The sequence below is a fragment of the Python bivittatus genome, unplaced genomic scaffold, assembly GCF_059951505.1.
Source record: "Python bivittatus isolate LINGU-HERP-01145 unplaced genomic scaffold, Pbiv_v1 ctg000810_np1212, whole genome shotgun sequence".
Taxonomy (NCBI): domain Eukaryota; kingdom Metazoa; phylum Chordata; class Lepidosauria; order Squamata; family Pythonidae; genus Python; species Python bivittatus.
In genome coordinates this window covers 490785-560693 of record NW_028277111.1, presented here as the reverse complement: position 1 = coordinate 560693, position 69909 = coordinate 490785, and the positions used below count along the sequence as shown (strand labels likewise).

At 47.0% G+C, this 69909-nt stretch overlaps 2 protein-coding genes, 2 non-coding genes and 1 pseudogene across 5 annotated transcripts in view; 2 read left to right on the top strand and 3 right to left on the bottom strand.

Annotated features, from left to right (window-relative positions):
- The first annotated feature begins 7281 nt into the window (after positions 1–7281).
- TRNAM-CAU (transfer RNA methionine (anticodon CAU)) lies at positions 7282–7353 on the top strand. The gene has a single exon. It is a non-coding gene; the product is annotated as a tRNA-Met (tRNA).
- A 2875-nt stretch (positions 7354–10228) lies between these two features.
- On the top strand, positions 10229–10301 carry TRNAF-GAA (transfer RNA phenylalanine (anticodon GAA)). The gene has a single exon. It is a non-coding gene; the product is annotated as a tRNA-Phe (tRNA).
- A 786-nt stretch (positions 10302–11087) lies between these two features.
- On the bottom strand, positions 11088–53526 carry LOC103055957 (uncharacterized). The gene is made up of 5 exons (XM_088129331.1): positions 53229–53526; positions 51086–52949; positions 32449–33162; positions 19405–19528; positions 11088–17007 (listed from the first exon to the last, which is right to left on the bottom strand). The coding sequence occupies exons 1-5, from the start codon at positions 53363–53365 to the stop codon at positions 15761–15763; spliced, it is 4086 nt and encodes a 1361-aa protein (XP_087985457.1). The 5' UTR covers positions 53366–53526; the 3' UTR covers positions 11088–15760.
- A 14851-nt stretch (positions 53527–68377) lies between these two features.
- On the bottom strand, positions 68378–69331 carry LOC148213889 (uncharacterized; annotated as a pseudogene).
- Positions 69331–69909, bottom strand: part of LOC148213888 (uncharacterized) — a 5774-nt gene continuing 5195 nt past the window's right edge. For both annotated transcript variants that reach the window (XM_088129734.1, XM_088129733.1), the window contains exon 4: positions 69331–69652. In XM_088129734.1, the coding sequence (XP_087985860.1) occupies positions 69351–69652 (302 nt within the window). In that variant the 3' untranslated portion in view covers positions 69331–69350. The remainder of the gene's footprint in view (positions 69653–69909) is intronic.

The following is a 69909-nucleotide window of genomic DNA, read 5'->3' as shown; positions in this document are numbered from 1 at the left end:
GCGCCTAAATCAAATAAATCAAATAAAATTAAATTTTCGGCATTTATAGACCCTCCTCCGCTCATTGCCACTGTACAGATATACAATTGCATTGTGAAATATGACACCTCTGAAACTAGAAGGTCAACTTTTTTTCTTAAGCATCATAACAATCTGAAGAATTATAACTAGGATTGTAATAAGGTTAAGAACATAATTAACACACTGGTGCTGTTAATACAACAATGCTACTCCTACTATCAGTAATTATTATGCCTATAATAATGAATGCAATTAATATCACTACAGTAATGTCAGTAATAATTATGGCTGTAATAATGAAAGCTATTAATACTATCACAATAACAATAATAACAGCAATAATAATAATTTACTGTTAATATTGCCACTATAGTAATAATGATGTCAGCAATAATTATGCCTATATTATAGGAAGAGAGCTGTGCTAGTCTATGATGACAAAAAATCAGGAGGAGTCTGGTAGAATCTTTTCTGATTAACAAATTGTATTATTATTATTATTTTATCCCACCTTTTTAATAAATAACTCAAGGCGGTGAACATACCCAAAACTCCTTCTTCCTCCTATGTTCCCCACAAGAACAACCCTGCAAGGTGAGTTGGGCTGAGAGAGAGGGACTGGCCCAAAGTCACCCAGCCGGCTTTCATGCCTAAGGTGGGACTAGAATTCATGGTCTCCTGGTTTCTAGGCCAGCTCCTTAACCGCCACACCAAACTGGCTCTCAATGAATGAATGAATGAATGAATGATGATGATAATTCAATATTATTGTTTTATTTATCAAAAGGCTGAATTAAGGGGAGACCATTTGTAGAGGACGAGCACCATTATGGAGAAACAAATGCCTCCAGGCCTCTCCTTTCCTCTGTAGAGGGAAGAGGGAACGGCCTTGAAGGACAGGAGGAAGCGCCTCCACCAAGGCAACAGGCAGATAAGAGAGGCTTGAGCCTGGGCCAAGAAAGTAATCTGAGAAAATGTCTCAGACAAGCCCCTCCCAAGTTCACACACAGATAAATTGAGGGAGGGAGAAGCACATTCAGACTTGCAAGATTCTGTTACTGTAGCCGTTACAATAAAAGGAGTCCTGACCTACATGGTGTGGATTCCTTAGTCTGGTCCTCTTGGTAGGGCTGACACCCTCACATCCCCGAAATGGACTGTTGCTAATGCTTTCTGTGTTATTCAGTGACAAAAAGGTGGATAAGTGTGAGTTTTGAAATATTGCCTTCCCTGCTTCCCCTGGGTAGTGTGAGGGTGGGGGCAAGCTGTGACCCCCCCCAGCCCTATTTTCTGGAGGCCCCAAATCTGCTTTAATTGTGCCATCAAACTGGAGCATCCCACTTGCTAAGAATCGGTGATCTGTTATTATTTTGAAGTGGGAAGTGCCAGACTTTTGGGATCAATGGGTACACTGGGGCATCAACACCGAGTGACTCCCTCAGGGCCCTGCTAATCTCAAAGACCCATTAACTACAAGTCAAACTTCCAAAGATGAATCTTAGCATCTTGGCCCACATACTTTCTCCTACCCCAACTTCCTTTTGATTTTTTTCTGGACAGGAGGCCCCTCTTCCAAACAAAACACCAGGCTTCAGCCACATACACCCCCCTTTTGATTTGCTAAGAATGCTCTGGGGTCTGATGGTTCTGAGAGGAAATGTTGCAAGCAAAGATGAGAGATTTGAGGCTGTTGCTTTACGCTGCCGTGGTTCCATTTCTGTGTCTTTGAATCAAAAGAATCTTATCTTCACTTCTCAGGTGATAAATAGAGTGTATTTTCCTGAATCTTCCTTGGCCCGACATTTTAAGTCCACCACTGGCAAGTTGACAAAGAAGCTGACAAGCCATATGATTTTTTTTCCTCATTCGTACAACAAAGTGGTGTCATGGGAGGGTGGCAGGCCACATTTCAAAAATCAGTAGATTGAAACCACTCTGCATGAGATGAATGCAGCCTTTTTACCTGGATTCAGACTGAATGCATACAGAATGAAAGGATTCCCTTCCTGCTCCTGGTGGGGATGGATCAGACTAGACATCCAGACTAGAAGGGAACTCCTTCCCACTCCCGCTTTTTTTTTTGGCCACTGATCTCGTGTATCTTGCTCCACACTTAATGGCACTTGAAGAAACTGCCCCAGGTTTTCCTTTGGCCCCATCAATGTAAGGAGAACCCCAGGAGCCATCTGACACTTCCCCACAAGCTTTCTGCAACTTGGTAGCTGCACAGGGGGACAGCCTCACCCAAGCTTTCCAAACCCGCAACCAGGTTAAAGTCATGGCTAATACATGTCTTCCTCCTGCTTTGTCTGCCAAGAGGTGAACAGAATGCAGAGAGTTACATGTGAAGCTCTAGAACAGTGTTCCTCAACCTTGGCCACTTGAAGAGGTGTGGACTTCAACCCCCAGAATTCCCCAGCCAGCCATCTTGAAGCACCTTCCTGGGTAACCACTTGACATGCTAACCCACTGAACCACGGAGACCAGCACAATGCTCCCATTCAGGGTCTCCCAACAAAGTTTCTCAGCCAGCACTGACTGACAACCATCCATGAAGCCATGAAGCCATGATGGACACCCATTCTCCCCATTCAACACTAGCTTGTGGGACAGACACTCCGTTTTTGAAGAGGGGGATACATCGTCCATAAGCTAGAAATACAAGAGGTGGTCTGCATAAATTTGGATGAGCACCAGGTGGCAGCAAACAGGGATTTAGGTGGCTCTGTGTTGCCATCTAGTGGTTATCCAAAGTATGCAACTCAAAACCGGTTAGCCTAACACAGCATTTTTCAAATGTGGCGACTTGAAGAGGTGTGAACTTCAACTCCCAGAATTCCCCAGCCAGCCATGAAGTCCACACCTCTTCAAGTCGCCACATTTGAAAAATGCTGGCCTAACTTAAACAGTGGCTGCTTTTGGTTCTTGCTTCAGAGATGTCATCGTAGAAAAGAAATTATCATTATGGGTCAAGATGTAGGCTTGTCCCACACTTTGCCCAGGGGCTCCATTTTTTGCAGTGTTACACAACAGTGGCACCCACAAGACCCCACAACCTTGTGAGATGGATAAATTAACTTATTTGATTAGAGAAAAGACACGATCTACCTTTATTCCTGACTGGAAACCTCTTATGGACTTTTTGCATAAAAATAAAAAAAAAAACCCTGTGGTTTATGGCTTTGATGATTAGACAGGATACATTATAGAAAGAAGAGTAATATGATGTAACTTTAGAGAGAGAGGTTAAAATATAATCGTACTTATAATTGCTGTGAAGAATATCGGAAGCCACTTCTTTGGATCTTTTCTCTTTCTTCTCTACTTTTCTTCAACTTTTTTTCTTTGCGTGCACTTTTTGCTTTCTCTTTGCTTTCTTTCTTTTTCTTTTTTCTTCCTAACTTCTTTTTCTTTTTCCTTCCAAACTTCTTTTTCTTTTTTCATCCTAACTTTATATTAGTTTGTATTAGTTATCTTCTTTTTTCAAAAGTTTCAATAAAAATAGAATAGAATAGAAATCTTTATTGTCATTGTACAACTTGTACAACGAAATTAATGCCACCCCAGTGCAGCTTTAAAAATATAAAAACCATAAAACACATAACACACATAAAACACATATAACACAACCTTCACATTCCATATTGCACAACCCCTGATGCTGCATTAATACTGCACTATACGATAGAATTCAGTATAGTTGCAGCTCTAAGATAGAAGCTATTCTTCAGCCTGTTGGTCCTTGTTTTCATTATCCTGTACCATCTGCCAGATGGTAATAGTTCAAAAAAAGAATGTCCCGGGTGGGATGGATCCTTAAGAATATTTTGAGCCTTCTTAAGGCAGCGGGAACTGTAAAGTTCTTCCAAAGAGGGGAGAGGGAAACCAATGATCCTCTGGGCAGTGGAGGGAACCCTCTGGAGCGCTTTCCTATCTGCCACCGTGCAGTTAGCAAACCATACACAGGTGCAGTAGGTTAAAATACTCTCAATGGTACAGCGGTAGAAGGTCACCAGCAGTTTTTCATTCAGTTGTTGTTTCTTGAGAAGTCTCAGGTAGTAATAATCTCTGCTGGGCCCTCTTAACCAAGACTGCAATATGAGCACCCCAGGTCAAGTCCTCCTTTATAATAACACCCAGAAACTTAAAACTGGCCACCCGCTCCACTCGGTCTCACTTCTGACTTTTGGAGAAGATTAGGTGGTCTCTTGGATGTGACAGTTGCCTGTTTATCAAGACTGGGGAGGCTGAAGCAAAACTACCTCACCCGGGACACAGATGCAAGGGAGAAGGTCGAAGCCCCAAGAGTCACGTCCCAAACTGGTATTCACAAAATACAGCAAAGTACTTGCTTTACAAAGGACCGACTGGGGATGCTCAGAGAAAGAGATGCTGAAGGAAAAAACCCTAATCAATGCTGGAGGCACCACGGCAGCGTCTTAGTTTATTTTTTCCCAATTTAAAAACAACAGCAAACAAATGTTTACAAGACAGTTGGGATAGGGAGAAGGGAGGGTACTAAGGGAGAGACTTGTGGGTATAATGATGCCCAGTGGGGTTATGACAGGACAGCAACTTACCTTGGAAGCCAGCCAAATAGGAGAACCCTTGAGGGATCAGAGGCCCTGTCCTCTAGAGATGCCCAGATCTGCCTTAGGTCTTTCCTTCTGACATACTACAAAAGGAAAAAGGTCAACAGCAGCTTCCTTCAAAAGTTTCTCACTACAGACCCTGTTTCTCCAGTAACGTCTTTGAACCTAAGGGGTGAGGGCATCATCTTGGCCAAAACAAGATCATGCACCATTTCTTGCAAAGCCGAGGATCAAACCAGGAAGCTTCAGGTCTAGTCCAGCACTCTCCAAGCTGAGCTACAGTACTTCGGCTACCCAATAGAAAAGGGATGAGTTTGGATGCCAGCTCTCTTTCAGTGGGAAAATGACAGCGTTCTTGGCACAGGGACATTTGTTGGGTCAGGAAGAAAATGCAGCTATTATTGGGCCGTGTGAGCATTTTGTCTGGGGCAAAACACCTCCGTGTTAGTTGGAAAGGTGGTAGCATCTTGTCCTGACGCAGAATCTCAAGTTAGCCTGTGGTGGCTGGATTAATAAAAGCGACTGGGTCAGGACCCTGGAGAGCTCCCACTGTGGGGCTGGGTTAAGACGATGTGATTCCTTAGCTCTATTTTATAGAGCCCGTGGCTCTTAATCCGAATTGGCCGCTGCAAGGTGGCCAAGAGAAATGCAAAGTTCTGCATCTGTTAGGAAAAATGTTGAAGTCCACACATCTACAAGTTGCACGAGTATAGAATGGCAGAGAGGCAACTTAGCATTAGTACATGTGAAAGGATCTGGGAGTTCTTATCAACTGCAAGTTAAATGTGAGCCAATCAATAAATAATAATCAAACATTTAAACAAACGTGAACCAGCTGCTAAGAAGACAAAGGCTGTCTTGGGGTGTACTAACAGGAGCACAGAGTCCAGATCATTGGAAGTAGTATTTCCACTCTGGAGTCCTTGGGGTTCTCTGAGCTTGGTTGTTTTCTTGCAAATGTTTCATTACCTAGCTAGGTAACATCTCACTGAAGAGGTTATCTATCCGGGTAACAAAACGTTTGCAAAAAAACAGCCAAGCCCAGAGAACCCCAAGGATCCACAGTTCAACCCTGAGCTACACATATTCGCTTCTATTGGTATTTCCACTCTGTCCTGACCTGGTCAGACCTCATTTAGAGTCTGGTTCTAAGAAAGGACTTGGACAAATTGGAGCAAGTTCAGAGGTGGGCTACCAAGATGGTGAGGGGTCTGGAAACCAAGCTGAATGAAGAAATGATCGAAAGAACTAGGGATGTTTAGCCCACTCAAGAGACAACTGAGGGTATATGATAGCAGTCTTTCTGAAGGGCTATCTTATAGAATAGGGAATGGACTTTTCTGCTACTGCCCTAGTGGACAGGACCAGAGTTTGGAGTTAAAACTAGAGGAAAGCAGGTTCAATCTGGATTGGTCATCGATCAGTAGATCCTGCAATAAGTGAGATATTGGAACAAAATGACCTGTAAGATATCTTCTCACTCTATGGTTTCCATGGAAAGCTATAGAAGTGTCTCCTTTGAGTTTCTTTATTTACTACACCAATTTCTATCCCATCACCTCACAGAGCTCTAGGTGCTTACAATAGTAAAACAGAACTGTAACAATAAAAAATAAGAATGAAAATAAATATTATGTCCATCATCACGAAAATGAAAAACTGCAGAAAGCAGCAACTTCAGCCCCCAAAGGCACAGTAATATATGGTCTTCGTGGCCTTTCTAAAAGCTAGACAACCCCGCATGATTGATTCATCCATAAAGGTGTTGAGTTGGAGCTATCAAATAAGAGGGAGCTGTGTGTGATGGTCCTGTCAGAAGAACTGTCTTCAGATCTAGAAGAGCACCAGGAGAAACCAACCTAAGACCAAGACAGTATCCTTGGATCATTAGTCAGCCTCCAACCTCATCCTCCCTGCTCTGATCAGGATCCTCCTTCTTCTCCTCGCCCCCTAGATCAGTGTTTCTCAACCTCAAGAACTTGTAGATGTGTGGACTTCAACTCCCAGAATTCCCCAGCCAGCCATACTGGCTGGGGAATTCTGGGAGTTGAAGTCCACACATCTTCAAGTGGCCAAGGTTGAGAAACACTGCTCTAGATCACAATCATCTGAAAATAAAGACTTGAAAGCTATGCCAAGAACCAGCTGATCCTGGCAGGACTACTTAGGACCAGCTTAGGAGCTGAAGGAAGCCAGACTTGGCTGTGGGCCTAGGCAGAGTCGGAGGCTGCTGTGAATTAGGGATCATGGCCAACTGAGCTTGGAAAAGTTGCTAGAACAAGGCTGAGCCTTGAGGCCTGGTTTCAGTCTCTCCCAGGCTTTTGACTTGACTTGTCTTCTGACTTGACACGTCTGCCCCTTCTGACCCTGTCCTTCCAGGGAATGGTGTGTGCCAAATTTAGACTGAATTTACAACCACCATCTCTGGTGGTTCTTCCCTTGGAAAGTGAGTCTGACTGTGCATGATGCAGAAGAGCATGTGTCTGTGTGTGTCTGGGTGGTGTAAAGATACAGCCCAGCTCTCTCCTTCTGTCACCGAGCCAGAACTGAACTCTTTCTGCTCAGCAAACATCATCATTCTGCCTGTTAGCTGGCCCTGCAGCAGCAGAAACAGACTGACAAATCACATCAGCCTATTCCCCTCCCCTCAACCCTCTGCTTTCAGACCAGCAGAGTAGCGCAGCGGGAGCGTGCTGGGCCCATAACCCAGAGGTCGATGGATCGAAACCATCCTCTGCTAGGCCAAGGGAGATTTTTTGTTTTGTTCTGGTCACCACGCAAAAGGAAACAAAACTTCAAGAACACGGCCACACAGCCCGGAAGACCCACACCAGCCATCGAAGAAGGTGGGTGTTCGGCTGCTGCTGTTGCTGCTGGTGGATTTCTTTCGTTTTGGGCTGAAATGTGTAAGATGCAGCTCCTTTTCACTCACTGTCCTGAAGCCTTGAAGCCATCAGTTTTTGCTGTTCCTCAGCTTCGCTTTCTGAGTGAACCTGACAGAGGCGCCCTTTGAATCTGGAGTTTTCATCTTCATCAGAAGAACACATGTGCACCCTGATATTGCGTGATAAGCTCCATCCCCTACATACAGTGCTGTGTGTACAAAAGAGGGACAGTTTGCCTTGCGAGGCATGTTTTATGATTTGCTCTTCCCTGCAGAGGTCCATGGAGCCCGGGGATCTGATGGCCTCCTTGCTGAGACCGTTTGGCTGCACACCAAGAAGGATCTCTGCAATTGTGCCCTTGGTGGACAGCTTTGTGGTCTCGTGGCCTAATACTTCTTGCAATCTTCCCAGTGACATAGGATCTTGCAACCAGGTTCAGATCACCACCAACACGTTCTTTCCTTTAGCCTTTTCATGCCAAGAAGTCAAGCTATCAGATGGCCAAAGCTGTCCAATCAAGCAAAAGACCCAACCAGTTGGAATTTGAACAGACACATGGAGAGCTTAATGGGTTAGCAGCCCATCCCCTTCACCATACAGCGAAGGGCAGGGCACTGGGAGAGCCTGAACCAGTATCCTTCTGGTTAACAGTCAGATGAGCTAACCTATTGCACCACAGAATCAGGTACTGTTTCCTCTCCATGTCCCTTGGTTGGAGGATTCATGGCTCATCCTTGCTAGGTAACATGAGGTCCCAGTAGGCACACCTTTCCAGGGGAATTCCCTTTCCATCCAACAAAGGGGTCTAGTGCAAGGATGCTGGACCCATAACTCAGAGGCTGATGGGTCGAGAAGCATCTGCTACTAAGCAGTGGATGTCATGAATGTTTACCCTGGACAGGACTCAGGAGAACAGGGGTCTCTTCCCACTGTTCTTCAAGAGGCAGGGTCTTACTCCTTCACCATTCTTTGGCTGCAGGGAGAGGCAGGGCTGTATTTCTGTTCTTGAGAAAGTAAAAATAGCATAGGTTTTGCTGGTTCTTCTCAAAGAGCAGCCTCTCTTCAGAATGGTTTCTTGGTTTTTCTTGAGATTGTAGAAGGTTGGACTAGGTGATCCTTCTGGTCCCTTCCTCCTTTATAATTCTACGATTCTCTAACCCAGAGTTTCTCAACCTTGGCAACTTGAAGATGTGTGGGCTTCAACTCTCAGAATTCCCCAGCCAGCATGGCTGGCTGGGGAATTCTGGGAGTTGAAGTCCACACATCTTCAAACTGCCAAGGCTGAGAAACATTGCTCTAACCAGTTTCATAATTGGCCCCATGCTACAAAACTGCAAAGATGGAGTTGTTTTCCATGTGTCTTTTTTATGCAGAGACTGCTGGGAACAGCTTCTGAAGCAGCTATCCAAGCCCAGAAAAAAACACAACAGTCTTGACAATTCCAAAAAGAAATGCTCTGTTCACACTGCTTTGTATTCCAAAGCACTTATTTCGGAAGATTTGCACAGCCATAACAAGAAATCATCCATAGCCTGGGAGAATGCTTAGAAGGGTCTTGTTATCCAAGAACATTTGCTGATGTGTTCTGGGGCTGGCATCACTTTTATGAGAACAAAGTCTTGGAAGCAGAATTAGATTACCTTAATGATCCTGCAGACATTAACGTTGGATGCAATCTGAAGAACCAAGTAAACAAGCTGTTGATTTCTACTGGGAATATAGATCAGGTTACTGAAGAAGACCAGAAGACATCCGTGAGCTAACACTCTGTGGAAGGATGGGTTGTAAAAAGAGTGTAGGCAACTGGAAATTGTGTACCTTCCCCTTTATTTCTAAAGCACCTCAGCGTCCAGATGGGGGAGAGATTGTTTAAAAAGCCCTGTGTTTGGAACAGCTGGGTGTGGTGGTAGTAGTGTGGTAGTGTGTTGGGTGTGTAGAAGAGAGGCAGAAGGAAGCAAGGGAGAGAGCAGCAGTCAAGGTTTGTGGAAAAGCCCAGAGAATAGTAATAGATATTCTAGGGATAACAGTAGTATGTAATAGAGTGATATAATAGTAAGTTGAGCGATAGAAATATAGGTTAGGTGAAAACTGTATTAGTGGGACACCTCAGTAGAAAAAAAAAAAACACTTTTGGTACTGTGAATGTTGGTTTTCTAAGTAAAGGACCCCCAATATAAAAAGGGAAGAGAAAAGTCTTTGTGTGCAGTGTCTCCTTGGGAATATCTTGATGAGTCTGGGTGATCTGCCCTTGGATATTAAACAACCCTGTGACTCACTCACACCTCTGGCAGTTTCTCTTTTAAAGATTTGAACTTTTATTTTTTATTTTTCTCATTCAAGTCTATTTACTTCTGCATATTCCATAGAGAGGCTTTTAAAATATCTTTATGAATTTGGGAAAGTCCATGTTCAGTTTTTTTTTTGGATACATTTTTTATGCATTATCTACGTTATGCATATTTTGGCCTGGAATACTTTGCCCACCCTGGTTATTGCATTCACATGAACGTGCAAATAGTTTATTGTTCACAATCAGGTGGAAACACTTAAAGCAGGAGACGCTAACCAAAAGAGAAACCCCTTCTGGGGTTTGGTTTCTGGGCTGCTGAGCTGGGCAGAACTTTTTGGAAAGCCAATGCTCACTGAACATTAGTGAATTTTATGCTGATAATGTACTTACAAAGTTGCATGATGCTAGCTTAACATGGGCTACAAACACTTTAGAGAAGAGCCAAAGTAGCTCAGTTGGGAGAGCGTTAGACTGAAGATCTAAAGGTCCCTGGTTCAATCCCGGGCTTTGGCAAAGCTTGTGAGTAGGGCATATTTTTATAGTCTCTTCTCAGACCTCTTGATACATGATCCTCCATGACCAGAAGCTCTAGCCAAAGGAAACTGGTCTTCAGAAGACTGGGATTCTCAAACTACAGGTTGCAAACCCGGGGTGGATTGTGAGCAAATTTAAAGGGGGGGGGGCACATTTGGGGGGTTGTGCATGCAAAGCCAGAACCTTGCCAGACCACATTCCTGCTCTTCCTGGACAAACTGGCTGTCAGTTTGTCCAGGCAGAGCGGGTGTGAGTTTTCATAGTAATCAGGACAGATTGGAAGGAGAGAATCTCTACAGCTCAGGGTTGAACTGGAGAGTCCTTGGGGTTCTCTGAGCCTGGTTGTTTTCTTGCAGACGTTTCATTACCCAACTAGGTAACATCTTCAGTGTTACAAGAGTGTGGGGTTTCATTTGGGTAATGAAATGTCTGCAAGAAAGCAACCAAGCTCAGAGAACCCCAAGGACTCTACAGATTGAAAGGAGTCGAATGAGGGTTTGGGTGTTTTGGATTTTAATCTTCAGAGTTGGTGCCTATAAGAGGATCATCAATAAGCTGGGATCCTCAGCTGCTACTCTGCAGGTGCAGTAAAAACAGGTAGGTAGTGGAGTTCTTAACCCTGTGATTCTAACTTTGAAAATTGTTAATTATAAATCAGTTAATCCCAGGTGATACCTGCATTTTTTTTTCCTTAGAGACTCTTTGTGGAACTTTAACACTCACATTTTTTAGAGTTGGAACAGATGGTTAAGGACCCACTTTTGTTATATGCCAGAATCCCCACAGAGGAATCATACCAAGCATTTACAGCAGTAATTTAAATTGGGGACTTTACTTTCAGAATGATTTAAATACCCTTTGAAATCTATTGAGTAGAAATATTGGGAATCAAGAGAGAAAACTGGGAAGTGATTGGCCTTTCATTTGAAACAGAAAAAAAAATGTTTATTTCCTGAATCCAGATTAATGGACAGCTATTTACCAAAACAAAATCTACTAATCAATAGTTTTATGATGTTTATACTGTTATATTAACCAGACTTTTGTAACTGAACAGCAAATTACTAATTTCCTGGAACATATTGAAATGGAAGAGATTTCTCTGGAACATAAAAACATATTTGTAAACATATTTGTAAGCTCCACTAGGTAGACCGGACCAAAAAAATCAGAACAGGAAGATCCTTTGATTGAGATTGGCTACAGGAACAGGACCTGCATCTCCTCTTCCTTCTTACATCTCAGTGAATGAGGAAGCGTCTGTCTGAGCCACTTCTTCTGAATGTTGTCTGTCCTTTGTGGACTTAAACTATGTTTCACCCCCGTTCCTCTGGCAATGGAACTTGCATATCTCCATCAAGGTCATCTTTGTTATTCTCTACATATTGACAGTAAAAGTGATCATAGGGACATTGTGATCTGTGAAACTGGGGAAACCCTGGACCAGATGGACTTCCAGTTGAATGGCAGAGAATTGTGATAGACCTACTGGCTGTTGGAGGTCTATAATGAATCATTTAATTAAGCAGCTTTCTGAAAGGGTACATTCAGACTGGGATAGCAGAAAAGACAAAGGCCACCCCATGGAGCTGAGTTTGCCAAGAAATCATCCTCTCCCCATTGAGTCTAACATATATAAATCCAGTTTTATTAGTCAACAGAGCAGAGCCAACACTACAGCAGGCATTTGGACAGATGCCAATGGCTTCTGCTGGCACATTGGGGTTCATCTCCCCCACCTGTGATGTAATGAAATAAACAGAATCCACCCCCCCCCCAAAAAAAGTTTAAGGTAAGATCAACAAGAAACCCATATGGATAAATTAAAGATATTTTTAATGCATTTACAACTACAGAATCACAAATGTTCACGGGAAGAAAGCGGTGCTCACCCCTCTCCGTGCCTCTGTGCGAATAAAGCAGACATGCATACAGGTCGAGGGGCTACAGATGGGCGCAAAAGGTGAAGTTTAGTCTAAGGAGAAAGCCACAGAAGGCTGGAGAACAGGCGGTGGAGTCACAATTATCTCAAAAGGAAGCACTGGCTAATTCGGATTTGAAGGAAGGGCAGATACCAAGACTCAGCTGCTGAATCAGGACAAGTGGCGGGTCTTCACTGGACGTTCTTCTTTTCGTGGAAGAAAGGCCATTTTCTTCTAGCTAGACACACACTAAACAATTTGAATTCTGGGCCGTAGGAGGGCTCAGCACTAGCATTCTTCAACTTGGACCACTCCAGCAGCATCAGATTATAATGCCCATCATTGGAGGAGGCCAGCCTGACTGGGGACGGTGGGAGCTTCTGCCCAACCATCTTGAGGTTGGCAAGGCTCTTGTGGAACTTTCCAGGCACTGAGCTTCTCCTGGACTGGCAAGACCTGTGTTCGAATCTCTCCTGACTTATGATACAGGACGCGAAATCAGATGAGATGGAGGTCATAGCTATGTGTTATCTCCATTTTCCTCCAATGGAAAATATGAACATGGGTGATAGAATATCCTATGATTACAAGGGCACAGCATGCCTACAGTATTTATTATTATTTATTTAAATTTATTATAGCCCAACTTGGTATTTCATGAGTACCAAGGAAAAACAGAGAAGTATGGAGAACGTTCTCGCTTAGGAATGTTTTGAGTGCAAAATTGCCAGCTTAGACTACAATATACCCCATTTGATTGAGGCTCAAATCATGTTGGCTTAGTTTGAAGGAGGATTTCTCAAATGCACAGTAAGGGCTGAACTTGGGCTCACAAGCCTGTACTGGTTGCACATAATTTTGGGTCAAAACAACAACAGTGGCAAGGGAGAATACCCCCCACCCCCAACCCTGCTTTTATTGGAAGGGTCAAGTGATCTACCTAATGATTTCAAGTCTCCTTCAAGTTGAGCTGAGCTCCTGATGACTTCATGGACCATGTAGTATTCTGAGATGAGTATGGACGAGGTTTGATGTTTTCTGATTGCTCTCCCAGTCTTACAGCCTGGGATCTCCTGGAAGTCTCCCATCCCAAGGCTATTCAGGCCTTAGTTTTTCCAAGATCAACCAAGGTTGGCTATGTGCTGTCTTCTATTGGTCAATCTCCACATTGCCATGTGTCATACTCTTTCCCTTCCCAATCCTCTTTTTGACCAGGAGAGGACAACCACATAAATTCTTGAATGTGCCTACCACCAGGGTTACTGTAAGACAAATTAAGATTCCCCCTTCTCACCTTCTATTAAGTTGCCCTGAGCTACTAGAATAGGTTACCATTTATGGACTAGGCCAGTATCAATTTTACCCAACAATGTCCTGCACTGAACTGTTAGAATCCATGTGCCCAATTTCTGAACAAACCCAACTCCATATAAGGCAGCAGAGAAAACTCGGAGAAGCCCTAAACCAGTCTTCTTCAAACTTGCTGGCTGGGGAATTCTGGGAGTTGAAGTCCACCCATCTTTAAGTTGTCAAGTTTGAAAAACACTGCCCTAAACTATAAAATCAGTGTTGATGGAAGAGGAGTTACTGAAGAACCTGATGCAGAAAGCCTAGATCCTCTCTAACTTTCTAAGTAGCTTGAAACATTCCTGGCATCCAGACACTGGGCCTAGGAAGGAAGAGAGGGTCAGCTTCAATTCTTCTTTTTCCCAGAATCCTCCCTGTTTTCAATCTCACTGATCCAAACAGTGGAAGAAACATTTTAGAGCTGCTTCCTCAGCCTTTGTAGGTAGGTGCTCAATAACTGGAGAGCAAAGGAAAAAAAACATAGAAAGGGAACATGTGGCATTTCAGCTCCTCTGTGGCTCCACACTTGTTTTATACACGTATTGGATACAATGCCCTATTTACCTGCAAGCTCCTTTCTTTCCAACAGAGCCACCCCTCTTTCTTCCCTATTTCCCCACATGCAATGCGGGGAGCACCACATTCTCCAGAATACAAACAGAACACCCCTCTGGAGCAGTTCACACATGCAGATTACGTGCTTGCTAGATGCAGGACGCTTTAAATAAGGACTCAGGATGGGTAAACAGGCCTCCTCACATCTCTTTCAAATCTCCACATTTCGCAGCGTGGCCATTGCTCAAGTCTGCGGCCCATGCATGTGTGAACCCAGTCAGAATCTTCCCTCTTCCTCCTAGAAACGCAACACACCTCTGAAAAATTCTCTCTTGCACACACTTCTGGCCAGTACGTCTCTCCTGATTCCCACTTGGTACAGCACTGCCCCATATAGAGAGAGAGAGAGACAATGGAAATTAAGAATAAAAAGAGGAACCTGGCTAGTTCACACCCCCAAGCCCTGCATTCTGCTTCCCATCGTCCACCAAACACAGCATGATGGCAACTCAGTCCATAAACCCCCAAACATTACAGGACCGCAATGTTGACATAAGAGAGAGCAGCGGTTCCCACAGGGCATTCTGGGCAGTTACAAGAGCCAAATATCCTAGAAGTGCTCCTGATCCAGGCTGAGTTTGCACCACAAACTAGGTTAGGCGACAATGGGGCTAATCTCTCTCTGTCTTGGAGAGCTGAGTGAACTGGGCCATTCCATTACGCCAGAAATATTTATCTGTTTAGTATGTTAAGTGAACGACATTGAGCCATTGTGCTTTGTCAACCTGAGGTTAGTGTTTAGGGTGTTGCGTGAACCCAGCCTTGAGGTCTTCTCTGCAACTACTCGGGCATGATTCCACACACTGTGGTTTCCTGGCAAAAGGGAGAAATCCCTGGAGAACACTTTGCTCAGAGCTGTAAAATATGCACAGGTAAAGTGTTTCCTAGATCTTTTACGATATTCAGAGCATGACTACTCAGGGTTCCTTTAGCTGATCAAGTCGCGGGGAAAGGTCTTCTTGATGGCAGGCAGGGAGAGAGACACGGAAAAATGTCTTTGTTTCCCAACGATCTCCCTGTCAAAATCCCCCTTAGCTATTCTTTCTTACAGCAAGGCTGGTTCACACCGTCAGCTGCCGAGATGGGCACAGCTGGCCCAGGGGACGCTGTGAGACAGACTTGCACTGAGTCAACCCTTTGGCCCCACCTGCTTGATATGTGGCCCACATACTTGGCGTTTACCTCAATGGGCGATATCTTCTGCCTCTTTCAGGAAGATGGGAGCAATGTTCACACAAGCCAAGCCTGCATCTTCCGCATGCTGAAGTGCAGGAAGATGCGTTGTGGCCAGGGTACGCACCAGCTGGCCTTACAGATAAAGCCGGGACGTGGATCTTGCAGGAACGTCCCTGAGCTTATGGAAAAAAAAAAGAAAAAAAGAACAAGGTTCCTTAAAACAAATAAACAAACAAAACTTTCATGGTACATCGAGGAAACGGAATGGCCCTCAGGATTACAGATGCTACGCCATCCCGGAGATATAGGATTCCCCGCCAGAGTTACATGAAAGCCAGCCCTGGGAAGGGCGGTGCCACATTGGCAACGCTTTCCTCTCTACGAACATTTCAAAGGTTCTTCTCCTGTGTGGACTCTTTTATGGCTTAGAAGGTGGGAGCTGGATATAAAGCACTTCCCGCACTCTAAGCACTCGTAGGGCTTTTCCCCCGTGTGGACCCGTTTATGGCTGACGAGGCGAGAGCTGGAAATGAAGCTCTTCCCACACTCGGCGCATTCGAACGGCTTCTCCCCCGTATGAGTCCTCTTGTGCGTGATGAGGGACGCCTTCTGCCTGAAGCTTTTGCCACAACCTGAGCATATATATGGCTTCTCTCCTGTATGGATCCGGCTGTGAGCTGTGAGGTTGGAACTCCGGCTGAAGTTCTTCCCGCAGTCGGGGCACTTGTACGGCTTCTCGCCCGTGTGCGTCCGCTTGTGATCAGTCAGGTGGGAGCTGCTCCCGAAACGCTTCCCGCACTCCAGGCACTCGTAGGGCTTCTCTCCCGTGTGGACCCGGATGTGGTTGATGATCTGGGAACAAGCGCTGAAGCTCTTCCCGCAGAGCGTGCACTCGTACGGCTTCTCCCCCGTGTGAGTCCGCTTGTGCGTGATCAGGGACGCCTTCTGGTTGAAGTTCTTCCCGCAGTAGGAGCAGCTGTAGGGTTTCTCCCCCGTGTGGACCCTCTTATGGGTGATGAGCTGGGAGCTGGTGCTGAAGCTCTTCCCGCACTCGGAGCACTCGTAGGGCTTCTCCCCTGTGTGTGTCCTCTCATGGGTGATGAGGGAGGCTTTCTGATTGAAACTTTTGCCGCAGACGGCGCACTTGTGGGGCTTCTCGGGCATGTGGGTCTCCTCGTGCCTCATCAGCTCAGAGGGATGAGAGAACCACGTCTCACAAACCGAGCACTTGTAGGGCTTCTCCCCAGTGTGGATCCTCTCGTGGATAATGAGGTGAGTTCTCTCATAGAAACTTGCCCCGCAGAATGAGCACTTGTGGGGTTTCTCCATCGGCTGAATTTCCTGGGGGCCAAAACTCTTGCCGGAACTTTCCCCTGAGTCGGCGTGGCGGGGAGCCCCCTCCTGAAAGGAGCTTTCCCGTGCACTCCTGCTGCTTTCCTCAAAGCGTTTGGTTGCCTTTCCGGGATGGCTTTCGGGATGACCTTCAGAGTTCTCCTCCAACTCAGTGCCTTGGAAACATTTCCCAGTTCCTCTTTCCAGGGACAGTCCACCACTAACCGTTGGCTCGGGCCGGTTGGACTGGAAAGACTCCTCCTCTTCTTCCTCTTCCTGCACCTGCTCGTTCCCTGCGGTGACAAAAAGAAATAAAAGCCAGTCAGGTTTCTCCATCGTCACCAACCCTGGAGAGCACAAAAGCTTTGCTCTCTCTTGGGCCTTCAGCAGCACAAGAAATCCATGGAATCATTCTGGGGAGATACTCTCTAGGGTCACCTATCAATGTTTCAGATTTTAACCAAAATTGTTTATTTTGTTTTGGGGTTGGATCTACCCTACACTGCCTGGAGTCACAAGGTTTGAATTGGGTGGACAAATACTTTATTTAAATACATACTCTTGGGTCAATCATCAGCTCTTGTACCAGCCTGTTAAAAAGATGCCTACCCAATGTTGATCACGCCATTCCAGATGCAGGGAGTCCCCAGGTTAAGAACACCCAGTTTAAGGAACCTATTATAGCAACATTCAAGTTAAATACACAATGATTCGAGTTCATTACACAATACTACTTATACAGTATTATACAATAATTTGGTTCCGGCTTACATACAAATTGGACTTAAGGACAGACCTTGGGAATGGAACCTGTTCTTAAACTGGGGACTTCCTGTATTTATTTATGGTTCTATGGAAAGAGGTGGGGGAGCAGAACAGAATGCTATAGTTAGGGATTTCTGTAGTGGACAATGGGTTGGACTAACTAAATGATCTCCAAGGTCACAGTCTATGATAAGAAGTGACCTCCTCCTTTGACTAGCTGGTAAGACCGTAAAAAAGGCCGGTGTACAAAATTTGCAGGATCACGTCTCTCTGAGAGTACCTGCCTGTCCTACCGGATTGGATGAGGTAGGCATCTTTCAGGTACCTTCCCTGAAATCTTGCCATTTAGTGGGACCTCAGAAGCGTACCCTTTCTGGGGCTGCCCCTACCCTATGGAACCCTCTCCCCCCAGCAATCTGACAGGCCCCCACCCTTTTAGCCTTTCGGAAGGCCATCAAGAGCTGGCTTTGGACCCAGGCACTGGGGCAGAGTGAGGATCTCAGGAGATGGTTGTGGGGCATTCCAAGGGGAAGGGGTGCTGGGTTTTGTCCTGTTGGTTTTATGGTTTTATAGTTTTAATAGTTCTGGATTTTATTGTTGCAAGCTGCCCAGAGTTGTGTTTTTAGATGGGCGGCCATACAAATCTTTTTAATAATAATAATGATGATGATGATGATGTTGTTGTATTGGAATATCTGCAAGAAATACCATTTGCCTGCAAGCAAGAACTGGTGGGACCACAAAACAGACAAAGTAATAGAAAAGGAAGAAGCTAAAGTGCTCTGGGACTTCAGAATTGAAACAGACAAGCACCTGCCACACAACACCCCAGACTTAACAGATGTCGATAAGAAAGACAAAAAAGTCTGGAGAGTGGACACTGCAATACCTGGAGACAGCAGAAGAGAAGAGAAAGAACTGGAGAAAATCACAACATATAAAGACCTGCAAATAGAAGTAGGATGACTGTGGCAAAAGAAAGCAAAGATGGTACCAATAGTTACAGGAGCCCTGGGTGCAATCCCAAAACATCTGGAGCACCCCTTGAAGACCATTGGCATTGACAAAATCACCATCAGTCAATTGCAAAAGGCAGCTTTACTTGGAACAGCTTCCATCCTGCGGCAATACTTCTAACACCATCAAAAAACAAGATCTGTCTACCCCAGGTCCTTGGGAAGGATTCGATAGGTGGATAAAAATACCAAATCCAGTCTAAACATCTGGCTGACTGCGCAACCAACCATAATAATATAAAATAACAAATAATAAAATGTCATTCCAAATCATGCTGGTGCATGAAGATGAATTAGATGATCAGGAAAAAAGAAGGTCGGGTTGTTTGTGTCCAGCTATAATGTGATAAAAACCGTGCTCTCTGTGCAGCTTGTGGGAAATGGTGTTAAATGGGGCTGCGCAAAGCTTCAGAAGGTGCTTTTTTTGAAAAAAAACTTTGAAGCAAAGCAGTACCTCAAAGCCATCAGACCACTTTGATCTAATCAACCAAAGGGGCTTCTCTGGGTATGCCCAGGAACCATTTGTGTTGAAGCAAGTAGGCTGGTCCCCACCTGGATGCTCCTCTGACCCAGAACAACATTCCTGGTTCAAGGAAAATGCTTTGCCAGTCAGAGCGACCCCGATCTAAGAGGCTAAGCGCTTTGCCACAGCTGTCACCCGATCTAAGAGGCTAAGCGCCTTGCCACCCTCTCCCCGTGTTCCTGAAATCCCTTCTCTCCAAAATGACGACCTTCAGGAATCAGAGTGTTTGGGGAAGTTAAAGGGGTAACTGGGATCACGTTGCAAAACCAGTGGAGGGAGCCTGCACACCTGCTTGGCAACTCTGCAGGGAGGATGGAGAAGGGAAAAAGAGACCACAAAGAAACCATAGCCGACAACAAAAAAGGTAAGGGTTCAAGCTAACTTACCCGACAAGGTGGCCTCCCAATCATCCTCCTGCTTCTTTTCCAAAGGGAGCTGCATCTTCAGGACATGAGGTGGAGAATGATCCGATTTGGGGGAATTAAACCCCTGTTCTAAAGATCCTGACACCTAAATACAGGAAAAAAAAATGCATTTGAGTATAGTTCAGTGCAGGAGAAAGATGATGATCCCATTTACCTGTCTGCCTCCTGACCAAATCAAAATGGCTGATGGTCTCAAACATCTGGTCATAAAAGATAAGCTGCTACTCCTGAATGTGGAGGCTCTGTAGTTTTAAGTGGGAACAAGCAAACAGCGTGGGCCATAGATCAGCTTAATCTCTGCTGCACCACCACCACCGTTTTTATGCCCTCAGACTTTCTGTATAAATTAGCAGGTGTTTAACCAAGAGGACAGATTATAGCAGAAGAGAGCTGGCTGACTGAATTGCGTGTTAAATTTCATCCAAAACAGGGCTCTATTTCTAAACAGTAAATTAAGCTGTGATTGGCCAGCGATGCAGGAGACAGAGGTCCAAGAGGTTTTACTGAGCAGGAACGACATCATGATCCATCCAAATGACAGATGTCCTTTGATCTGGCAAACGAATGAGGGGATAATACGGCTTTCAAGCATTACTAGTTGTAGAAGAAACAGAAATCAGCAAATGAGTAATACGGTTAAGCAGAATGTCAGAGTCTGCACACTCATTCCCAAAGTTCAGTAAATCTGCTGGAGACTAAACAGTTCCATCCAAGATTTCTTTATTGGGAGAAATGCACAGCAGCTATAGATTGTTGAGTCTAATTCTACAAAGCAAAACCTTTCCCTTTTAAAGCCCAAACTCCCCCCCTTGCTCCTTTCTTTTCCTGCTTGAAATTCTTTGCGCCTTGCTCCGGTTCTCACAGTGCTTGGCCTTCGAGATGCCTGTGTAAAGATAACAGCACCTGGCATCCTCTCCCCACTTCAATGGCAGGTCAAGCAACTGGCTTGCAATTAACATTTTTACTATTAACCATTTACTATTTTATTTATTTTTTATTTTATTTTCAGACTTGTATGCTACCCATCTCCCCCAACGGGTGACTCTGGGTGGCTCACAATAATAAAAAAAAAAGAAAAAACACAGGTCTCTCCAGACATGGATACAATCTATAAATAATTAAAAAACATATATTAAAAATGCCCTAAAAACCTATGATTTTAGCCCTAAAAAACCTGTAAGATGCTGGGGGGGGGGGAACAACCTATCACCCCACCAGCCATCTCCACAGGTGCGGGCCCCCCTCTGGCCCCCAGGCCTTCTGGCAGAGCCAGGATTTGATCCCTTTCCTGAAGGCCATGAGGGAGGGGGCACACCGCATCTCAGGAGGCAGGATGTTCCATAGGGCGGGCGCTGCAGCAGAAAAGGCCCTCTGCCTAGAGTCCACCAATCGAAATCCCCTGACCGGTGGGGTCTGCAACCTGGCCCTTCTGCTGGACCGAGTGGGGCGGGCTGAGATGAGCGGAGCGAGGCGGTTCCTCAGATAACCTAGTCCCATGCCATGAAGGGCTTTAAAGGTGATAACCAACACCTTGAATTGGACTATGCATAATAAAACTAAATTAAAAGCAATCGAAGATTCTAGCTTGCGTAGATCCTGACATGCCACCCTCCAACAGAACGAATGTTCTCACATTTGAAAGAAAATCTGAAAAACAGAAAGAATATATATACAAACTGTAAATTACAACAGTGTTCATTTAGGCTTATCAGGATATTTTGAATGAAACAAAGAAATGAGTTTAGGAGCTTTAACATTTGAACTGTCAACCCATTCATGGTGTGTTTTAGGGAAATGTGTCCATTGAACCAGGTATTGTAGTTTGCCTTTATATCTTCTAGAGTCCAATATGTCTTTAACTTCAAAATGGCTTTGTCCTTCAATCATGATGGGACTCGTAAGTTTTATTGTTGGATGCCATGTATTTGATTGTTTGAATGATTTCAGTAAATTCACATGGAAAACAAGATGTATATTTCTGTAATGTTTTGGCAAAGTCAATTTGAATGCAACAGGATTAATAATTTTTTCAATGGGGAAAGGCCCAACGAACTTTGGGGCAAGCTTTTTACAAGGCTGGGAGGATTTTAGGTTCTTGGTAGACAGCCATACCATGTCACCTACTTTCCAGGTAGGGTTTGCAGTACATTTTCTATCAGCAAACTTTTTATGTTGGCTTCTGGCTTTTTGTAGCGTTTTTACAATGAGAGGCCACAATTGTGTAATTGATCAGCTGAAAGTTCAGGAAAGTCCTTTAATGGTAGCTCTGGGAAAGCCGGAAAGTCCTGACCAGAAGCTATTTTATAAGGTGTAAATCCAGTACAGTGGTGCCTCGGGTCACGAACGCTTCTGTTCACGACCAATTTGGGTCACGAACAGCTCCAGTCGCAAAATTTTGCCTCCGTTCGCGAACGCCGGATCGGGTCACGAACAGGATCCGCAGCCATTTTCCCGCCCGTGACACGGTCCGCGGCCATTTTCTGCCCCTGACACGTGGTCCGCGGCCATTTTTCCGCCCCAACACGTGACCCACGGCCATTTTTCTGCCCGACACGTGATCCGTGGCCATTTTCCACCCCTGACACGTGGTCGTAGGGAGGGGGACTCTCCCTCCAAGCAATAGCCGCCTCCCTGTCCTCCGCGCCAGAATGGATTAACCGTAATTCCTTATGGGAAAATTTGCTTCGGGTCGTGACCAATTCGGGTCGCGACCAGAGTCACGGAACCAATTAAGTTTGTGAACTGAGGTTCCACTGTACTTTGGTGCACAGTATTGTTGTAAGCTGTATTTGTTTTCTTTACAAATAGCATTGAGGCCCCTATAGTCAGTACAAAGTCTTAAACTTCCATCCTTTTTCTCCCGAAATAACACAGGTGCAGCCATCTGTGATTTAGCAGGTTGTATAAACCCTCTGGCCAGATTGGTGTCTATAAACTCCCTTAAAGCTGCCAGTTCCTTTTGAGTCATAGAATATGTTTTCTTCTTTGGGAATTTAGCCCCCAGTTCAATTTCAATAGCACAGTCAGTGTCTCTATGGGGAGGCAATGTGTCTGATTCCTTTTTACTGAAAACAGCTTTCAAATCTCTGTAAGGTTTAGGAATGTTCTCAGTGGACTCCGGGTCCAGGTTTTGAGGCTGACTCCCACTGCTTGCGGTTGCAGCCGTTGCCCCTTTTTCCTTGCCCGAGTCAGACCCTAGATAGACCCCATCTGCAAACTGCATTTGTCCTGTCTTCCAAAAAACTTGGGGGTCCCACCTTCTCATCCAGTTTGCTCCCAAGATTAGGGCATAACTACCCAAAGGAGCCACTAAACATTTAAGAGTCTCTTGGTGGGTCCCCACTTGCAGTTCAAAAGGCTCAGTGCGGTACAGCACAGCCCCTCCCCCTGCTTGGGATCCATCCAGTTGGGTGAATACTATGGGAGTCTTTAGTTTTTTCACCCGTAGTTCTAAAGCGTTGACCAGAATTGGACTGATCAAACAGCGCGAGCAGCCTGTATCCATTAACGCAGTTAGCGTAGCTCTGCGCTCCATTCTGGGCGCTGAAATAGTCACTTTTACGGTAGTAACACTCACCCCCTCGTCTTCATCAGAATCGTTGTCCTCGTCGACCTTCGTCACCGCCGTTTTGTCAGGGGGCGGATCGGGATCGCCTGTGGTCTTCTGCTCCTTCCCCACCAACCCTTCTTCATAGAGGATGAGATCTGGGAACAGCGACTCTGTTCATCCCCTCTTCCCTTTACCGCCGCCAGGTTTCTGAGCAGCTCCGGGTTTCCGCAGCTCCTGCGCACGCGCAGTCATCGGTTTAGTGCAGGCAGGTGCAAAATGCCCCGGCTCTCCGCAACGAAAACAGACGCATTGCTTTGCCGCTCTAGGAAATTTCTCGTCTCCTCCTCTCGCTGGTGGTTTCCGAGGCGCCTGGGCTGGACCGCTGGACTTCTGATTGAATTCTGGATCCACGGCCATCCATTCGGCTTCAATCTCTGCGGCGTGCTCGATCCATCCCTCAAGTGTACGTGGGCTTCCTCGCGCGTAGGCTAATTTCCACAGGTTGCACCGCAGACCTTGCTGGAAGCAGGCGATTTTAAACTGTTCCGGCCAGTTGGGTAGCTTCCCCGCGATGCTCCGGAATTCTAATCTGTATTCGCCAACACTGCGAGACCCCTGCTGCACTTTAATTAATTGGGAGCAAGCTCGCGTGACTGCTCCCGGGTCCTCGAATCTCCTACGTAGGGCTGTTAGAAACCGGCCAAGGTGGTGCAGCTTGGGCGCTTGGGCTCCACGCATTTCAATCAACCACTCCCCTACTTTTCCAGAAAGCGCCCTGCAAATGTAGATCACGCACTCTCGGTTGGAGGCGAATAGGTGGCCCGTTTGTTCCATGAATAAGGTAACTTGAGCCATGAAGCTAGCCAACTCACTCGGGTCTCCGCTAAATTTCTCGGTTAAACCCCAGCGTTTTAGGAGGGCGCCTTGGTTGGGTTGGGGCAGGGTGGGCAGTCGTTGAGCCGTCGGAAAGTGTGCAAGTGGTGCGGCTTGAATGGGCGGAGGCCCCTGTGCTGCCGGAGTTACTGTCGTGGGAGGAGGGGGGTGACTAGTAGCGCCTCTTCCAACCTCTCTTCTCCGCACTCCCCCTCTGCCTCGGAGCCCCGAAACATACCTGAACGTCGTATTATGTTACTTAGCCCTCTCAGCTCTTGTCGAATCAAGCTGTTCTCGGCTTGCAGCATGCTCATGCCCTCCTCTATGGCTCCCATGCAGGTGGATTCAACTCTCCCCATAGTCAGAGCCCAACGCTGTTCGGGACCCATGTCCAGGAACGACGTTCCCCCAAACAACTCTTCCCTGCTCCATAGCTTGGTTAAGCGCCGTTCGGGGTCGCAGGGTGGAGGAAGGCGGGCGTAGGTTGCTGTTAGGGGTTCTTCCTCCTCTTCGCACCCCCCCACTGCTCCGAGTTCAGGGCTCTCTTCCTCCATCTCCGCAGCCACGGGGTGTTCTGTGAGAGGGGTTTCCATGGTGGGATTTTCCCCTGGGTAAATCCCTCACTTGCAATGGTGAGACTCAACAAAATGTCAGAGTCTGCACACTCATTCCCAAAGTTCAGTAAATCCACTGGAGACTAAACAGTTCCATCCAAGATTTCTTTATTGGGAGAAATGCACAGCAGCTATAGATTGTTGAGTCTAATTCTACAAAGCAAAACCTTTCCCTTTTAAAGCCCAAACTCCCCCCCTTGATCCTTTCTTTTCCCGCTTGAAATTCTTCGTGCCTTGCTCCGATTCTTACAGTGCTTGGGCTTGGAGATGCCAGTGTAAAGATAACAGCACCTGGCATCCTCTCCCCCCTTCAATGGCAGGTCAAGCAAGCATCCTGCAATTAACATTTTTACTATTAACCATTTACTGTGCAGTGTGAAACTAAATTAAAAGCAATTGAAGGTTCTAGCTTGCGTAGATCCTGACACAGATGCTCAGTACGGGTAGTCCTTGCTTACTCACTGCTCATTTGGTGACAGTTCGAAGTTATGATGGCACTGAAAAAGGTTTACGACTGGTCCTCGAAGTTGTGGCCATTGCAGCAATCCTGCGGTCACAGGATTGCCATTTGGCACACATTTATGATGGTCGCAGCGTCCCATAGTCACGTGATCGCCATTTGCAACCTTCCCAGCCAGCTTCCAACAAGCAAAGTCAATGGGGAAGCTGGCAGGAAATTGCAAGTCGTAGTCATGTGATGTCATGCTTAACAACCGCAGGTGATTTGCTTAGCAACCGCAGCGGAACTGACGTTGTAAGTCAGGTGCAGTCATGTGGCATTGCTTAGCAACGGAGTTGCAGGTCCCAACTGTGGTTGTTAAGGGAGGACTACCTGTACTTCTTTCTTTTGTCTGATGACAAGGTTCTTATTTTAGGTGCATCACTGACATGGTAATACTTAGCCTAATTTTGAGCATATTCCTTTTTAAAAAATTAAAAGCAATTGATTTGAGGGTTCTGGGGAGGATTAGGCATGCACTATTAATTACGCCAATAAAATACCTATTGAGACAAAGAACAAGTAAAACTTAAAACTACATGGAGGCATGTCAGGCCTTCGAGGTAGTCCAGACAGGAAACTAAAACTGGTCTAGTGGTGAAGGCACCAGGCTAGAAAGCAGGAGACTGAAAGTTCTAGTCCCACCTGAGGCCTGAAAGCCAACTGGGTGACTTTGAGTCAGTTCCTCTCTCTCAACCCAACCCACCTCACAGGGCTGTTGTTGTGGGGAAAATAGGAGGAAGAGGGAGTATTAGGTATGTTCGCCGCCTTGAGTTATTTATAAAAATAATAAAGGTGGGATAAAAAATCTAAAACAAACAAAAAAAACCCCATGAGTACTAATACTACTTTTATTGTAAGGTTACAACAACAGAGCCTTGCAGATCTGAAAGGTCTTCCCACCTCCCCTGCCTTTACTGTCCAGAGGACTAGGGAGGGTCCCCCCCCCCCGAGATGATTTCTCCACTCCCATTCCTTCTGTGGGCTGAGATGCCTCTTATCTGACTGTTGTCCAGGCTGCGGCTCTTCCTCCTGTCTCAAAGGTTATTCTCACAGCCCATTACAAGACGGCATCACACTCAAAATGCCACGACTTTGTCTGCCGATCCCTACTCTCATTTATAATTCAGCAAGGCGCAAACACTTTTTACAGCATCAGAGATGCCATGTCAAGTCCACGATGTCCAACTCCCAGTTCTGAAGCATTCTCACGCAACCAAGCTTGGTTCAGACAAATACTTCTTTATTAAGGGGTACATGTAGCTTGTAAACAGAACATTGCTAAAACTAACGCCTTGGATAAACCTCCCTCTATTTATCCCCCCCCCCCCTTATTGCCTGGCGTCGTGATTCCTCTTCACCTGTTGTTGACCTCTCTCCTTCCTCCCCCTCCTACCCGAGCTTCTTCCTGGTTCTTTGGGGCCCAGCTGCCTTCCCGGCAATCAAGCCAATCTAAATTGCCCATATATGGTTAAGCTGCTTCCCAACTCCCATTACAACCATTAACAGCCACCCCCCCCCAGTTACAAGTGGCAGAAACAAATCAATCCAACTCCCAACGAGTGCAATACAATGGAAAACAACAACAGTTGGGTGATGCAGGTTCTGACATGCTGCCCCCCCCCCAAAAAAAACCCTCTTCACCACGATGGCCAGGAGCCCTAGAAATAAGAAAAAGAGGAACTGGAATTATGAAGACATACATCCCATAGAGTTCAACACATTCACCTGGGTTTGTTAGGATAATTTTTATAAAAGTCCAAAATTAAGTCAGGAGCTCTAACATGTCTTTTGGAGATCCATTCAGCCAATGATTTAGGGAAATGTTTCCAATGTACCAAATACAGTGGTGCCTCGGGTCACGAACGCTTCTGTTCACGAACAATTCGGTTCACGAACAGCTCCGGTAGCAAAATTTTGCTTCCGTTCGCGAACTCCGCCTTGGGTGACGAACAGGATCCGTGGCCATTTTCCCTCCTGTGACATGTGGTCCGCGGCCATTTTCCCACCCGTGACACGTGGTCCGCGGCCATTTTCCCGCCAGTGACACGTGGTCGTAGGGAGGGGGACTCTCCCTCCAAGCAATAACCGCCTCCCTGTCCTCCACACCAGAACGGATTAACCGTAATTACATTGAACCTTATGGGAAAATTTGCTTCGGGTCGCGACCAATTCGGGTCATGACCAGAGTCACGGAACCAATTAAGTTCGTGAACCAAGGTACCACTGTACTGAATGTCTCCTTTGAATTTTCTAGAGTCCAATATTTCCTTGATCTCAAAGTGTTGTTCCCCCTCGATCATAATAGGTTCAGGAGGGGCCACTGCTGGCCTCCATTTATCAGATTCCTTGTAGGGTTTCAATAGTTCACTGTGGAAGACAGGATTAATCTTCCTGAGGGTTTTGGGGAGTTTCAAACGTACAGACACAGGGTTAATTACTCTATCCACCGTGAAAGGTCCTATGTATTTGTTATCAAGCTTTCTACATACTCTGGAAGATTTCAGATTCTTGGTAGATAACCACACTTTGTCCCCCACTTTCCACGGTTCATGTGGGGCTCTCTTCTTATCCGCTTGTGCTTTATAACTTTCTCTAGCTTTTGCAATCGCTTTTTCAGCGATTGGCCACAATCTCCTTATCCTATCACCCCATTCATCTACTGTTTTAACTCTTATTTGAGCGTGAGGAAGTTCAGGTATAGGAACAAAGTCTTGCCCTGATACAATTTGGAAAGGTGACAGCCCAGTACTATCGTGGACAGCATTATTGTAAGCCACTTCAGCATAAGGTAATAATTCCACCCAATTGTCCTGTTGATGGTTTATGAAACATCGCAAATATTGTTCCAACCCCGCATGCCTCCTCTCTGTTGCTCCGTCTGCCTGAGGATGAAAGGAAGAGCTCATTGCTTGTTTAGACCCCAAAAGGGTTAAAAATGCCTTCCAGAATTTAGATGAGAACTGGACCCCCCTGTCGCTGATCACTCTTTCAGGACAACCGTGTAATCTGTATATGTGTTGGATAAACAATGCAGCTAGTTCAGGTGCTGAGGGGATGGTTTTACACGGGATGAAGTGAGTTTGTTTAGAGAAGAGATCAGTAACAGTCCAAATTACAGTCATTTTCCTGCTCTCTGGCAGGCCTACAATAAAATCCATGGCTATTTCTTTCCATGGTTTTTCAGGGCTTGCCACAGTTTGCAACAATCCACATGCTTTCCCCCCTTGCCTTTTGGCCATAGCACATACAGGACAGATAGTTACATATTCCGCCACATCCCTCCTGAGCGAAGGCCACCAAAATTGCCTGCGGAGTAGATGTAAAGTTTTGACAAAGCCAAAGTGTCCTGCTGTTTTATCATCATGGCACCTTTGTAGTACCAATTTGCGAGCCTCCAGGGGCACATACAGTCTATCTGCTTTCCACCATGCCCCCTCCCTCTGGGTCAGTTCTTCCTTATTCTCCTGGAACCATTTATCCTGTTCCAGGAATCGATTTAAGTCCGTTAATAACTCTGACTTGATGAGGGGTTTGGTGGCATTACTTTGTGATCTGGTGACTGCAGCTGCCAGTTCTGGCTCCCGCCGGTTGGGGATTACAGCTGACACCACCTTCTCTGTTGGCTATTGTGCTGGGGCAGCCTGGAAAGAGCATCTGCCAAGAAATTCCGCCCTCCCGGGAAGTATTTTAAAGTAAAATTAAATCTGCTGAAGAATTGCGCCCATCTTATTTGTTTAGGAGACAACTTTCTGGGTGATGTCAAAGCCTCCAAGTTTTTATGATCTGTCCAAACCTCAAAAGCTGCCTCCGCTCCTTCCAGCAAATGTTTCCAATTCGTTAAAGCCCATTTCACTTCGAAAGCCTCCTTTTCCCACACCAGCCACCTCCTCTCAAGTTTCAGTGAACTTTCTAGCTAAGTAAGCACATGGTTTTAACACACCTTCCCCATCCCTTTGAAAGAGTACTGCACCAGTTGCTACATCTGAGGCATCTGCCTGAATAACAAAAGGCTTTGCTGGGTCTGGGTGCTTCAGGATGGGTTCAGCAGTGAATAATTGCTTGAGGTTTTCAAAAGCCTCCTGACATTCTATTGTCCATTTTAAAGAGGCCCCGGGGGCTTTTGCTCCTGCCGTGGGTTTGTACTTCGTACTTCGTTTTTAAAAGATCAGTCAAAGGGAGGGCTACTTGTGAAAAATTAGGAATGAACTGTCTGTAAAAATTGGCAAAGCCAAGGAAACTTTGCAGTTGTCTCCTGGTTTTTGGGGCCTCCCAGGCTAGGATATCCCGCACCTTACTGGGATCCATTTCCACTCCTTTATTAGATATTCTGTAGCTCAGATAGTCAATGCAATCCTTATGGAATTCACATTTGGAAAGTTTTGCATATAACTGCGCATTTAGCAGTTTCTCCAGCACTTTCCTGACCAATTTCACATGTTCCTCCATTGTTTCAGTGTAGATTAAAACGTCATCCAAGTATACCAACACTCCTTGGTAGAGAAACTCGTGCAAGACCTCATTAATCAGTTGCATGAATACTCCAGGTGCACCTTTTAATCCGAAGGGGAGAAGTCGATACATGTAGTGTCCCAGCGGGCATCTAAAGGCAGTGCGCCATTCGTGCCCAGCTTTTATGCGCACGCGGAAATATGCCTCTCTCAAATCTAGTTTGGTAAAAATCTTCCCTTTCGCCAAATGAGCTAACAAGTCTTTCATTAATGGCAGAGGGTACTTGTTCTCTGCGCACATTGCATTTAACCCCCTACAGTCCATGCATAAGCATAAAGTCCCATCTTTTTTTTCTCTGAACAATACTGGCGCTGCCAGGGGGGATTTGACGGGCACTATGAAACCCCGGCTCAAGTTTTTGTCAATGAATTCCCTCAATGCCCCAATTTCCTTTTGGGTCATTGAGTACATTTTTGGGGTTGGGTACTTCGCTCCTGGCACCATCTCAATCTCACAGTCTGTGGGGCGATGTGGTGGTAGTTGGTCAGACTCCTTTTCGCTAAAGACTTTCGCCAAGTCCCTATATTGCCAGGGGATTTCCTCCCCTCCTCCCGCGCGGGGCTCCTTCCCTTGGCGCTGCTCCTTCAGGGCTGCTGCCCCCAGCTCCCCTTGTTGGTTGGGCTCCGCCTTCGCAATCCCACGCCCGCCATCCGGAAAGGTCAGAGTCTTTTCCCGCCAGCTGATGCGGGGTCCCACCGTTCCAGCCAGGACATGCCCAGAATGAGGGGGTAACTAGCCAGCGGCGCGACCAGGCATTTTAAAGTCTCCCGGTGCATTCCGACTTTTAACTCAAAAGCCTCTGTACAGTAGCGGACCGCACCTCCCCCCACCGCTGTTCCATCCACTTGCCTGAAGATTATGGGAGTCTTCAGCTGGTGCACTTTTAAATTTAATCCGTTGACGATCACGGGGCTGATCAAACTCCGGGAGCAACCTGAATCAAGCAATGCTGTGAGCCGGGCCTGACGAGTCGATCGTGGAGCACGGATCACTACCTCATACGTCATTGGACTCACCTGGATGTCCTCGATCAATTTGCTTGGGATCGGCTGGTCGCGCCTCGGGCTCTCCTCCCTCTCGCCAGTGCTCTCCCCTTCCCCTTCGTCCTCGCTGTCGGAGAGGTAGGCAATTCTCAGCCTCTCTTCTTCGCCTCTCGCCGCTGTGATTTTCCGTGGGGCTTTCATCGCTCTTGCAGGTTTCTCGGCTTTTTTCCCTTTCAGCGCGGTTTGTAGCCTTGGGTTCTGGGGGCAGGCCGCCACGAAGCGCCCCTTCTCGCAGCACATGAAGCAGGCTTTCCCCGCGGCCTTGCCGAGGGGGCTAACTCCTTCCTTGCCGGTTTCTGCCCTGTTTCCCGTGTGGCGCTAGGGGCCCGCCATCTCGCCTCCGCGCCATGCGGTTTGACTCTGGCTAGTTGCGCCTCCAACACGGAGACGTGGGTGATCCACCCCGCCAAGGTCTCCAGGCACCCCTGCACCACGGCCCTCTCGAAGAGCCGTGGGTCTAGCCCCTCCTGGAACACCCGCACGAGGAACGCTTCTGGCCAGTCAGGTAGTTTCGCCGCCAAACGCTTGAACTCCAGCACGTACTCGGTCACCGAGCGAGGCCCCTGCTTCAGCTCCCGGATTGCCTCCGCTGCGTGAGAGCGGGCACATTGGTCCTCGAATCGGTCCCGTAGGGCGGTGATGAAGCGGTCAAAGTCCACCAGTTCTGGGGCCTCCGCTTCATTCAAATCGTTCACCCACTCAGCTGCCACGCCTAGCAGGAAGCGGGACAGATACAGCACCCTCCAGGCATCGCTGGCAAACAGGCGCCCGCACGTGCCCATGCAGATTCTCACCTGGTTCAGGAAGGCGGGCAGTTGGGCAGGGTCTCCTTCGTACTTTTCTACTAGCCCCCATCTTCGCAATAGGTCCCCTTCTGCCTGTTGAGGTCGTGGGGCGGCTTGCTCCTGGTCCGCTCCCCCGCCGCGTCCTGTGGGGGGTTGGACCGGAGGCCAATGAGGGGGAAGGGTCGGTGGTTCTAGCGGAGCCATTAGGAAGGGCTGGTCGAGAGGCGCCGGCCCCTATATGGGTTTGGGAGGTTGCACGGAAGGTTGTGCCAGAATCCTCAGCTTGCCCAATTCCTCCCTCAGTGTGCACACTTCGCCTTCCAGCTTCCTCACCCGTTGTCCCTCATCCCATGGCGTTGCCACTTTGGTCGCGGTCCCCATGGCCCTCGACCATCGAGGTTGGGCTGGCACCTCTGGGGTGAATCCTCTGGCGTCTTCCCAGATGCTCAGGTCTCTCGGTGGGTCCCAGCGATGGCCAGTCGCCTTGTTGGGGTCTTCGGTCTGGCGCCTGCTAGCGCTTCAGTGAGGGGGATTTGCTGTTCCTCCTCTGCTGCTAGTGCCTCCGGTGAACTTTTCTGCAGCTCCTCAGAGGCCATGCTAAGTTGCTGCAAATTCCTCGTAGAGTTTCCTCTCGGGTGAAATCCAGTATCAGGGAGTTTTATCAAAATGTCAAGTCCACGATGTCCAACTCCCAGTTCTGAAGCATTCTCACGCAACCAGGCTTGGTTCAGACAAATACTTCTTTATTAAGGAGTACATGTAGCTTGTAAACAGAACATTGCTAAAACTAACGCCTTGGGTAAACCTCCCTCTATTTATCCCCCCTCCCCTTATTGCCTGGCGTCGTGATTCCTCTTCACCTGTTGTTGACCTCTCTCCTTCCTCCCCGAGCTTCTTCCTGGTTCTTTGGGGCCCAGCTGCCTTCCCGGCAATCAAGCCAATCTAAATTGCCCATATATGGTTAAGCTGCTTCCCAACTCCCATTACAACCATTAACAGCCACCCCCCCCCCTTAGTTACAAGTGGCAGAAACAAATCAATCCAACTCCCAACAAATGCAATACAATGGAAAACAACAACAGTTGGGTGATGCAGGTTTTGACATGCCATCTCCCAAGGCCGCTCTTACCTTTTGCTCCGGCTCCTCAGAGTCTTGCAAGAAACGTTCAGCCAGGGCGACAGCCCGTGTGCAGGTCTCCGGCCCATGTTCCCGGACCCAGCTCTGCATCTCCGGGGGCAGGACGGTCAGGAACTGCTCCAGGATGAGGAACTCCAGGATCTGCTCCTTGGTGTGGGTCTCCGGCCTCAGCCACTGGTGGCAGAGCTCCCAGAGCTGGTTGCAAACCTCCCGGGGCCCCTCGGCTTCTTCGTAGCAGAAAAGACGGAACCGCTGTCTCCGCATCTCCATGTGGACGAGGTCCTCATCCAGGACCTCTTCCTTCACTTTCACGGGTGAATCCTGGCTACTCCCATAGGGCTTACTGTCACCCAACGTGGTTTGAGGTATGCACTCTACTTTTGGCCACTGGCTAGCTTCTTCTCCTCTCTTGAAGGAGGTTGGACAATACTTGGGGTCTTCCCCCAACATATAGTGAGGGGACCGGGGATTCCTCCACCCCGAATGAGAGGGCTGCATGGTTTTCAGGAAGTCCTGTAATTGGTTTTCCCAGCACTGGTCCTCTGGCTCCTGCTTAAATTGCTGGGGGGGCACAGCCCCTTCCAGCAACTCCCCAGTGGCCGCGATCTGGACCACATGAAGGTCTCGTGCTGTGGCCTCCAAGCCCTCCTGCGATTCAGCTCCAGCAGCTTCCTGTTCCTCCATTTGGGTTTCTGAATCCAGATCCTGCATTGAAAATGAAAAATCGGGTTACTTAAGAACAAAAAAGGTATCCAGCCCCCCACCCCAGCACATACTGCAAGGAGAGCACCAACTAAATTAAGACTGCAAAAAGAGTCCTACGGGTCTTGACCAGGGTTTTATCAAGTCTCCCTTCTCCTCCAGACACATGAGACGGCAACCTCCAGATTTCCCAGTTAGGATGCAATTCTGGGACTTGCAGTTGCACCACATCTGAGGAAGATAGATCTTACCCAACTTTGTAGACCATCAGGAATTGCATGCAAGCTAGTAAGTGAGCTGGTGGGGAGATGGGGACAAATGACCTGCACAGAAACCAACCAAACTTTCAGAAGACGCCACCGTATCTTCCAACGCTGCCTTTACCTTTCGGTTGAGATCCGTCACATTGAGTTTGTTTCCTATCTTGGAAGCAACTTAGAAGCGACCTACAATTGCCTTCTTCTGGGGTATAGTCTGTCTGGCCTACAGCCCTGAGATTTTCCGGGTGTAACTCAACAGCTGGTTTAGGCTTTACATCAGGGTAGTTCTTCTTGTTTAGGTCCAAGGGTTTCATTTGGAGTGGAGCACGCTCGGGAAGGGGGGCAAGGCAGGGACCAGTGCCAAATTTGGGTATCGTTGACTTTGAAGGTGACTACAATTCTATTAAATAGAATTCATTGGCTGAATCTCCCTGCATTGCATTGTTTTTCCTTTTCCTTTCTATCACATTAAGTATTATCACTTGATAGTTCTTGGGATGAGAAGTAGGAACCCCATATGCAAGTGTGGGGCAACAGACTGCCTACCCTATTTTACATCAAGTCTGCTCTTCTCATCTGTACCGGTGCAGAAGAGCTGGACCCCCAGATGCCTATTAGAAGCAAAGTCTCAAAGAACAGAACCTTGTTCCCTGTTCCAACTCTAATAATGACCTGCGTCTATGCATTTCACTCAAAATATTTATAGCCCATCTTTTAAAGGAAAAGCCACTGAAAAACACCTTGCAGGTATGAACATAATGATAATAATACTGTTTTTTAAAGTATAAATCCTTATATCTAATTGGAAAAGGGACAATGAAATAGATCAGGTGAAGGTCAGTGATGCAGGTTTAGCCTGAAGGCCTTCTCCATCCATCCTCCTATTTCCTCCATTGGTCAGACAGATGCCTCTGGTGAGAAATCCATGTGGGGCAGCCGCTGGCATTCAGAAACACGCTGTCCCTAAACATGGAACATCATCATAGACTTTTCCTCTATGATTCTGAACCATTCCCTCTGAAAGCCGTTTAAACCAGGGAACACATCAAAATGCCGGGCTATGAAGCCTCTCTTTGGGGAGGTTTTGTCTATTATCACTCATACCCTGGTCATCTCCTGGCTGGACTACTGCAGTGCGCTCAACGTGGGGCTGCCCTTGAAGGCGACCGGTCCAGAATGCCACCGCTGGAGCCATGATGGGCACCAGTCAATTTGCTCATGCTCTGCTTAAGAGCTGCACTGGTTTCTATGATGTCTCCGGGTTCAAGTCAAGCTGTTGGTTGTCCCTTTCAAAGCTGTTCATGGATCAGCATATCCTGACTATCTACGGGATCACCTACCTCCAAGGGGTGGAATGGAGTATCATCAAAAAGGGCAAGGTTCCCGCCAGCCAAGCTCAGACGGGAAAGCTCAAACTACAATATTTTGTTGAAACTCTCACCTGTCTAGCCCATTATTTTTCAAGAAATGCTGTAATTATACTTTTAAAAAATCAGAATCTATACTAGTCTTTTTAAAATTTTGTCAGGGTTTTAAATTCTTCATTTATCTGTGCTAGCTTATGCTGCTTCCGAATATTTTTAAAAATAATCTCGCTTTACTTTAAAAATATGGGGAAACCCCTCTGGGCATCTATTTTCTTTCAACAATCAGGTGTAAATAACAAGGATTTTAAAGGATGTTAATAAAAAGATAACTTGGGCAGGATGACGCAAGTAGGCAAGCTATTTTTGAACAAGCATATTCACCATTGTAGGATGCTGGTCTACTCTGGGATGAGTTGCTTGCCTCTATGGAGTTCCACCCTTTCTAGACCAGTGTTTCTCAACCTCGGCCGCTTGAAGATGTGCGGACTTCAACTCCCAGAATTCCCTAGCCAGCCATGCTGGCTGGGGAATTCTGGGAATTGAAGTCCACACATCTTCAAATGGCCAAGGTTGAGAAACACTGGTCTAGATACTCCCTTGATGGAATAAGCTGGCCGGGCCACGTTGGAGCTTTCTCCAAAGAGGAATTTACTCCAATCCCTGCAGTCTATCTATAACCATGTGTGGAGGAAAGACAAAACAGCAAAGCGGGAACTGGGATACTGAAACAATCTGCCCCCGAGCCCTGGCCACAATCCAGGGTCTGCTGAGAAGTTGCGCCCGCTCCATCTGAACAGAGGCACCAGCTAGAAACAACTGAGTCGGCAACAGATGCAGCTTTCTAAGTGTGCAATGAGTAGAAAAGCAGGGCACCAGTCCTAAAAAACAACAATGGAAAAATAACAGATACATCTGTCCAGGCTTCCAGGGCCAAACAGAAATAGGAAAGGGGTCAAACAAGTCATTTAAGCCTGTTTTTCTATTTTTCTTTTCCAACTGACACTGAATAAGCGTGCATTTGGGTTTCTTTTACCTTTAGGCTTTGTCATGCCTTTTAAAAAATTGTAATTAGATTAAATTAAATAATTGTAATTCAACAAAATCAATTAATTTAAATTTAAATTACTTAAACTACTAGCATTATTACTACCACTATCACTATTACTTCCACAATGTTACTACCTCTTCTTTTCTCTTTCCATACTTCTGTTGCTACAAGATGCTTCTCCGTTACCCTGCTGGCACTTGTATTACATTTCCTTATTAAAAAGAGTGAGATCCCCCAGGATTGTACTATTTCAAGCCCAGATGTGAGCAGGTAGTTATGCTATTACTTGAATATTGATCATTGTCAAAACAGCCACCCTGGGATTCTGGTTAAGGAACCGGACTTGGATTGGGGAAATCCAGGTTCAATTCCATCTTCAGGCACGGAAGCTAACCTGGGTGACTTTCGAACCAGGCATTCTTTTCTCAGCCCAGCCTACCTCACAGGGGTATTGTGAGAAAAACTGGAGGAGGGTGTGCTCCAACAGGCCACCTTGAACTCTTGGGAAAAAAAGGTATCGACATTTAAGAAATAAGTAATAAACAGAATGGAACAGCAGGAAGTTATGATGCTAATATAATATCAATACAGGTAATCTTCATACAGCAACCACGATTGGTCGTTGAGCAAAGCAGTTACTGAAACCACTACTGGGCTTATGATCTGACTTCAGCTTTCCTTGGCTTTACAGACCTGCAAAGGTCATAAATGCGAGGATTGATGGCAAAGTTACTGTTTCATCACTATCGTAACTGCAAACAGTCGCTATACGAGGCAATCACTAAACAAGGACTACAGCAGTCCCCGGGTTACGAACAAGATCCGTTCCTAAATCTGTCTTTCAGTTGAATTTGTAGGTAAGTTGGAACAGTTATTCAGTGTCAGTTAGTCAAATGTTTGTCTTAGTATATAGTATATATTTTACCTTTCTATGTATATACAACACTTAAGAAACACTTCCAAATACACTAAAACATCTTAAACATAGTAGTGCATGCGTTCGTTATTACAAACCATTATATTTAACTCAATTTTTTAATAAAAAAGCCTTTATGGCAGCCCATTCCTAAGTACGAGTTGTCCGTAAGTTGGAGGTTCTTAACCTGGGGACTGCCTGAACCTGTATGTGCTTTTCATTGTGCAATCTGGACAGAACAGAAACCAGATTGAAAAAGCTAAGCCGTTTCCAACAGAAGCCCACAACTGTTTTGAGGATAAAGTCCTAAGTTAGGAATCTCAAAACTCTGCAGCCACGTGTGGCCGTTCCAAGTTATTTTTTTGCCACCTACAACAATACAGTATGTTGTATGCGCTGAGGATGGTACCCAACAAGGCCAGGGTGCAGAGTGCCATGTAAATGTTCCAGCTGGACCACGGGGAGGGCTGCAGGGAGGAGGACAGCCTGCCAGAGGCCTCATGACCACCCTCAGCCCAACGTGGCGGGCAGAGCCTGGGCTGCATGGTCAGTGTCCCAAGGCCTCTCGGACAACCAGCATCGCCCTCCAGGAACCCCCACCTTGTGCTCTGCAGCAGCCCTTGGCACCAATGTCTCTGGGCAGGGTAGCGGGGAGTGAGGCTTGGCCAAGGAAAATAGGGCTGCCTGGGGCAGGTAAGGAGGAGGCCCCCAATAAGGAGGGCTGGGTCTGGTTGCTCCACCCCGAGAGTCTCTCTACGGGGCAAAGAGTGGGAAAGACTGACTGCAAGCAAGATCCCTCTGCCCTGCAAAGGATGGAAGGCCAGATTCTGCCCGGCTAAGACAGAAAAGGGAATATGAACAAGAAAACAAGAACAAGAATATGAACAAGAAAAAGCACTTCCTGGATTCTTCATCCTAGGTATGATCTTGACAAAGACTCTGCATATCAACTGAGCAGTAAACCCAAACACTGGAATTCGGATGAAGGCAAAACGCTGCCAGCTGCGTGGCAAGAATGAAACGGCCCTGTTTCGCAGAACCCTTTTTTTCAGACTTAATAAATATACATGTAATGGCCTGCTGTGATATTTCCAATTTTCATTTCTGACTCACACTCTCATATGAACAGACTTCAGTGTCGCAGCACTCAGGCTAACGGAGCAGTCCTTGTCTCGCACTCCTAATGGCTGGAGTTTGAGACCCTGGCTCAAGCCACTGAAAGCCCACCCCGGCACTTTTATTTGAGCTCAGAAACAATCACACAACTCCACACATTGAATTTCACACAATTAGATGTTCCAGACTGGTTTTTTTTAAAAGGCCAGCTAGAAATCGCGAGACGTGCCTGTTGCTGATACAAACACACCTCTTAAATGTGTAGTAAATGCATGTTAATAACTTGGGGTTTTAATCAGACCAAACCTGCCTTCTGAATCGAAGTGGGAAAAAGTCTCGAAGATCATCGATCCAACCCCAGTGAGCGAAGATGGATAGGTAGAGAGCTACCCTGCCAAAATATTCGGCCAAAAGAGAATTTGCTTTCTTTCAACCCCCTGCCAAGCAACTCACATCACCAGGAAGTTGTCACACGGATTTAAACGACAAATTCTTGTAAGATGAATCTTCAGTGTAAGCCCTACCCACCAGGAACAACAGACCGGCTACGTGTCCCATTCTAGATAGGACAGTCCTTCCAAACTATCTAACTTCCCCTCCACCGTTTGTCATCTCTGAGATGAGCATTTGGCAAGGTTTAGGTCAATGTTTCTCAACCTCAGCAACTTGAAGATGTGTGGACTTCAACTCCCAGAATTCCCCAGCCAGCATGGCTGGCTGGGGAATTCTGGGAGTTGAAGTCCACACATCTTCAAGTTGCTGAGGTTGAGGAGTACTGATTTAGATCTCCCCACATTGCCTCCTCTGCTGCAAAACTTTTGACATGCTAGCTATGGAACCCAAAGATTTGGGGAAACATGCTGGGGACCCTTCCCCTATCTTCACTCCCTCCTTTGGGCCCCCATCATGAGTTCCCTTTGAGAAAATGAAAAGAACTCCTTAGACATGCTCCATCTTCCACGCAGAACAGCAGCAACAGGGAGAGAAGCAAATTACGGGGGTAGTTTTCCCAGAGAAGACTCTCCACCATCTCTTGTCCCTTACAGTGGAGCCGAGGTCTGGAGGGACTCCCTGATCCCCCAAGGACACTCTGTAGCCCCCCAACGCAGGCCCTGCCCCTCAAGGGGGGAGAACATGGGCTTTTACTACCTTTGCAGGCAGCATCTGTAAGATGAAGAACCATCACCGACACAACCATCAGGAAAAACGTGCCACCAGCCCAGCCAGGGCATCGGTGCCCTTCTGCAGCCGGCAATCCGCAATTTTCAGCCCGGAAATGTGCAGGGCCGGCCCATTGCAGCAAAGCCACCGAGCGTCTTGGGGCATCTTAAGGACTAGTATATTGATGAGACCAGCGCCCTCAGCTTACTCCGCTGCCATCTAACGGCACAGCTAAAGTTTCTCCCTTGCGCCTCCTTCCCTCCAGCCAGGGCTCCTCCATCTCTCCCCTTTCCTTGCCCCCCCTCCCCAGCATCTGGCGCTTCCCCCCCCCACCGCAGGGGACTTCCCCCCCCCTTGAACTCACCCCTGCCTCGCAGCCTTTGTGTCTGCTGCAGCAGCAGCTCTCTGATGGCTCCCAGGTTGGGGACCAAGAACCGAAAGGCAGTTTCTCATGTCACCAGAGGCAAGAGGCGGGGCGGGAAGGGGAGGAGAGGAGAGGGGAGTCTGCCCGCCTGCCCGCCTCCCTTGCCAGCTTTTGAATCAAATTTCCACCGCTTTTCTAGGAAGCACAACTTGGTCAACTTAACCCCTCACCAACCAAAGAGGAGAGGACTTGAACTCGATCCCAGGGGCCTCCTAAGGTGCCAAGGGGGGGCGGTTACAGCCAGGGAAGCTGGAGCCAAATTGGTAGACCCACTTTTTCAGAGCGGAACTGCAGAGGGGCCCACTGGCCAGGGATGATGGAGGTTGTAGCCCAGCCTATCTCCGGGGAAGAGCAATTCAGGGGAAGGCTACGCAATGTGGAGCGAGGAGGGGCGGTCAATTCACATACATTTTACCGACCTGCCCGTAGCTGTACGAGCAGCGAGCGCCACGTTTGTTGAAGGATGGAATGCCAGGGCATAAAACGCGGTATCGATTCGTTTGCTGGAGGCACATGAAATATATATGAGCACAGCATTCTCAAGTTGAGAAAAGATCCAAGCAAATCCAAGCAGAGTGAAAAATGCGATTAAAAACACACTGATGCCCCTGAATGTGAAATTAGATATATTATTTTTTCCTTCTCTCTTCTCCCAACGCACAAACACGCTCTTTGCCCAGATACAAATTGCAAGCAACTGGATCAGATGGGCAGAATCTACAACAACGTCTTGCAGCCACATCACCACCACCATCATCCACCACCACCTTTATTTTCTATGACAGCCCAAAGCTTCTGCTTCCCCACAACCACCTTGTGAAGTTTTCAGGAGCCAGCTTCCAAGCCTAAGGGGAGACGAAACAACATTTTTGTCTGCACAAGCCCAAATATTTACAAGGCAAAACAGCCATTTGTCACCGGGCCTACTTTTCACAAAAAGCAAGATTAAAATAGGCAAACTGATTTTGGATGGAACTTCCCACATCCCAAATCTGTTGAGTTCTTTCAGCTCATGTTTCTGGAAGGAAAACTTCTAAGTTCTCTGTTGAATATAAATCACCACAATACTCGTTTGTGCGTCCGTTACACAGGGAGGACAAACTCCAGGAGGGAAATAGATTTAGCAACTGCATGGTCTTTGCTCCTCTGAAACACCAGTAGCTGCATGGGATTCGGAACCTTTTTAAAACTTTGAGAAGTTTTCAAACTTCTGGGGAAGGGCAGAATATTCCTTTGAGACCCCTCTTCTTCTTTTTCTTCTCACTGCAACCCTATGGCAATATTATAATTGTTTTGTAAATATTGTTGTTTAGCTTTGTTGTACGCTGCCTGGAGTCACTTGTCGTGAGATGGGCGGCCAAATAAATATGAACACTTTGCTTTTCCATTGCCATTCTCCACTGCAGGCACTAATGGCTGGCTGGGGAATTCTGGGAATTGAAGTCCACCCATCCTAAACTCCAGAAGGCTGAGAAACACTGCACTAGAGGAAACCTACAGTATTTGGGGAAAAAAATCTTGGGATTATATTGTATTGCTTCAGATGAAAAGTATGCATCAATGTGATGATGTCTGAGGCTAAACTATGGTTGAAATGGTCGTCGATGATCATTCCCGGAAGTAGGGGACAGAGAGATGCACAGAGTAACATACATGTAGGATAGAAAGAAAGAGAGAGAAACCACAGGATCCACCTTATTATTTTCACATAATAAATGTCTGGGAGGTCAATGAACAATCTGAAACTTCATGAAGGGGTCGAGGAGCCAAAGAGTTTGGGGACCCTTGATCTAGTCCAACACTCTGACCAAGGCAGGAACCCTCAGATCATCCTGGACAAATGGTTGTCCAACCTCTGCTTGGAAACCCCCAGTGACGAAGCCTCCACGACTCCAGAAGACAGGCTAGTCTCCTGCTTAATAATGGTTATGATCAAAAAAATCCTCCTTATTTTGAGTTGGGATTGTCCTCCGTAAAGCCTCCACCCGTTTTGGGTTACACCAAATACACCAAGCTCTTCTTGTTTGCTGAAGTTTTATTTTTACGTCCTTTAGTTGCTGGTTCCGTGTTCTATTTTTTTCCATTGTTTTCACTGTAACAGATTGTTTTAATTATGCAGGGAACTCCCTCGGGGGCCGGAAATAAACATTCAAGGCAAGACTCTGCCCCGTTGCAACCTTAGCCCACCCCCCATATCCAAGGCAGGGGGTTGCAGTTCTTCCTGACACTCTCCTTGCATTTCCCTCCGCCAGATGCAAACATGCACAGAAGCAAAACCAGGTTCACAGGCGATGCTAAGCTAAGGCACAAGGAAGCTTAAGAGAAACCCATAAGCTGTTCTGAATCGGACGTGACCGGAATGGCACGTAAGCCGCGCGGAATAAAGAAATAAAAACCAATACGTTTTGCAAAAACACCCCACATGTTGCAAAATTTATTGTCAGGCCACTAGACTCAAAATGATGTGTTCTGGAGCACACAAAGGGTCTTCTTCCAATCTCTAGGGCACATATATTTAAAGAAGACTAAAGTGCAGCTTTCCCCTGATTCTGCTAGTGGTGGGTGGCAAGTGAGCGTCCTTTTCTATTCAACACCCAGACTGGTGTGTGGGGAAGGGCTGGACTAGCAGTGGGGAGGCCCTCTGGGCCAGTCCCTCCCTCTCAGCCCCAGAGCCAGAGTGGGGTGATGGGGAAGGTGCTGGAATAGGAGCCAAGAGACCCAGGTTCAAATCCTCTCTCAGTCACGGAGGCTTGTGGGAGAATCTCTCCCAGCCCCATCTGGAGAAAGAGAGAAAGCATCATTTTTCCCCTTGTGCTCCAGTATAAAATGCAGAATATCAGTCCAACCAACATCTACTCCTTAGCAGCAGCCTGGTACAAAAATCTCTCTTTCTGTAGTAATGTTATGCAGATTATGGAGGATGCTACATGCAAGTCTCCCATTTCTGGAGGAGAACAGGTTGGGGAAGACCATCCACCCAATTCTGCTCTGAGCTGTTGTGGACTTGTTTTTCAGCTTCTGGCATTTTGCTTTTTTTCCCCCTGCCCCTTTGCTGGCTTTTTCCCCAACTGATCACATTCTGCCTTTTTTTTTTTTTTTAAAACTCCAGTGATTTGCTTTGCTTTGTTTCTTGGCTTTTTTTGCGGATTTTATTGCTTTATGATTGATTGCTTTAATCTGTTTATGCACCGTCGCTGGCTCCGTTGGTTTGCTGTATAAGAAAAGCCGGGCGCAAAACCTTTAAATGAGGGAAATAAATAAAAGCCAGATTTCCCTGCCCATTTTCGGGGCCTCTTAAAGTCACCGAGGCCTTGTCAGAATGAAAAGCGGCAAAATTACCCCTCGGCTCAGACTAGGATTTTGTTAATTTTTAATCTTATTTGTCTGCCGTTTTTGTGAGTGGAGAACCCTGAAACACGGTTTAAAACATTTCTCCCCATCACTCAAAAACACAGCATACGGTGCTAACAGGATAGCAATGGATCTCTTCCAAAAGCCGATCCGTTCAGCCCAAATTGTATTTATTTACTTGGCAGTTTTCCTAGCCTGCCCCAATCTGGAGACAGCTTAACAAAGTAAGAACATCAAACAGCATTAAGAATCACACACCAAGAGGGAGACTGCAAAAAATTCAACTTTGGTTGAAAGTTCAGCATAATAAAAGTTTTACAGACTGTTTTATGAAAGGCTAGGAGAGAGGGGGCTACGTGAGCCTCGGGGGCTAGGGAGTCCCAAAGCCTGGAAGCCTTAGAAACAGAGAAGCAGGGTTGTCCGCAGGAGAGGGGTCAAAAAAGTCAAAATGGCTACTGTATCAGTTCAATCAAAGTCCTACCTGGTAGTCCCACGGGCAATATTTATCAATGGAACGATGAAAACAAAAGGCAGTTTCTAGTTCTTGCCATTTTAACAAAGTGGGTCGCCAGAAAGTTTGGCATGCTTTTTAATTGGTTTAATAAAGATACGCTTTCTCGCTATAGTGATATAAGCATCAATTAGCACTGGAGACTACTGCTATAATATTTTTTCTGCAAAGCAGCAGTATGACAAGGTATTGACAATGTCTTGTGCGGTGAACCTCTTACAAACTAGGAGGGAATGAGCCATGGAAAATTCATAATAACCCCCCCCCAAACAAATATTTTCTGCTCGAAACGCATGACAGCTTGGCACAAAACCCCTCCGTTACGTCCGACGGCATTTTTTTAAAAAATGGACACTCTATCCCAAACAGAAAAACAATGGAATATCAGAGCCCCGCCCGATTGGCAGGCAGCTCTGCCCACTAGGTGTTATTGCCACACCCACTGGAGCCCATGCTCCACAGCCACCCAAGGGCTGCCCACTGTCTCACTATATCACTTCTCCAGGGTTTCTAGGAAGGGAGTTGAATCCAAGAATCCAAGGAATCCTTTTTTATCTGCCTGAATCTTCAAGATTATAATGATTTCATGAGCTCTAGGTTGTCCTTTTGGAAGTCAACCAGCTTCCCTCCACTACCCCTTCTAAACATTTACTGGCCACGTGGCTATCTAGATCACAAACGCAGATTCACAGTTCACACCAATGCTGTTCATAGCTGCGAGGGATTTAGGGTGGGTCAACCATCTCTATGGTGGGTTTAAGGACAGACTCATTTCCCCCTCTAGAAATGCCAATAGGGGAATTTTTGGATCATTCTTGACTCATGTATATAAAATCAAAAGCGATGTGCTTTGGGTGCATTCCTGTCTGCGGTCCTAATTCTTCATGGCTGCGTGGAACGAAGAGCTGCAGACAGTCTTGCCTTGATTAATCTCATAAAAGGACTAACCAAGTCACTGCAATACAGAGAGCGCTCTCCAACCAGGCAGGTTGCTCATCGGCCAAACCCTCAACAAGGCAGTCAGCAAACCAAGATCCTTTTAAACATGCTGCTTCCCTCCAAGAAAAAAAAATGGCACGGATAGCAGATGTACGAGCAAGGTTGGCTATGGGGAACCTGCAGGTTCTGATGGAGGGTATCTCTGAATAACAGGCTGGCAGCAAATAATAAGAACTAGGAACACACAAGACCTCAGTCGAGTATTTCTCAGCGTTGGCAACTTTAAGGCGTGTGGACTTCAACTCCCAGAATTCCCTAGCCAGCAAGGCTGGCTGGGGAATTCTGGGAGTTGAAGTCCACACGCCTTAAAGTTGCCAACGCTGAGAAATACTGCCTTAGTGAAATCAATAGGTCCAATCCATCTGTCCAGGATTTTTGACTACTTAGATTGGTAGCGCCAAACACCTTCTCTAGGTAAAGCAGGTAGACTGCTACTGAACTACAGTCCCTTCAGGACTATTGTATTTTCACAATAACCCTGTGAGGCAGTTCAGACTGTGATATACCTGAGGGAGGATTTGAATCTGGGTTTTTGCAACTACAGTGAGTCAACTGAGGGCCCATTGTTGCAGGAGCTCGCGGTCTCCTTTTTCTGCAGCACATAGACACTGCTCAAATCATAGTTGCTGAAAATCTGGTGGGGGGGGGGAGTTTGCTCTTTTGAATCAGGGAAGACCAAGACCCAGAGGGAAATCGAAAATAACCTGAAAAAAGCATAAGCTTTTTTTCCAAATTCCTCCCAGAGTCACGGGAACTCGGGTGGCATATAAATTGAATAAATTATCAATATTAACTCCATTCCTCAGGCCCTGCTCATTTCAGTGACATGAAGCCACCCCTTGCACATCAGTGCCCCAATCCTTGCAACCCTCGTGCAACCCCGGCAGTTCTTAAACACCCATTTAAATTCTTTTTGAATTCTAGGGCTTGACAGCTGAGACAGACAAGCATGTCATGAATTAAATTTGCTTCCCATAGGTTAGCTTTCTGCTTGCAAAGACTCTCCGCTCCCTTGGAGATGCTTTAAACCAGATGTTTTCAGACTTGTTCAGGCTGCAGAACTTGTTACTGTAGTTAAAAAAAAAGTCCCAGAACCCCTGATCAAGAAGCAAAGCTTTAATGATTAAAAAATTGGCTGTATTCAAGTGAAAATTTCCCCCCTTAGTCTCCTACAGAACCCCATCAAATTATCACAGAAATGTAGGGTTCCACAGAACCATTTGAAAAACTTTGCTTCAAAGCAGTGTTTGTCAACCTTGGCAACTTTAAGTTGTGTGGACTTCAACTCCCAGAATTCCCCAGCCAGGTGGGGAATTCTGGGAGTTGAAGTCCACACATCTTAAAGTTGCCAAGGTTGACAAACACTGCTTTAAAGCAAGAGAATCCCCCTCTTGTAAATGTTCTGAAGTAGTATTGTCCAAAAAAGGTGTACTATCCACATTTTTTTAAAAAAAATCCTCATAATTAACAGTGGATTCACATGTGTGTGAAGTCCTTATGTGGTTTGTTCAGGCTTAAGTGGGTTCATAAAACTCTTAACCAAGTTAAAAGCCTAGCAGTTGCTTTCACAGAACTGGTCAAGCTAGGTTTATTTTAACTGGTGGGGGGAGGCAATGTGACCTAGTGGGCTGCTGGAACCTAGAAAAATTAGTTAATTCAGTCAAGAGGTTCACACTGTTTAATTCAGGAAACCATGGTTATGCAAAACAGCACACACAACCAAGTGTATACTATCCAGTAAACCACAAAGAATAGCCTTTTAGTGTTAAGCGCAAAGCCAACCTCTGTGTAAGTGTGTGCAAATGTGTGCAAGGGTGGGCACACATACACGCACCCACTGATTTTTAAACCACCAAAGAGCCCCCCCCAGGCAATTTCGAAGGGAGTGCAACCCACAGAGAGTCTCCCACTATTTCAAGACAAACGTCCCCAGAGCCCACAATATCTTTGCACGAAGCCCCCATGACAGGAGGGGCGAAGGCTGAGAAAGCCAGGACGACATTACAAGGAAGAAGGATTCCTCCTCCGAGAAGGAGAGCAGCCGAAACCAGCCCAACCCAAAACCTCGGACTGGAAATCTGGTTTTGGGGGGGGGGTCGCCTTCTGCAGCCGCCTCAAGCCCATCCGCAGGGAGGCGCGCGCCCCAAATCGCGCGCGCCCCCGCAGCCTCCCCTGCTTAATTTCCAGGGTCAGTTTCCCGCCCGTTCCGTCCCTTATTTACCTCTGGCATTGTCAACCCCGCTTTGCAACCTGGGGTCCCTTCGCCCCCCGCCCCAAACCACCTCCTCCCCCTCCCCCTCGCGCCAGCCCCTCACCTGCCTCCGCTCCGCTCCGCAGCCGCCCGCAAAGCTAAACTCAAACCCAGCTTGCCCGAGACAGACAGGAAGTGCCGAATTTATTTATGGGATCCCGTTCTTCCCCCCGTCCCCCCACCCCACTCCGAAATCTCCTGCCCCTCTAGCCACGGCAGCTTGATGGTTTCCACCCTTTAGCGAGCGGGCGGCGCGCGCTGCGCTCGGCGGAGGAACCCGGGAAGGGAGGGGGCCTTCCCGCTCAAGGAGGGGCGCGCGACGCCCCCCGGGGGCACGCTGGGCCGCCTGGGGCCCCCACCCCCAAAGTCGGGAGGCTCGGTCGAAAAGCTACAGTTCGTGGCATCGGAATTAGGGCCACCCAGGGAAAACGCACGCTGACGGCTGGCACGCTCGATGAAGTTCAGGTTCACAGTGGAACAGTCATCTGGGGTTCTGCCGCGGGCTTCCGGGGCCACAGCTGGCTTGGGGGGGGCTCAGTGGGTGCACCCCCCCGATTTAGAAAAGCGACCTGCCTGTGCACACTCCCTTCAGCAGACGACTCTGAAGGCGTTCCCGCATCTTTTAACTTTGGACTTCCTCTTCTGCAAAGCTTACATTTTCCAGGTCCTTCCCCCCCCCATCTTTTCTTTTCTTCCCTCTGAATGAATACTTTTCATTAATATTGTTGCGCGTTTTTGTAGTTTCCTCCTGTTAGTTAGTACAAGAACACTATATATAGGAAAAAACGTAAGAACCTCCAACCACCCCTCCTCCCCAAAATTAAGACTTTTCGAGCACCCATTCCTGATGCAAAAACAGAAGTCCCAAAAGGTTACCCCCATCTCCAGAAGCCACCTAAGCCCGCCCACTCTGGCTTTGACTCCAAGCCATAAACCATGATTTTGAAACCACAGTGGCTGGGATTGTTTATGCAACACTAAGCTACAATTAAACCATGTTAGGATTTCTAAACCTAGCTTAAAGCAAGTTAGTCTTTTTTAAGCTGCCAAAAAAAATCTTTGTTACAGCTAAGCTACTCTGGGAAGTCTTTTATGACTGGAAAACAGACAAGTATGGGGAAACAGGAGTGGGTGAAGAAGCTATCTTTCTGCTAGCATTGTATTTTCTTCCTAATCAGCAAAACAGCTGTTTCAGGCAAATTCTTCCTTGTTTCCCCCCAAACTGGCATGTTGAGATACACCTCCTGAGAACATGGAGGTCCTCAAGTATGCAGAAAGGCTATTTAGTGATATTTATTTATTCAATTATTCCTAAGCTGACTTCCAGGAAATCAGTATCCTTGCCAAGGGTCCAAAGTTCCAATTAAAATCACCATAGCCAAACTGAAAAGGACTGATTCAGGAACACCAGCATTTCATAACAAGAACCCATTTTAATTTTTTAAAAATCTTTTTCCTGCAAATGTGCAAGGATGACCCTGCACCCATTTCCTGAGAGGGACATATACAGACACAATTGATGGGGAGCCCCGACTGAATCACTCCGACTTGGATAACTGAGTCTGAGATACCGAAATTGAAAGGCATATTACCTTTCTGATAAATTGGACTACAACACCCAGAAGACTTTGCACAGCTAGCAGCTGGGGATTCTGGGACCTGCATTCCAATCTATTTGGAGCAGTGTTTCTCAACCTTGACAACTTTAAGATGGGTGGACTTCAACTCCCAGAATTCCCCAGCCAGCTATGCTATGCTGGCTGGGGAATTCTGGGAGTTGAAGTCCACCCATCTTAAAACTCCCAGGTTGAGAAACACTCATTTGGAGGGTGTCAAGTTGAACGTATAAGTGAGCCTTCAGAACTGCAGAAATACAAGTGGTACCTCGGGTAACGAATGCCTCTGTTAACAAACTTTTCGGGTTACGACCAGCTCCAGCCGCACAAATTTACCTCGGTTTGCGAACTCCGCCTTGGGGTACGAACAGGATACGCGGCCATTTTCCCTCCCGTGATATGGTCCGCGGCCATTTTCCTCCCCTGACACGTGGTCCGCGGCCATTTTCCACCCGACACGTGGTCTGCAGCCATTTTTCCGCCCCTGACACGTGGTCCGCGGCCATTTTTCCGCCCCTGACACGTGGTCCGTGGCCATTTTCCGCCCCTGACACGTGGTCCGCAGCCATTTTTCCGCTCCTGACACGTGGTCCACAGCCATTTTTCCGCCCCTGACACGTGGTCCGCGGCCATTTTTCCGCCCCTGACACGTGGTCCGCAGCCATTTTTCCGCTCCTGACACGTGGTCCACAGCCATTTTTCCGCCCCTGACACGTGGTCCGCGGCCATTTTTCCGCCCCTGACACGTGGTCGTAGGGAGGGGGACTCTCCCTCCAAGCAATAGCCGCCTCCCTGTCCTCCACGTCAGAACGGATTAACGGTAATTACATTGAACCTTACGGGGAAATTTGCTTCGGGTCGTGACCAATTCGGGTCGCGACCACAGTCACGGAATGGATTAAATTCGTAACCCAAGGTTCCACTGTATTTAGCTGAAAGCAGCTCTCTAAAATATGCCTGACTGATTTGATTTTTTGATTTGATTTGAACCGTCTATGGGCGCAACCAGAGGGCCCCATTAAAATGCTCTCCTCCGTTCCCTTGAAGAGGCAGAAAACTACCCTAGCTTAAATTAAACTGCCCTCCTTGCCAATTGCCCTCTTTTAATGCAGGACTAGTTAAGGACAGCAATCGGTGGATCCCCCTGGCTTGGTTTCCCTCCCACCGGTATATCACCTGCTCACAGGAAAAATAACAAACGGCAGCTTTTCTTAATGTGTGGCGGGACCTGAAGGAGCAAGGGTAGGCAGGTTTTAGGTGTTTTAGCCACTGTTTGGGTTAATATTACCCAAACAACAGCTGGCTGGTACAGAGGTGCTGCACCTCTGGACCCGGCAGTCCGGCTATTTCGGAGCGCAGGTCTGGTGCTCTTCTGAAAGAGCGCTAAACCCGTGTCCCAAAATCTCCTGGCTGGCAGTCACAGGGATAGTAAAGTGGTGCAATGTAAAGAACGAAGGTGCAATCAATAGCAAGCAATCTCCCTCTTTGACTAGCGCTGCAAGGGAAGGACAGAGTGGCAGGGAGCCATGCCTGGCCAGCAACATCTGGAAGGAGCCCAAGAATGAACGCAAATGGCCCTGCCCTCCCCCCACCATAAAAACAGGCAAAAGTACAGCCGCACAAAACCCCTTGTGGCAGAAGCGGCTGAAAACCCATTATGCCCTCCTTGGTGGTGGATCCACCGAGAACATTCAGCTGTCAGAGCTGGACTCCCTTTTGTGGGGAAATTGACTTTTTGCTCCATGCAGCCCTGGTGCCCTGTGCAGGACAGAAGAGCACCGCTCCTTGTGCTGGCAGACACATCTGTGGAAAGCCAGATGTGCCCCAGTCAACAAGGCCACGGAGGAAGAGCTTGAAGCTCTTTCATTACCTACTAGCAACACACTGCAGCGAAGGCCAGCGCAGGAGAGTTTTGCCCCCTCTCACGAAATACTCAGACTCGAGACAGGCCAGGAAATCCTTGGCTTTACAAGAACTTCAGGACAGATTTAAAAAAAATAGTGGCGGAAAAATTGCACTAGAACAATTAATCTATGGAGCTGCTTGCTTCCAGACGCGGCAATGGGAGCCCAGGGAAGATCATTCTCTTCCAGCCTAAGAGAGGCACACCAAATCATCTTTCTAGGATAACGGCTGCAACAACCATGAAAAATGGAGCTTCCAGACTCAGGAGCAGTGTATCTCCCAACAGCCATTTCACTGCTGGGGAACTGATTTTTTTAAAGGCTGTCTTCTTGCCGTTTGAGTTTTTGCAAGCCTAGGGCTGGCCCATCAGTGAAATCAGAGGCTGGGATGGGCCAGCCCTCCGATTTTCTTTTAGGTCGCCCTTACAAGCCGGATTAGAAAACGAGCCAGCCCGTCTCAGGAAGCCTCCGCAGAATCCGAGGCTTTGGTCAACGTGACAAAAGCCGCCTCGCCATGACATCATGCCGGCCCCGCCCCTTTCGAATCTCCGCGGACTGTCGCGAATCACGGACCAAAGGGACGCCGCTCGCATCTCGACGCTCCGATGCCGTTTCTGTCATTTGTCCCCCACCCGACGCTTCTACGCCGTCTTTTTACGCCTCCCCAGCACCTGGATGGCGAGGTGTACTATGCTTGAACATGGAGGTTCAACGTTCCATAGGAAGGTTAGGCTCTGCAAGGGCCAGTTGTTGTACACTCGCCTGGGTCTCAACCAGGAGAGAGCTAAGCAGGTATATTTGAATCTTTTTTTTAAATACAGTGGTATCTCGGTTCACGAATTTAATTCGTTCCACGATTCTGGTCGCCAACCGAATCAAATTTTCCCATAAGGTTCAATGTAAACACGCTTAATCCGTTCTGAACCATATGTTTTTTTTTTAAACCACAAAAATATGACACAAAGTACAGTACAGTACAGTATGAAGAGGGGGAACACTAACCTTGCTTGAGGCGACTTCGGGGAGATCTCCTTCAGGGGTTTCCTCACTTCTTTGTCTCTTAGCGGCAGGCTCAGTTTTGATGAAAAATCTGTCTAATGTCACTTTTATTTTCCTGCGCTGCATAACCCTCCGGAAATGAGAGACCACGTTATCGTCCACCAGATTCAACACTCTGTTTGTCACAGTTCTGTTGGGGTGGTGCTTCTCAAAGAAATCCTGGCACTCATTCCATTTCTCCATGATGGACTTTAGCACATCACTGCTCACCTCCTCCCCGTCCTCCTCTTCCTCAGTGGAATGCTCCTCGCCACGCGCTTTCTGCTGCTCACTCTGGAGCTCAGCAAGTTCTTCCGTGGTCAGCTCCTCCTTATGGTCCTCAACAAGCTCCTCTATGTCTGCACCATCGACGTCCAGACCCATGCTCTTGCACATGGACACAATCTCCTCCACTACCTCTGCATCAGACCCTTCAAAGTCACGTTCAGTGACACATTCTGGCCACAGTTTCCTCCAGGCTGAGTTTAAGGTTCGGCACGTGACATCTTCCCAGGCTTTGGCAATGAGGTCGATGCAGTGGAGGACACTGAAATGTTTCTTCCAGACTTCTTTCAGAGTCAAGGACGTCTCTTCAGTGACATTGGAACACCTGGTGAAGAGCGCCTTTGTGTACAGCTTCTTGAAGCTGCAGATCACTTGCTGGTCCATGGGCTGCAGAAGAGGTGTCGTGTTGGGGGGGAGGAACTTGACCTTTATGAAGTCATACTCGGGGTCCATGTCATCCACCAAGGCTGGAGGGTGTGCTGGGGCATTGTCCATCAGGAGAAGGCACCTTTCAGGCAGCTGGTTGTCAGAAAGATATTTTTTAACGGTGGGTGCGAACACCTCGTGCAGCCATTCCATGAACAACTGCCTTGTGACCCAAGCTCTCACGTTGGCCCTCCACATGACAGGCAGTCTGGCCTTGTTCACACTGTGTTCCTTGAACGCACGAGGGGTCTGGGAATGGTACACCAGTAGCGGCTTAATCTTCAGGTCGCCGCTTGCATTCGCACACAGCAAAAGGGTCAATCTGTCCTTCATGGGCTTGTGCCCTGGCAGTGCCTTTTCCTTCCTCCTATAGGTTCTCTCTGGCATCTTCTTCCAGAAGAGCCCTGTTTCATCGCAGTTGAACACTTGCTGAGCGATGTATCCTTCTGCCTTCATGAATTGCTCAAATTCTGTCTTGTAGGCTTCTGCAGCACCCTTGTCAGAACTGGGAGCCTCACCATATCTTGTCACACTGTGGATGCCACTTCTCTTGCGGAATTTATCAAACCAGCCTCTGCTGGCTTTAAATTCTTCACTTGCTGTGCTTGTAGAGGGTTTTTTTTGCAGTAAATCACTGTGCAATTTCCTGGCTTTTTCGCAGATCATAGCTTCACTAACACTATCACCTGCCAACTGTTTCTCATTCAGCCACACTAACAGCAGCTTTTCCACCTCTTCCAGCACTTGTGTCCTCTGCTTGGTTAGCATCGTCACTCCTTTTGCCACGTCGGCTCCTTTGATGGCCTCTTTATTCTTCAAAATAGTCGAGATTGTCGACTTCGGCATCTGGTACTCCGAGGCCAGATCAGTCACACGAATGCCACACTCGTGCTTTTCTACAATTTCCTTCTTCAATTCGATCGTTAGCATTTTCTTCAAAGCCTTCTTCTTGCCATTCTGGCTCTGCACTTTGTCACCTTCATGATCACTCTGCACGTTCTTTTTACCACCATGCTTGCTCTGCACTTTCTTGGGAGCCATGCTGGATGTACTGGCTGTGCTAAAAAGCACCCCAAAAAGCTTCACAGGAAGTGTCTGCCTGCGACCGCGATCTCGCCTAGAGGAAGCCACGACCACGTGTCAGAGCAGGGGAAAGGGCCGTGGGTCGCGTTCGTCACCCGACGCGGAGTTCGCGAACGGAAGCAGAATTCTGCGAACGCTGCTCTTCGCGAGCCGCACTGGCCGTGAACAGAAGCGTTCGTGATCCGAGGTGTGCACTGTGTTATTTACTCAAGGACGGTTTCCCTTTAACCGCCCCCCCAACTCCCCCTTCCTGAATGCCTGATTCTTTCTCCGATCTCACTCTTTTTCCCTGAAATGTTCAAATGGGACTTACCCTTCCGCCCTGCCGCTTCCAGCGCACGCGCAGCGAAGTGAAAAAAAACAACCACCCCAAACTCTAAAAGTTTTATCCAAAGGAGCTACAGGAAAAGGAACGCAGGAGGAGGAGGAAGAAGAGAGACAAGTCTGCATTTCTCGATCCGCTCTAGGCTGCCAAGCTCTGTGCCTTTAACCCTTTCAGCTTTCCAGAGAGTCGCACGGGCAGGACTGGGAACGGATTCCCGAGCCAGAAAAACAATCTCAGGCCCTGGATCCTTAGCTGGGAGTTAATTTGCGGAAGCCAGCAGCCGGAAAAGCATTGTCGAGCTGGGGCTGAAAGCAACGCGGAAGCAAAACACCTGTCTTTGCAATCATGATTCCGTTTTGGAATCCGTTTGCCTAGAGATCAAAACTGGAGTTAAGCCTTTGCCGCAGCCGTAACCACAAGAGTGCCCAGAACCGGTTTTAAACTGGTTTTGAGGAAGTACGTTTAGACTGGATCCATGGGCGAGGGACTTTCCAGTGGTGCACGTGACCATGAATATGTGCATGTAACGTTGCTCAGTTACACATGCTCAAATGTCCGGTGCATTAATCTGCTAAATGAATCATGAATCTAGTGACTGTATGAAAGGAGACTTCTAAGCTTCGAGGACAGTGTTCTCAACCTTAGCAACTTTAAGGTGTGTGGACTTCAACTCCCAGAATTCCCCAGCCAGCACTGCTGGCTGGGGAATTCTGGGAGTTGAAGTCCACACATCTTACAATTGCCAAGGTTGAGAACATTGTTCTAGCGTGTGAGCTTTGAGCTGCACTATTGAAACTCCATAACAGTGTGCGTCAAATCATTTTATTTGTGTAAATGCAGCCAAATCTCTGTGGTCTTGTTCAAAAGTGAACGAACAACAGCACAACACACTCAAAGCTGCTAATCAAAGTAGAATTCAAGAAGGTGGTCAGAGAAACGACAACAAACACTTTTTCGAAAGGCTGGAAATCTTACATGGAGTTTTCGCTGAAAGAAGAAAAACAGGATATGATGATTTATGGGTTTGGGGATTCAAATGAGGTGGACTAAGCGAGGGGCTGAAGGGATTTGTAAAACATCTAAGCGGGAGGCAGAATGATAAGATTGTAATTATCTGTTGAAGAGAAGGTTGGAAGTAATTCCATATATTTTATTTCATAACTTTAGTTTTCTTTTTTCTTTCTTTAGATTTGTCTTTTACTTGATGTAAAATTCTCAGTGAATATAAATAAAAAGAAAGAAGGGGGGTCCGCAGGAAATGGTCAAAAAAGTCAAGATGGCGCTCACAACGGTGCAATCCAAACTCTACCCATTTTTACGTGTGTAACCTTTTCGATGATACCCTGGAACACCCTGGAGAAGTAAAATTACAGAGTGAAGTTGATGACTCTTCCAAAAAATGGAAAATATTCGTCAGCCAAGAGTCTGAATTCCTATCTACCAAACATCGTCTAGAACAGTGTTTCTCAACTTGGGAACTTTAAGATGTGTGGACTTCAGAATATTTTACATTATTTTATGTATGTCTGTTTGAAAACGTATCAGTATTTGGCTTTTGGGGGAAACAAAAGAGTCTGAATTCCAATGTGATGGAGGTAAGGAACTTCATTACCCTCTCATTTTTCTAGCCTTCCTATACCTGATTTGACTGCTCCGCTGGGCACTGGAAAAGTGCCAATGAATTGAAGCTCCCTATCCTCCCTGTGGGCTTTTAATGCTAGCTGCTTGGAAGAAAACACACGAGGACAACGTTGCATTGTGGCTATAATCTCAAGGACGTGACAGATCCGGTTATGAAAAGCAGGAGATGCCACAAACAGCACGCCACCCTTCGCCAACATATGTAAATTAGAGGGGGAATCCCGTATTACCAGCACTGTGCGCTGCAAACTGAAGAACTGACTAATAATAGCTATTGTCGTTTTAGTTGTGGGTGAGCCAACCATGGTTTAGCAACAGAGCTTGTTCAAAGGCCAGGACCCTGCCATCACAGGGAAGGGAGAGGAAAGCAGAGGATTAAAAGAGTTACGCAGAGGAAAGCCCCATTCAGAATGCTGTGTGGCTTCAGGATGGAATCCAGTTTACACTTGGGAGTCAGCTCGCTTAGAATCAGTAGGAGCAAGGTGGATAAGATCATTCGTGGAAGTCATGGGGGCTATCAGCCTTGATGGCTGCGGGGCTGCCTCTGAAGCTGGGAGACCAGTGGGCTTCCTCGTGGGGTTGGTGGGCCACTGGGAGAAGAGACGGCCCCCTTCTGTTGAAGGGGGTTCTATTTTTTTTCTTTTCTTTTCTTTTGGTTGGGTTTCAGTTTTTTCCTGAAGTGCAAAAATTGTTTTAATTGTGTATTTTTAGTGTATTTAATGTATTTGAGTATATTAGGTGTTTGGGTAATTTTTTCTTGTAATCTGTAATTTTTTTTTAAGTGCCCAGTGCAGCTAGTCTGATGTTGGCTTAGTGTGTTGTATAAACCAGGCCATTGTGGCTCATTTAATAATCCATGCTTTAAAAAAATAGTGTTATGATCCATGCACCCTGCCCTACTTTTAATAATGGTTTGAGAAACAAAAGGCCCCACATCATGCAGGACAGATCTAAATGGTATAGTTTGCACAGCAAATTCCCTGCTGATGTCCACCTGAATAATAATAATAATAATAATAATAATAATAATAATAATAATATAGCAGCAGCAGCAGCTGCTGTCGCCACTGCCAGTTTGGTGTAGTGGTTAAGGCACCAGACTAGAAACCCAGAGACCCTGAGTTCTAGTCCCCCCTTAGACATGAAGCCAGCTGGGTGACCTTGGGCCGGTCACACCGTCTCAGCCCTGGGAAGGAGGCAATGGCAAACCATTTCCGAAATCTTGCCAAGAAAACTGCGGAGACTTGTCCAGGCGGTTGCCAGGAGTCAACACTGACTCGAAGGGACCGCAAAAAAGAGGGGGGAGAATTGTCTGCCTGGGGAGTTTTAGAATAAAGCCATTCAATGGGCATTAGGGTGATGGTAGGGTTTGGTTAAGCACAAAATAATAACAACCACCACCACCAAGGGAATGCCATGGCTTGCACAGTCCTGATCTTTGTAGATATAGACACATCACGGCATCTGAGTATCTCTTTCAAGGCCTTCATGGTTGCTGTGAGAAGTACTAGTCTGTAGAGCTCCATATGTTAAAACATCTAGACATCAGAATAGTTTTTTCCCTTGTGCCATTGCTCTGTTAAATACTATATGATTTGATATGTACTGGACAGTGGCTTCTTCTTTTGGAAAAGTTATTTTACTGGGCAGTGTTATTGTTACTGTTTATTAATTTTCTGTTGTTATCCAAACGCACCGTCGATCTTGGTGTTCGTCACCGAAGACAAATTCCTTGTGTATGTTTTATACTTGGTCATTAAAGTATTTGTATTGTATTGTATATTTCTTGACTGCTTGTTCCTTTACTCTTGAGGGTTGATCTTAAAAGGCAGAAGCTATCAATATCACTTCAATATCTTCACTGTCAATTCTAAGGCTGGTTGTTCCACCTGTTGTCATTCGTCACATTACATTCATGCACTGTACGAATATGTTCCAAGTGGCAAAATGCAGGCATCTCCTCTCCCCACCATCCCCCTCCCCCAGCCAGACCCTGATTTAATACTTGGAGCCTCCCAGTACAGGGCACTTCTAGCAAGGCAGGCTGGCATTTTGATGGTCAGGGAATCCCAGAAAGGGGGTTCCGGCTTTTGTGGAGATGAGAAGTTAACCGGGCCTCCTGGCCGTGCTAACTAGGTTCACTCCTGGTGCTATTCTTGCTTGAAACGGGTGATCTTTCTCCTTGCAAGGAGTTAAATGCACAGACCTGGAGTGCCTCAAGCAGCTTGCAGATTGGCACCCTCAGCGGGGCCATCTTCTGATTTGCCTCGGATGTCTTTCTGTCTTGCACAGCCCTTTCTCCAGGTTGCAGTGTCAGAGCTGCAAGCAGAGGAGGAGTTAAAGTAACCCCAGATCCAGGCTGCCAACCTTTCATTGCCTGCTTCAGCTGCACTTATAAAAGATCTTAATCTGCAGCGATGTGTTCAACTCCTCTGCCAGGAAAATCTCTTGTGATTACTTCTGCTGTTGGGCATAGGAGCAGACCAGGATGGCAACTGTCCAGAAGGGGGGAAGCTACCCTTGCAGCCCTCTCCTGAGATTGTAAAAGAATACAGGTAATTCTCAGGTTGCGACAGCAATTGGGACCAGAATTTCCGTCGCTAAGCGATGCGTTCATAAAGCAAGAAGTCACATGACTGCATCACTTAGCGATGGCAATCCTGGCAGTCCTGGTTGCTGTCATAACTCCAGGACTGTGCGGGTCATTAACTGAGGACCTCACGTGACCTCGATGTGGGAAGAGCCGGGAGTCCCAGGCAAGCAGGCCGGCAGGCGAGAGCTGCAGGCAGGCGGGTGGGTGCTGCAGGCAGGTGCTATGGAGCACGGGTGGGTGCACAGGTGCCATAGGCAGGTGCCATGGGCAAGTGCTTTGGAGTGTGGGCATGTGCTGCAGGTGTGTGCTGCAGGCTGGCAAACAAAAAAGCAGCAGGAGCAGGAGCAACTTGCAACCTCCTGCTGGCTTTCCTGTTGACTTAGCTTCTGGGAAGCCAGCAGGGAAGGTCACAAATGGCAATCTCATGACGTGGGACACTGCAACCATCATGAGTGCGAGCCGGTTGCCAAGTGCCCGAATTGCAGGGACACTGGGACGACTATAACTTTGTGGACTGGTTGTAAGTCCCCTCATTCAGTGCTGTCGTAACTTTGAACAAACGAATGGTCATAAATATGAGGATTTTTCATCCTATTCATTGTAACTGCCAATGGTCGCTGTAAGAGGCAGTCGCTAAACGAGGACTGCCTGTAGTTATAGTGGTAAGATTTTACAAAATAAGCGGGCATCCTCAATTTTATTTATTTATTTATTTATTTTTAAAGAATGGTTATGCTTTAAATAATAAATCCTCTCCGTCATGCGTTCTTTTGAACCATAACTAATCAGATCAAACCCAGACTCAGTAAGGACACAGTAAGTACCAGAAAGTTACTTTGTTTTTGCATTTCCCTTCAGTAGCTGGGAGTCATTTACTCTATAAAACCAGGATTGCTTACCAAAGGGAATTGTAAAGGTGTTCAATATTTTATAAACTAATACCCCTCTCATTCATTCATTCATTCATTCATTCATTCATTCATTCATTCATTCATTCATCATATTTATGTAGCTGCCAATCTCACAGAAAGTGACTCTAGGCAGTGGACAATAAAAACCATCATAAAATCAAAATGTTAAAACAAATACAATTAAAAACATCAACAATATTATTAATAGCAAGACAGTAGAGGAGATGGATGTTAAAAGCAATGCAGCCATTGCTTTTACTGTTGCCATTCTATCTCCATCTACGCCTCCTCTACTGTGTACAAAGGGTAAGGAACTAACTTGGTTTTTAAAAGTGATGGTCGACAAATTCCTCCAATCCGAACTCTTTCAAAAACCAAGTTAGTTCCTTAGTTTTCATACGCAGTAGAGCTATAGGGAATTTCTACCCCTTATGAAATGGAATTCTTTCAAAACAAGCTCCTCAGAACAGTTTTAGGTGTGCCCAATGGTACTCCGATCCCCTTTCTCTCTGCAGAAACTGGTACATACCCAATTTTTATTTTTATTTATATTTCAAATTCAGACACTGCCCATCTCACAAGGAAATTAAAGCTAGAATAGTTGTAAGGGCATTTAAAGACTGCGCTAGACTCCTAGAACTACCTGATCCCCAACTTGTTAAGCAGTGCCTCCTGGAGCAAATGAATTTCTCCACTGCTTACCTGGCTGTTGTGTTGTCCTGACACTGGGGGAGGGGTGAAAAGGGAGGGGAAGCAGGCATAGAGGGGCCTGCAATCTGCCCGGGGAAGCTGTTCCCCCGGGCAAGCGCTCAGACCAAGAAGGGATAGCTCCTGGGTCCAACAAGGTGACATTACTTGATAGAGGGGACCCAGACCATGGTTTCCCAGTCATATCTGGTGGGGCATGTTATGGATTTTTGCAGGTAAGGAGCACAACACAGAGGAGAACCGTGTTTATTGCAATGATCCTTGGGTGCCTCCTTTACAAGAAAGAGGGACCCTGAACGATGGGAAAGCAAAGATTTTTATTGAGGATTGCAAGGCGGGAAACCCTCGCAATCTGATTGGCTGGCCAGTTTGGGGAAGCTAGGCAGGTCCTTGTCAGTGCACCTGGGGTGAGTTCCATTGTTAGGCAAAAGGGGCCTTTCAGGAGGACAGCAGAGCTGGGAAGTCCATTGTGAAGGGACGGAATGTTGAGACAATGGGGGGCGTGTCCTTGATTGGGGATGGAATGTTGGCGGTTCTCAGCTGTTGCAGTTCCCTTCCTGGGGCTGCCCTGGGGCTGGGCTTCAGTTGGTGAGGGGGCTGCTTGAAAGCAGCTCTCTAAAATATGCCTGATTGATTTGATTTTTTGATTTGATTTGAACCGTCTATGGGCACAACCAGAGGGCCCCATTAAAATGCTCTCCTCCGTTCCCTTGAAGAGGCAGAAAACTACCCTAGCTTAAATTAAACTGCCCTCCTTGCCAATTGCCCTCTTTTAATGCAGGACTAGTTAAGGACAGCAATCGGTGGATCCCCCTGGCTTGGTTTCCCTCCCACCCGTATATCACCTGCTCACAGGAAAAATAACAAACGGCAGCTTTTCTTAATGTGTGGCGGGACCTGAAGGAGCAAGGGTAGGCAGGTTTTAGGTGTTTTAGCCACTGTTTGGGTTAATATTACCCAAACAACAGCTGGCTGGTACAGAGGTGCTGCACCTCTGGACCCGGCAGTCCAGCTATTTCGGAGCACAGGTCTGGTGCTCTTCTGAAAGAGCGCTAAACCCGTGTCCCAAAATCTCCTGGCTGGCAGTCACAGGGATAGTAAAGTGGTGCAGAGTAAAGAACGAAGGTGCAATCAATAGCAAGCAATCTCCCTCTTTGACTAGCGCTGCAAGGGAAGGACAGAGTGGCAGGGAGCCATGCCTGGCCAGCAACATCTGGAAGGAGCCCAAGAATGAACACAAATGGCCCTCCCCTCCCCCCACCATAAAAACAGGCAAAAGTACAGCCGCACAAAACCCCTTGTGGCAGAAGCGGCCGAAAACCCATTATGCCCTCCTTGGTGGTGGATCCACCAAGAACATTCAGCTGCCAGAGCTGGACTCCCTTTTGTGGGGAAATTGACTTTTTGCTCCATGCAGCCCTGGTGCCCTGTGCAGGACAGAAGAGCACCGCTCCTTGTGCTGGCAGACACATCTGTGGAAAGCCAGATGTGCCCCAGTCAACAAGGCCACGGAGGAAGAGCTTGAAGCTCTTGCATTACCTACTAGCAACACACTGCAGCGAAGGCCAGCGCAGGAGAGTTTTGCCCCCTCTCACGAAATACTCAGACTCGAGACAGGCCAGGAAATCCTTGGCTTTACAAGAACTTCAGGACAGATTTAAAAAAAATAGTGGCGGAAAAATTGCACTAGAACAAGTAATCTATGGAGCTGCTTGCTTCCAGACGCGGCAATGGGAGCCCAGGGAAGATCATTCTCTTCCAGCCTAAGAGAGGCACACCAAATCATCTTTCTAGGATAACGGCTGCAACAACCATGAAAAATGGAGCTTCCAGACTCAGGAGCAGTGTATCTCCCAACAGCCATTTCACTGCTGGGGAACTGATTTTTTTAAAGGCTGTCTTCTTGCCGTTTGAGTTTTTGCAAGCCTAGGGCTGGCCCATCAGTGAAATCAGAGGCTGGGATGGGCCGGCCCTCCGATTGTCTTTTAGGTCGCCCTTACAAGCCGGATTAGAAAACGAGCCAGCCCGTCTCAGGAAGCCTCCGCAGAATCCGAGGCTTTGGTCAACGTGACAAAAGCCGCCTCGCCATGACATCATGCCGGCCCCGCCCCTTTCGAATCTCCGCGGACTGTCGCGAATCACGGACCAAAGGGACGCCGCTCGCATCTCGACGCCCCGATGCCGTTTCTGTCATTTGTCCCCCACCCGACGCTTCTACGCCGTCTTTTTACGCCTCCCCAGCACCTGGATGGCGAGGTGTACTATGCTTGAACATGGAGGTTCAACGTTCCATAGGAAGGTTAGGCTCTGCAAGGGCCAGTTGTTGTACACTCGCCTGGGTCTCAACCAGGAGAGAGCTAAGCAGGTATATTTGAATCTTTTTTTTAAATACAGTGGTATCTCGGTTCACGAATTTAATTCGTTCCACGATTCTGGTCGCCAACCGAATCAAATTTTCCCATAAGGTTCAATGTAAACACGCTTAATCCGTTCTGAACCATATGTTTTTTTTTTAAACCACAAAAATATGACACAAAGTACAGTACAGTACAGTATGAAGAGGGGGAACACTAACCTTGCTTGAGGCGACTTCGGGGAGATCTCCTTCAGGGGTTTCCTCACTTCTTTGTCTCTTAGCGGCAGGCTCAGTTTTGATGAAAAATCTGTCTAATGTCACTTTTATTTTCCTGCGCTGCATAACCCTCCGGAAATGAGAGACCACGTTATCGTCCACCAGATTCAACACTCTGTTTGTCACAGTTCTGTTGGGGTGGTGCTTCTCAAAGAAATCCTGGCACTCATTCCATTTCTCCATGATGGACTTTAGCACATCACTGCTCACCTCCTCCCCGTCCTCCTCTTCCTCAGTGGAATGCTCCTCGCCACGCGCTTTCTGCTGCTCACTCTGGAGCTCAGCAAGTTCTTCCGTGGTCAGCTCCTCCTTATGGTCCTCAACAAGCTCCTCTATGTCTGCACCATCGACGTCCAGACCCATGCTCTTGCACATGGACACAATCTCCTCCACTACCTCTGCATCAGACCCTTCAAAGTCACGTTCAGTGACACATTCTGGCCACAGTTTCCTCCAGGCTGAGTTTAAGGTTCGGCACGTGACATCTTCCCAGGCTTTGGCAATGAGGTCAATGCAGTGGAGGACACTGAAATGTTTCTTCCAGACTTCTTTCAGAGTCAAGGACGTCTCTTCAGTGACATTGGAACACCTGGTGAAGAGCGCCTTTGTGTACAGCTTCTTGAAGCTGCAGATCACTTGCTGGTCCATGGGCTGCAGAAGAGGTGTCGTGTTGGGGGGGAGGAACTTGACCTTTATGAAGTCATACTCGGGGTCCATGTCATCCACCAAGGCTGGAGGGTGTGCTGGGGCATTGTCCATCAGGAGAAGGCACCTTTCAGGCAGCTGGTTGTCAGAAAGATATTTTTTAACGGTGGGTGCGAACACCTCGTGCAGCCATTCCATGAACAACTGCCTTGTGACCCAAGCTCTCACGTTGGCCCTCCACATGACAGGCAGTCTGGCCTTGTTCACATTGTGTTCCTTGAACGCACGAGGGGTCTGGGAATGGTACACCAGTAGCGGCTTAATCTTCAGGTCGCCGCTTGCATTCGCACACAGCAAAAGGGTCAATCTGTCCTTCACGGGCTTGTGCCCTGGCAGTGCCTTTTCCTCCTGTGTGATATAGGTTCTCTCTGGCATCTTCTTCCAGAAGAGCCCTGTTTCATCGCAGTTGAACACTTGCTGAGCGATGTATCCTTCCGCCTTCATGAATTGCTCAAATTCTGTCTTGTAGGCTTCTGCAGCACCCTTGTCAGAACTGGGAGCCTCACCATATCTTGTCACACTGTGGATGCCACTTCTCTTGCGGAATTTATCAAACCAGCCTCTGCTGGCTTTAAATTCTTCACTTGCTGTGCTTGTAGAGGGTTTTTTTTGCAGTAAATCACTGTGCAATTTCCTGGCTTTTTCACAGATCATAGCTTCACTAACACTATCACCTGCCAGCTGTTTCTCATTCAGCCACACTAACAGCAGCTTTTCCACCTCTTCCAGCACTTGTGTCCTCTGCTTGGTTAGCATCGTCACTCCTTTTGCCACGTCGGCTCCTTTGATGGCCTCTTTATTCTTCAAAATAGTCGAGATTGTCGACTTCGGCATCTGGTACTCCGAGGCCAGATCAGTCACACGAATGCCACACTCGTGCTTTTCTACAATTTCCTTCTTCAATTCAATGGTTATTTTCTTCAAAGCCTTCTTCTTGCCATTCTGGCTCTGCACTTTGTCACCTTCATGATCACTCTGCACGTTCTTTTTACCACCATGCTTGCTCTGCACTTTCTTGGGAGCCATGCTGGATGTACTGGCTGTGCTAAAAAGCACCCCAAAAAGCTTCACAGGAAGTGTCTGCCTGCGACCGCGATCTCGCCTAGAGGAAGCCACGACCACGTGTCAGAGCAGGGGAAAGGGCCGTGGGTCGCGTTCGTCACCCGACGCGGAGTTCGCGAACGGAAGCAGAATTCTGCGAACGCTGCTCTTCGCGAGCCGCACTGGCCGTGAACAGAAGCGTTCGTGATCCGAGGTGTGCACTGTGTTATTTACTCAAGGACGGTTTCCCTTTAACCGCCCCCCCAACTCCCCCTTCCTGAATGCCTGATTCTTTCTCCGATCTCACTCTTTTTCCCTGAAATGTTCAAATGGGACTTACCCTTCCGCCCTGCCGCTTCCAGCGCACGCGCAGCGAAGTGAAAAAAACAACCACCCCAAACTCTAAAAGTTTTATCCAAAGGAGCTACAGGAAAAGGAACGCAGGAGGAGGAGGAAGAAGAGAGACAAGTCTGCATTTCTCGATCCGCTCTAGGCTGCCAAGCTCTGTGCCTTTAACCCTTTCAGCTTTCCAGAGAGTCGCACGGGCAGGACTGGGAACGGATTCCCGAGCCAGAAAAACAATCTCAGGCCCTGGATCCTTAGCTGGGAGTTAATTTGCGGAAGCCAGCAGCCGGAAAAGCATTGTCGAGCTGGGGCTGAAAGCAACGCGGAAGCAAAACACCTGTCTTTGCAATCATGATTCCGTTTTGGAATCCGTTTGCCTAGAGATCAAAACTGGAGTTAAGCCTTTGCCGCAGCCGTAACCACAAGAGTGCCCAGAACCGGTTTTAAACTGGTTTTGAGGAAGTACGTTTAGACTGGATCCATGGGCGAGGGACTTTCCAGTGGTGCACGTGACCATGAATATGTGCATGTAACGTTGCTCAGTTACACATGCTCAAATGTCCGGTGCATTAATCTGCTAAATGAATCATGAATCTAGTGACTGTATGAAAGGAGACTTCTAAGCTTCGAGGACAGTGTTCTCAACCTTAGCAACTTTAAGGTGTGTGGACTTCAACTCCCAGAATTCCCCAGCCAGCACTGCTGGCTGGGGAATTCTGGGAGTTGAAGTCCACACATCTTACAATTGCCAAGGTTGAGAACATTGTTCTAGCGTGTGAGCTTTGAGCTGCACTATTGAAACTCCATAACAGTGTGCGTCAAATCATTTTATTTGTGTAAACGTAGCCAAATCTCTGGTTCTGCACTGAACCTGGTCCTTCAGGTTCCCCAACAGTGCCCCCATCGCCACTGTAGCTGAGTCCACCCCCCTTGCTGCTGGTCCTCCTCTTCTCTCACCTTCCACCTTTCCCAGCATTAGACCTCCTCTAGACAGCTAGTTCTTAGTGAAATGTTAATTAAAATGTTGACCAGCATAGCCCCCAGAGATATTCTTGTGGCCCTTCACATTATGTAAGTCAAAGTGGGGTCACTTATGTTTGTTTCTCTCTGGGGATGGTCATTCAACCAGATAGAATCAATCAATTAGCCCATATTTCACCATGTTATTAATTAGGATTTTATTGTTTCCAATATTATTCTTCAATTTTTACTTGAAATGTGGCAAACAGTATTTTGTAGCTATGTGGGTAGATGAAGACAAAATTAATTATTTTGATGGACCAAGTAAAGTCTTTAACACTGAAGTCTTCCAGGTTTACATTTGCTGTGGAAAGGAATACTAAAAGACAGTCCTTTAAAATATTCCTTTCTTGGCAGTTTGCAAATATTTAAACAGTATTTTTAAAAATAGTATGATGGTGTTACACACGCTGCTCCCAGGTTTGGTTTATGGTCACTCACTCACACACTCACAGCCTGTTGAGGCACGTGGATCTTGTCAGCCCCCTTTGCTTTCCACTTGGGTTTTCCAGATAGACATGCAGCCCTGGTCAACAGCAGGGAAATAATTGGGGATACACACAAATCACTTCCAACCGAACACTGAGGCACAAGAGGTTCTTTGTAATACACAGAGATCCAGTGAATTTAAAGTAACAGCAAAACTTTACTGGTTGCAAGGTACATTTGCTCTTTCTCCTACACACACACACACACACACACACACACACACACACACACGGTCTTCCACACTTACCCACGTCCTTCGCTGCCAGGCACTAGCTAGAGGGATGGAAGCCGCCAAGTCTGGATGACTCAGATGACTAAGGTGACTCTGAGTGGGCGGGCTTTGGGACCCTTTTATCACCAAAACTCCTTGCTGGGTTGATTTACAAGTTGATGGGATTGGGATGAGGGCTTCCATGTGCTCAGGCCCAATTTCCTCTTTCTGGTTCAGGTCCTTTGTTTTTTCCTTAATGAGTTGCTTCCTTCTTATCTACCTCCTTGAAGGGATCTCATAGATAAGATTCCTGGCTTTTGTCCTCTCTGCTTACGTGCCTGCTTCATCTTTAGGTTATGGCAGCTTCAGCCTAGTCTCACAATGGCTTCTTATACATTTAGAAATGAGTGCTATTTTCATTTTTTGTATAATCTTCCCTCACTATCCCTTCCTCCTCTTGTGTCTTGTTTCTCAACCTTGGCAACATGAAGATGTGGGGACTTCAACTCCCAGAATTCCCGAGCCAGCAGAGATCTGAAAGATGTGCCTGGAAGCAGTGCCAGGTAGAAGAAACCTTTGAAGGAAACAAGAAACCTTTGGAGCAGCAGATTTACCGTGCAGTAATTCCACTAGATGGGTGTGCCTAGCTTTAAAAATCAGGTGGAGACTGTGTTTGAGTGGGAAACCGGAAAAATTGGAAGAGGGAGTCCTATTTACATTGGCTTGAGTAGCCCAAGGAAAGGTGAGATAAATCCAGCAAATAAATAAAAGAGAATGGGCTAGAGGAAACTCATGAGATGCAGAAACAATCAGTTTTGTTTGCATTGACTCAGCCATGGAATTGTTAGATTTTTAGCACTGGCAGGAGAAAGAATGTGAAAAATAATTGTGAACCATAATCACTCTTACTTTTGAATACTACATTGGTGATAGAGCCCGCGATGGGCATAGGAAATGTTCTCAGCGGTGACGGAGAAAGGCTTTTGTTTGAAATACGGGAGAACTTCTGCCAGTCGGAAAGTGCAATGCTGAATGAAATGGGTCTGCTCGCTGCCTCACTTGTACTATAAAACATGAACAGCCAAAGCGTTTAATCTAGATTAATCATGGCAGCCCCAGCAAATCCTCAAAAGGTCCCAAGTTGGAAATGGCTGAAATAAAGCTACAGTATTACAATACCTGGGGAGTTATTTTCGATCCTTTTCCTACAATCTCAGGCCTAGATCAGAGAGTGTTGATACCATACAAGGGCACAGATAGAGCATCTCTGTATTAGAAGCTCCATGTAGCAGATTTTGGCTGGGATGAGTCCTTGTCCAAATCTTCTCCCCTACCCGCCTCTCTTCAAGCCCAGAGACCCACAAGTAGGGCTTGCTAAAAACCTAACCGGGTAACAGAGCCCCACCCTTTCCATCTCCAAGCAGCTGTGAATTATCTGCCCGCAACCTAATTGTTGTACTGACCCTCCTGCCTTCAATTCTCAGATGTTCTGCGCGGAGCTCTCCATGGTCCTGACTTCCTCTGTCAACAGAACAACGGACCTCAAGGGCTGAACAGCCAATGCATTTTACAGGTCCTGAACTAAATTTCAGGCGAACGAAGAAAGATCAGTTCAGGGCAAGTTATCAAAGTTCACAAGACACACTGATCCAGCCTACTTCCTTACACAGTGTAATGAGGTTCTTCCAGCAGAAGGTGTGCATTCACAAATAGGGCTGAGAAGAATGCTTGAAAATACTATGTTTTAAAGCTAACAACAAAGATCTTTGCACTTGCCCCACATAAGAGAGATAAAATCAGCCAATAATCTTGGGGCCATCTTAAACAAGAGCCTCAATCTTCCAAAAGAGGGGAAAAAAGACAAGGCTATTACTTGCTGGCCCCTGTGAAGAAGACCATTCATGGAGCCAAATTTGAAATTATTCCAGGGATTCAATTGCACTGGAGAAACAAATGCCTTCTACATGGTTTTACTGGCAATAAAAGGACTCCTTCAGTTAAGCTCAACTCTTGGTGAATGCAGGCACTCATCCATGCTGCTTTATTGGCAGTTAGGAAGTGATTAGTCACTGCCTTCTTTGGGAATATTTCTTTGACTTTGTAGTGGCAACTACTTCTGGGATTACCTTGTGGTGTCCCATCCATGTAACTAATCAGGCCAAGCCCAGGCAAGTTCAGCGAAGTGCTGCACCTGCTGAGACCTTCCAATAGGGCAGCACAATGCTGTAGAGCATGCACACGCCTGCCTGCCACTGCTTAAACCAAACTTTTTAAAATTCTAGACTTACCTGGTTTAAGAAGATGCAAACCTGGTTTAAGAAGATGCAAACAGTGTTACATGTGCCCTGCAGTATTCTTTGACAACCCTTTTTGCCTTTGAATCTGAAGCCCTTCACGGCTCAACTTTATAGCTACCTAATTTCTGAAAAGGAAGAAATAGGTCTATAATCTCCAGCTCAGTGTTTCTCAACCTTGGCCACTTGAAGACGTGTGGACTTCAACTCCCAGAATTCCCCAGCCAGCATGGCTGGCTGGGGAATTCTGGGAATTGAAGTCCACACGTCTTCAAGTGGCCAAGGTTGAGAAACATTGTTCTAGAGAGCCCAAGGGCCAGATACAACATCATTTGTAGCTTCCAAAAGTCTTGGAGACTGTGTCATCGTGACCTGATTATCAGCCCTGCTCCCTCAGATGTCCCTCCTGGATGGATTTTCATACGTCTGTGAAAATCAGATGAACTGTAGAAACTTTTCTCACACATTGTGCATTTGTATGGTTTCTTTCTTGTATGGATCCTTCGATGGACCACAAGGTTGCATTTTTACTAAAACTTGCGGCTTCTCACCCTACAGCAGGTTTCCGGAGGTGTGAACTACAAACAAAGCTCTTCCCACACTCAGGACACCCATACGGCCTCTCTCCTGTGTGGGCCCTCACGTGGATCACAAGCCATGACCTCTGACTGAAGGTCTGCCCAGTCTAAGCACTGATATGGCTTCTCACCCGTGCGCGTCCTTTTGTGTGTTTTCAACTGGAAGCTTGTCCAGAAGCACTTCCAGCACTCAGAGCATTCATAAGGCTTCTCATCTGTGTGGGCCCTTTTATGTTTAATAAGAGAGACAATTTCCCGAAAACTGCTTCCACAGTCAGAGCACTTGTGTGGCTTCTCACCTAATCCAGAGGCTTTTCCCACATTCGGGGCACTCGTAAGGCTTCTCGCCCGTGTGGGTCCTCTCGTGTTTCACCAGCGACGCTCTCTCACTGAAGCTTTTGCCACAGTCCAAATGCTTGTGCGGCTTCTCACCCGTGTGTGTCCTTTTATGGAGTTTGAGGTGGCAGCTGATCCGGAAGCTTTTCCCACACTCGGAGCATTCATACGGCTTCTCTCCTGTATGGGCCCTCTCACGTTTGATGAGGGGAGCCTCCTTCAATGGATCATTTGCCACAGTTGGAGCATTTATGTGGCTTTTCTCTGGTGTGGATCCTCAGGAGCTTGACCAGAATCCCCTTTTCCCCAAAAGCTTTTCCACATTTGGTGCATTTGTACAGCTTCTCTCCCGTGTGGGACCTCTCATGTTTAATCACAGTGGATTTCGCGTTGAAGTTTTTGCCGCAATTTGAACATTTATATGGCTTCTCCCCTGTGTGGATTCTCTTGTGCTTCACGAGATTTGTTCTCTAACCAAAACTCTTTCCACACTCAGAGCATGTGTGGGCCTTCTCTCCTGAGTGAGTACTCTCATATGGAATAATGGAGGCTTTCCCGTTAGAAAATTTCTCGCAATATACTGTATGTATTTACACAGTTTATTCTTCACCTGTATGTTAGGATGGCTGAATACAATCTTTGGCTACTGTTAGTCCTTGTCTTTTTGCCAGAATCAAAACTGGTTTCATATAGGTTTTGATCACCATCCTCATAAAGGAATATTTGATTTCCTTTTCTTCCTGAATGCCATTCAGGTCCCAGTGGCCTTCCTGACCTTTCTTCAATCCCAGGACCCCTGAAAAATGATATTTTGACTCCTTTCAGTGGACTCTTGCCAGTGTCTATTTCTTCAGATCTTTCCATCTGGAAGGTCTTCTCCTCGTGCTTCAGCACCTGACCCTCACATTCTAAGACAACAGAAAACCTTGAGGTCATTCCCTGTCAATAAAATCCATTTCAAACAACATTTGAAACACTATAAGTTCTACTGTTGGTGGGTCTCCTGAAGCACCTTGACTCCCCCTTCCCATCTGAACCAGGAATCCAGAGAACATCCTCAGCTGATCATTTTCCAGCATCTTCCCGAAGCCCCCAGTGAAGGGCTTCACTATCAAAAAGAATCTATGATATGTTCAATCAAAATCATCCTATGATTTCAACCCAT

What these genes read in the sequence shown, in the direction of transcription:
- LOC103055957 (XM_088129331.1), bottom strand. Translation starts at nt 53,365, where the DNA reads ATGCAGACTTGTCTCTCTTCTTCCTCCTCCTCCTGCGTTCCTTTTCCT. An exon ending in GGAAGCGGCAGGGCGGAAGG is followed by an intron (nt 52,950 to 53,228) that starts GTAAGTCCCATT and finishes GGCTTCCTCTAG; the next exon opens with GCGAGATCGCGGTCGCAGGC. An exon ending in TTGGGAGGCCACCTTGTCGG is followed by an intron (nt 17,008 to 19,404) that starts GTAAGTTAGCTT and finishes TTGTCACCGCAG; the next exon opens with GGAACGAGCAGGTGCAGGAA.